At 43.9% G+C, this 66,040-nt stretch overlaps 2 protein-coding genes across 7 annotated transcripts; one reads left to right on the plus strand and one right to left on the minus strand.

Moving 5' to 3' along the window:
- Positions 1-13,178: 13,178 nt before the first annotated feature.
- Pogk (pogo transposable element derived with KRAB domain) lies at positions 13,179-27,410 on the plus strand. Of its 5 annotated transcripts, XM_027417109.2 has the most exons (6): positions 13,862-14,001; positions 14,424-14,554; positions 19,743-19,869; positions 20,526-20,624; positions 22,263-23,738; positions 25,735-27,410. In XM_027417109.2, exons 2-5 carry the CDS (start codon positions 14,426-14,428, stop codon positions 23,723-23,725), a joined length of 1,818 nt encoding a protein of 605 aa, XP_027272910.1. In that variant the 5' UTR covers positions 13,862-14,001; positions 14,424-14,425; the 3' UTR covers positions 23,726-23,738; positions 25,735-27,410. The 5 variants fall into 5 exon arrangements, with proteins under 5 accessions (XP_027272911.1, XP_027272912.1, XP_027272910.1 ...); XM_027417107.2 differs by having other exon boundaries at positions 22,263-27,407; XM_027417108.2 differs by having other exon boundaries at positions 13,982-14,119; positions 22,263-27,407.
- A 1,510-nt stretch (positions 27,411-28,920) lies between these two features.
- Positions 28,921-42,654, minus strand: Tada1 (transcriptional adaptor 1). 2 transcript variants are annotated; one of them, XM_027417112.1, is made up of 8 exons: positions 42,470-42,543; positions 39,451-39,542; positions 39,174-39,239; positions 35,621-35,718; positions 33,891-34,100; positions 32,583-32,734; positions 30,815-30,977; positions 28,921-30,217 (listed from the first exon to the last, which is right to left on the minus strand). In XM_027417112.1, the coding sequence occupies exons 1-8, from the start codon at positions 42,541-42,543 to the stop codon at positions 30,065-30,067; spliced, it is 1,008 nt and encodes a 335-aa protein (XP_027272913.1). In that variant the 3' UTR covers positions 28,921-30,064. The 2 variants fall into 2 exon arrangements, with proteins under 2 accessions (XP_027272913.1, XP_035300723.1); XM_035444832.1 differs by lacking the exon at positions 28,921-30,217 and having other exon boundaries at positions 30,815-31,036; positions 42,470-42,654.
- Positions 42,655-66,040: the final 23,386 nt, after the last annotated feature.

Genomic DNA, 66,040 nt, shown 5'->3' on the forward strand with positions numbered 1-66,040 from the left:
TAGTCATGGGACAGGTGCCGGGTGGACCTGGGACTCTCCCATAAGGGCATGGTGAAGGAAAGCCAGTGTGACGTAAGGGAGCTTCTTAAGGGCTGCACCGGAAGACCCTAGCCCTTTTTTCTGGCCGCGCTTTCTGATTTCCTGTAACCTTGCTCTGGCCTGTGTTTTGCCCTGGTGTTTTCTTGAATAAAGAGACTTTACAATCCAGGATCACAGTTCATCTTTTGGCGCACGCTCCAACCTTTATTCATCAGTTGGTGCCCAACGACCCCGAAACCCGGGAAGAGCCCACTGGGCGCCCAGGAGCGGCAGGGAGCACCCCGCCGCAGCATCTCCACACCCATACAGCTTCTCCCTCCCCCAAGGCCGCCCGCTTGAATCCCCCTTGCAGCCAGCATTGGCCCGGCAAGCGCGGGCACAGCTGAAGCCACTGTTTGCGCTCCTACTGCGCGGCCACTGATGCCTCTCCACCCAGCGCTGCTGCCATGGCGCATCCCCCCGGGCCGCACCCCAGCCCGCGCCCCAGCGCTGTGCTCACACCCCATCCCCCGCGCTACCGGGACCTCTGACTCTCCCCCCCCCCCGCGCAGTATTTCCACACCTCCCGCATGAGTCCCGCCCACCCGCCTGCCGGCCCGCAGGAGACCCGGCCCCGGCCTTGCCCGGCTCCCCAGCCACCTGGAGAGTTCTCCTGCGCACTCACTTTAGCTACGTGTGTGCGCTTAGGGCCTGAACACAGGAGCTACCTGCCCGCACAGCAGAGGGTTTTCAGCTTTCATCCACAGGGAAAGCACCCTGCGGCTTCACGATGCTACCATTCCCATGTTCCTGCCTGCCTGTCTACACCTGCAGCTGCCGTCTGCTGGGCCAGACCCTGGCAGGGTAAGCTTTTCAACTCTAGCTGTGGGCCAGCCACCTGCCTGACCCAAATACCCCCAGGTACATTCTAAAGATTTCCTCAGCAGCAAAAGCAGTTTTCTGTAAGTCCAATCCTACTCTAGATAGAAGTGGCTGTGCCACCTTCCAGCCAGACATGGTTACTGCACCCGGAAATGGAATTACCAATAAATATGGCTGCATTTCCTTTGCAGTTAGACATGTATAACATATCTTATGCTTATATGCATTCACTGCTGGAGGAGCAGGCTGACTTACAAAATATTGGCTTATATGTCTTGTTAGCTGTGACTTTATTGATTCACGTGTCGTTGTTCCTCAGGAACAGAAGGAAGTCTGATTTCTCCACCCACTTGCAGGACATACAAGCCTTACGTAGCCAGGCTCTAAATGAACCAAAACTTACCTATTCATTGCTTCTTGAGCTGTTAGAACAAAAACTGGATGATGGGCTTCGTTCAATGTTCTATACGATGCAGGCAGATCTGTCTACTACTCAAGCTGAAGTGCAGCACATTTATAACAACATGAAAATAGACAGATGCTCCATCTTAGAATCTTTACAGGCTGATCGGGCAAAGGACCATGATGAGATTCAGGAAATTATTCAGACCTTACAGATCAAACAGACTACAGACCATGGTGCCTTAATGGCTAGGCAGGCAGCAGACCGTGAATCGTTGGAGACACATTCAGCCGCTTAGAAACTCAGCTAGGCTCTCTCTCCTATTCCTTTGTTACTAAGGTACAAGATACCCAGAATAGGCTTCAACAATCAGATAATGCCACTAAATCAATGGCTGAGAAATGTGAGAGGGACTATAATGAACTTAGAACTGAGTTTCAAAGCTTACAGGAGGAGTTACAGACCAGGGTCACCAAACTGGAAATGTCTACCGAGTTCATGGCCGAGATGAATCACAACCTTGATTCTAAATTTCAATCTCTGGATGGCTATTTCCAGGCCACCCAAATGCTAGCTAGGGATGAACGTATTACCCGTCTAGAAAATCTTACAGGAGAATTGGGTAAGCAAATCGTGGATTCTGCATCACACCTTGAATCTTTTATGGTGGATGAGATTAAAGCCTCTCATGAGGAAATTCTGACCAGGCTGACATATCTTGAACAAGGAGACACTGACTCACTCCGATCCAAGATGCACAATTCGAGAAAGTATTTCAATCACCCTAAAGCGGTTACACACACACCTTTAGTCTACCTGGCCATGGTGGTGGACAAGCAACCATTTAAAAAACACTCCCAGGGGCAGACAGCATATACATGGCAACCAACCCAATTAAAGGATCTTAGGCACATTAAAGAATCGGTTGTCTCGTATGGTCTTCATAGCCCATATGTAAAACAGCTGTTGCATTCATGGGCCACCTTTAACAGGGTGACGCCCGCAGATTGGGTAGGATTGGCATCAGCTGTCCTTGAGAATTCTTGCCTAATTGAATGGAGGACGTTATTCAGGGAGGAAGGCGGACTCCTAGAATGGCAAGCCGCCAGGGCCGGAGTTGATACACCCCTCCAAAAAATCCTAGGAGAAGGTATTTATGCTGACTCACAGATTCAGGCTGAATATGACGACCATATGCTGTCACTATGCAGGACAGCAGCACTAAATGCATGGGACAAGGTTCGTGAATCAGGAGAACAACTAGAAGCTTATGCGAAAATAGAACAGGGACAAACAGAACCATTTAAAGACTTCTTAGACAGATTGACCAGAGCAGTAGACAAACAGGTAGCAGATCCAACAATACGACATTCAATTGTGTATAGCTTATCTTATGACAGTGCAAACCCAATGTGCAAAAGAATACTTTTGCCTCTAAAGATCAGATCAGCTCCACTAGAAGAATGGGTTCTGCATACTGCCCATGTTGACTGTAACATACAAGATGCTGGAATCTGGACAGAAGAAGCTGTCCCAAGAAGTTTCAACAGACAACAGGAGATTAGAAAAGATAGCAACAGAAGGACTTGGGAAGGAAGAGCACCTTACAGGGGCTCACACAGGTACCGAGAGGCCAGTGCTCATCGCCACCATGACCCAGAGCCTCGCATAGGAAGAGCACGCTCCAGGAGTCCACGGAGGCGTCAGGAGAATAGATGTTTCAGCTGTGGTAAAATAGGACATATAAAGAGAAATTGTAGACAGAGAAATTCTAACAATTCCCCATGTGAGATGTGGTAAGGGCAAACACTGGACTAACGAATGCAGATCAACTAGGGATTTGCAGGGGAACTTATTGGCACCGGGAAATTCGGAAGGGGGCCTCCAGCAGGTCCCTGCCCTGAGAACAGTTTGCTCATTCCCAGTAACAGTGGAAGACAATCTCTTGCAGGACGAATAGATAGTTCCTTGCCTATGGTGGAAAATGACACTGCTCTAGAGGGTAGTTTGAATAGTGATGAAGAATCACATGTGACTGGTGAAAATGAGAAACGCATATTTTGGCAAGCTTCTATTAATGATAAAACGCCTCAGTTGAAAGTTAAAATTAATAATAAAGTTATTTCTGGCTTAGTGGACACTGCAGCTGACATAACTATTATCACTCAGAAAAGTTGGCCTAAAAAATGGCCACTTAAAGAGGCAAATGTACAATTTTTAGGAATTGGAACTCTATCTAGAGTTCGACGAAGTGTTATCTCGGTGGTCTGTATTGGACCAGAGGACAAAAGGGAATACTAAAACCTTACGTAGCAGATATTGCTATAAATTTATGGGGTCGTGATTTATTACAGCAATGGAATACTCAAATTAACATCCCTCCAGTGTCAGATACGAATTCTAGACAATCGCTGGATAGTAGAAAGGATCAGGTAAGAAGCCATGGAAAATGGTTACCAACTATCCAGGCTGTACAGACACTAAATACAAATGGCAGGCCTTCAGAGAAACCAAAGGCCCTGCCATTTAAATGGCTTACAGATGAACCGGTCTGGATAGGGCAATGGCCTTTGACCTCTGAAAAGCTTGAGGCTCTAGAAAAGTTAGTACAGGAACAGCTAGAGGCTGGTCACATAGAGCAATCTACCAGCCCTTGGAATTCTCCTGTATTTGTCATCAAGAAGAAGTCAGGTAACTGGAGAATGCTGACAGACTTGAGAGCCATAAATAAGGTAATTCAGCCTATGAGCGCTCTACAGCCTGGAATGCCATTGCCTTCCTTAATACCTAAAGGATGGCCGATCATAGTAATTGACCTGAAAGACTGCTTTTTCACTATACCATTGCAAGAAAGCGATAGAGAGAAGTTTGCATTTACAATGCCAACTCTTAATAACTCACAGCCAGTTCAGAGATACCAATGGAAGGTTTTACCTCAGGGGATGCTAAATAGCCCCACCTTGTGTCAACAATTTGTACAACAATCTTTGGAAATAATTCGTAAAAAATTTCCACAATCTCTTGTATATCACTATATGGATGATATTCTTTTAGCAGATTCTAGTGAGGAAACTTTGGAACGTATGTTTAAAATGGTGAAGGAGGTTCTGCCTAGGTGGGGTTTACAAATTGCCCCAGAAAAGATACAAAGAGGAGATTCTATTAACTATTTAGGATAAAAGATAGACTTACAAAGAATCAGACGTCAAAAGGTACAAATTAGAAGGGATCATTATCAAACTCTTAACAGTCTTCAGAAGCTACTAGGAGAAATTTCTCAATTACAGACGATTATTGGTGTGGAAGGACATGACTTAAAGCATTTAAAAATGGCACTAAAAGGTGATAAGGACTTAAACAGTCCACGAATATTATCTGCTGAGGCAGAAAAGAGCTACAATGGGTAGAAAACAGAATATTGGATGTGCATGTAGATCGGATAAACCTTGATCTAGACTGCATTCTGGTTATCTTGCCATCCAGAGAATACCCTTCTGGGATTCTGATGCAGAGGGAAGACACTATATTGGAATGGATATTCCTGCCACATAAGCAGAACAAAAAGTTAAAGACGTATATAGAAAAGATTTCTGATTTGATTTTAAAGGGCAAATTAAGACTTCATCAGTTGACTGGGAAAGACCCAGCAGAGATTATAGTACCTTTAACTAATGAAGAAATTTCTTCCTTATGGAAGGATAATGAATATTGGCAGATAGCTCTCACCGACTTTTTGGGAACAATTAGTAACAACTATCCCAAAACCGACAGAATTAAATTCATAAAAAAGACAGTTTGGATTCTTCCACGCATTGTAAGACAAACTCCCATTTCTGGAGTTCTTACCTTCTACACTGATGCTAACAAAACAGGTAAGGCTGGTTATAAAGCAGGTGAGATAAGTAAAGTAGTTCAAAGTCCATATACATCTGTACAGAAGGCAGAATTATATGCAATTCTTATGGTGCTTATGGATTTTACAGAACCTCTTAATATAGTTACTGATTCCCAATATGCAGAGAGAGTCGTCTTGTACATAGAGACTGCAGAATTCGTCCCTGATAATACTGAACTAACCTCGTTATTCTTGCAGTTACAGGAAACAATCAGAAACAGAAGCAACCCACTGTACATCATGCATATCAGATCCCATACAGGTCTGCCAGGCCCACTGGCACAAGGCAATGACGAGATCAATTGTTTATTGATTGGCACTGTGCTAGAAGACTCAGAATTTCATAAAAAGCATCATGTAAATAGCAAGGGTTTAAAGAAGGACTTCTCCATCACTTGGCAACAAGCCAAGGAGATAGTGAGAAACTGTCCTACTTGTTCCTTTTATAACCAAACTCCACTGCCAGCAGGATGTAATCCTAAAGGCCTTTGGAGGAATGAGATCTGGCAAATGGATGTCTTTCACTCTACAGAATTTGGAAATTTGAAATATGTGCATCATACCATTGACACATTCTCAGGTTTCCAATGGGCTACTGCTCTCAACTCTGAAAAGGCTGATTCCGTTATTACACACCTACTGGAGGTGATGGCAATTATGGGCATACCGGCGCAGATAAAAACTGACAATGCTCCAGCATATGTCTCCACAAAAATGGAACAGTTCTTCAAATATTATAACATTAAGCATGTCACAGGTATACCACACAACCCTACAGGACAAGCAGTCATTGAAAGGTCTAACAGGACACTTAAGGAGATGCTCCATAGGCAAGCTGGTAAGTCAAAACCCCCCAAACATAGATTGCATAATGCTTTATTAGTGCTAAACTTTCTTAATGCCAATGACAGTGGACAAACAGCTGCGGAAAGACACTGGACTACGGAAAAAAACTGCTGAACTGAACCAACCAGTGTATTTCAAAGATGTGCTGACCTCGGTATGGAAACCTGTACATGTGTTATGCTGGGGTAGGGGTTTTGCATTTGTCTCCACAGGAGAAGAAAATCTTTGGATACCATCAAAATTGATCAAGATTCGAGTTGAGGAAGACAACCCTCTCGACAAGGATGACTGACAGGTATTTACTGAGGAACCCTCCTCCAGAAGTCAAAGGACACTACATGTGTGGATACTTAAGGAAAGAACGTAGCTATAACCATCGAACAAAAGTAATGTGCCATACAGTAAAATTTACAGCTGTCTCTCAAATAACTCTATGTCTCTTCATTTCCTAGTCCCTATTCAATTAAATCGATGCTGGATTTAGAGTTGGATTTGGCTTTCCTACTCTAAAATCCAAGCATGTTATTTAACAACATTTTAAAGTTTCTGTGTTATATCAAGAAGCCAATTGCTATAATACAGAATAAATGAAGAATAAGAGGACTGTCTTTGTCTTTTCTTGGCTTTTTCTTTCAAGGCCTATACCCTCTCATAATTGTTCTTCAAGGATTGCCTTTCCCAGTACACATACATGAACAAGCGAACATTTCTCTGATGACACTTATGTTTGAGTCCCATATAGCAGACAAGAACCAGCCTGACAGCAATCCCTGCATGCTCCGGAAAAAGAATTGGACTACACCTCCCTGACTGCACTGGATTCAACTCACTCTGTTTTGACTGACACTCCAACCAGAACCTTGAGTAATGACTTCAATCAAGTTGAGGATTTCAACGTAGATCGTCAATCAAACAAATCCCATGTAACATGGACTAGACATAACTCATTAGAGACCTTCCCTGTACTAGCATTTTTTTCCCACAGGGCCCCCACATGACTATCATCGTCCCATTTCAGCAGGAAGTAGCCTAGAAGATGCTACACCCCTGTTCCCCATTATTGTTTATTAGGGTAGTGTAAGCCTAGTTAAGAATGACCTTCTTATTGTTTAGAGTTGGGATAGGAAGAAGGTGTTCAAGTTAGACACCTTTTCCACATGACTTTAAGACTTAGCTGGAATAGACATAGGATGTGCCATAGCAGATTATTGTATCTTCTTGTATTTCAACTTTATGATTGTTAGTTTTGGATATTTTACACCATTAAGTTTTAATTCTCTTTTAGACTAAAAGGGGAATTGTAGGGAGACACCCTAGCCCCACCCAATAGTCATGGGACAGGTGCCGGGTGGACCCGGGACTCTCCCATAAGGGCGTGGTGAAGGAAAGCCAGTGTGACGTAAGGGAGCTTCTTAAGGGGTGCACCGGAAGACCCTAGCCCTTTTTTCTGGCCGTGCTTGCTGGTTTCCTGTAACCTTGCTCTGGCCTGCATTTGGCCCTGGTGTTTTCTTGAATAAAGAGACTTTACCATCCCAGATCACAGTTCATCTTTTGGCTCATGCTCCAACCTTTATTCATCAAAAAGTTTCAATTTCCTGCATCATAAAAGATTCCAAGCATGTTAGTGAATCTGAAAATTGCTCTAACTGCTCCTCTACACCTTTTTCTATGTCTTTAATATGTTCATCCTTAGACAGCATCTTGATGGTATGGAAACTGCCTTCTAGGTATTGGAGTCGAGATTTGAGGTCATGATTTGCTGATTTTGAGTCCTCAGCAATCGACCGTATGGACCTATGTAATCTGTCAGCCCTATTCTGTAAATTATCTTCCACATATTCAAACCTAGATTCAAATTTGTGATCTGCTACCTTAGATGCTTCAATAATTGATTGAATGGCATTATCCAATTCTTCAATACTACACTGGGTATTTGGCACCTTTGCATCTAGTTTCTGGGTCACAGAGCCTATCTGAGTTTCTAGCTGGCTACAGATATTCTTTAGTTCGTCATGGTCGTCTGGCAGCCTAGCCTCTAAGGCCTCAGACACGGAGGATCTCTCTGTGTTTATCTTACCATAAATACACTGCATCTCATCTTGGGTAACAGACAACTTTGTCTTTAGTGTATTGGATGCAGAGCCAAGCTTATCATCCAATTTCTGTTCCACTTGCTGCACGTGCAAACTGTGGCCTGACCTAACCTGTTCTCCAAAATCTCATTGCATAAAACTGTTATTTCCTGTAAGCAGGTGTGAAGTCATTTTTGTCCCTTTTCCTGAGGCCTCTGGCTAGTAATGTTATTTGTACCAGCAAGCTAACTGCCATTACTGCATATAGGCCTCAAACATTGAATAAGCAAAAACATTACCAATTTTAGCAAATGATAAATATTCTGCCATGATTTTACCTGATGATTTCTACTCCAGATGCATTAATTATCTTTGACCAGCAGGTGGCGCAGGTGTTCAGCTAGTCCATGCTGCTTTTGGCAATGGTGGATCAGGCAAGATGGCGGCGGCGGTAGTGCGAGGCCACACAGGTGGCTGTACTTAGCTTAGAGAGTGTACAGCCTTGTGGCTGCAACAACTAAAACAGGGGCAGCCAGGGGAAGCCTTGGACCCTGCTGAAAGCCGAGACCTACTCCCGAGGCCTACTCGGCTCAAGGGCTCTGGGCGTGGGTAGGCCGCAGTCCGAGCCGGTCCCGTGCATGCAGTTAGAAACTGTGACAGTAACCGTGGGGAGGTCTGTGGAAGTCTCCCAGCTGGCAGACAGTTCTGAGCAGCTCAGCGGCAGCCGGAACACGCTTGTGGCGCAGCGGGTCGGATGCCAGCTGGGAGCACCTGTGGAGACAGGGAGCGCTTTCCCGACCTAGGCCGCAGTCCCTGTGGGACCCGCAGGCTGTCCAAATGGGGCCTAGGTTTACAATATCTCCCACTTCTGACAACCAGATAATGTGGGAAATTACCAATATGGAGCCAGGTAAAAATACAAGGGAAGTTAAAAGGAAAAAGCCTTAATTAAAGAGCGACCTAGCCAGCCGGCAGGGCAGCAGAAGTACAGCAAGCTGAAGATGAAAGCGAAAGCAGGGCCGCCACCTAAGTGTCCCTCACTTTTCAACTTTCCCTACATGACCCTGACCATGCCCTCGCCTGTAGCTAGCCCTTAAGCAGGCATGGCTACAGCATCCCCTACAGTACAGGGTTGTTTGGGGTATCCTGGTGTGTCGCGTCTATCTCGACCAGCAAGAAGGACACAACCACGACTCTTCTTCAAGCAGTTTATTCAGAACCTTGTACATCAGCTTCTCCTTCTACCTCTACCTCAGCTTCACTCTCTACTAATCAGCTTCTACCCTACTAGCGCCCCCCGCCCCCCCCCCCCCCCGCAAGCCCTTAAAAGCAAGCTCATTACCCAATTAGCTCCCGCCACCTGGCGATCCCAGATAGGTCACAGCTGGAGGAGGCACACCAGAGCCACTAAGCGCTTCCAAATAAGGCTTGTTTACAGCTAAGCTCAGTCTCCCTGGCATCCAGCCAGGTGCCATCTTGGGGCTGTGGCTCCCCACACTGGGTTTTTTTGTTTTCCCATATAAAGTTAATAATTGTTCTTTCAAGGTCTGTGAAGAATTGTGTTGGGATTTTCATGAGGGATTGCATTGAATCTGTAGTTTGCTTTTGGCAAGATTGCCATTTTTACTATGTTGATTCTACCTATCCAAGAACATGAGAGATCCTTCCATCTTCTAGTATCTTCTTTAATTTCTTTCTTTAGAGACTCAAAATTCTTATGGTACTGGTCTTTCACTTTTTTGATTAGCGTTACCCCAAGGTATTTTATGTTGTTTGTGGCAATTGTAAAGGGTGATGTTTCTCTGATTTCTTTTTCCACGAATGTATCATCTGTATATAGTAGGGCTACAGGTTTTTTTGAGTTAATCTTGTATCCTGACAACTTGCTGAAGGTGTTTATCAGCTATAGGAGTTTCCTGGTAGAGTTTTTCGAGTCACTCATGTAGACTATCATATCATCTGCAAATAGTAAGAGTTTGACTTCTTCCTTTCTGATTTGTATCCCCTTGATCTCCTTTTGTTGTCTTATTGCTCTAGCTAGAACTTCAAGGACAATATTGAAGAGGTATGGAGAGAGTGGACAGTCTTGCCTTGTCCCCTATTTTAGAGGAATTGCATTGAGTTTCTCTCCATTTAATTTGATGTTGGCTGTTGGCTTGCTGTATATTGCTTTTATTATGTTAAGGTATGTTCCTGTTATCCCTGATCTCTCCAAGACCTTTATCATGGAGGGGTGTTGGATTTTGTCAAAGGCTTTTTTGGCATCTAGTGAGATGATCATGTGTTTTTTTCCTCAGTCTGTTTCTATGGTGGATTACATTGATGTATTTTCATATGTTGAACTGTCCTTGCATCCCTGGGATGAAGCCTACTTGATTATTGTGGATGATTTCTGTGATGTGTTCTTGGATTCCATTTGCCAGTATTTTATTGAGTATTTTTGCATCAATGTTCATGAGGGATATTGGTCTGTAGTTCTCTTAGTTGTATCTTTTCATTACGTAGGCATTCTGGTGATAAATAAAGCAACTACTAGCAGAAATCTATGCTGTCAAATTACTGCAGCCATGCACTGTCTCAGAGATTTGCTTCAGCCACTTCCCATTCAGATGAAGTTGTACTGAGAATCAAATTACTGAATAAAACTGAGGGAAGGACTGTGCAATGCACAATTCATCTCTTTTTAGTAGTTGGGAAAAGCCAAGCAGACAGAAATGACTAGACTTAGGAGAACTAACTTTAATATTCATGTCTGCAGTGCATTGTTTAATAAGGTACTTGCACCTATTCTGGGAGTAAGCCTTCTTAGCAATTAAGCCCCAAAAAGGTGGGTTCCTTGACAGTAATTGAAAGCATGGAACTGTTGTTTCAAAATAAGAATTCAAGGGGCTGGAGAGATGACTCCACAGTTAAAAGTACTTATTGTTCTTGTGGAAGACCTAGGTTCAATTCCCAGGACTCACATGGTGGTTCACAAACCATCTGTAACTAGAGTTCCAAGGGATCCAATGTCCTCTTCAGACCTCCATGGACATGTAGAGTACATACATACATTGTGCTGGTTGGTTTTTGTCAACTAGACATAAACGTAGACATACCTGGGAAAAAGAAATGTCAACTGAGGAATTGCCTTCTTCAGATTTGTTTATAGGCATTCTGTGGGCCATTTTCTTGATTAATGATGGACATGGGAAGGGCCTAGCCTACTGGATGATGTCATCCCTGACATGTGGTCCTGGGTAGCATAAGAAAGTGGTTTGTGGAAGCTTTGGAGAACCAACCAGCAAGCAGCATTTCTTCCTGGTCTCTGATTCAGTTCCTTCCTCTAGGTTCCTGCCTTGAGTTCCTGTCCCAACTTGACTTTATGATGGACTCCCACTATTAAGCTGAAATAAACCCTTTCCTCCCCAAGATGCATTTTTAGTCATGGTGGTTTTTTTTATCACAGCAACAGAGAGCAAACTAAGACATACATGCAAACACTCATATACATAGATAAATCTTTAAAAATTTTTAAAGATTCAAATGGGTCACTCAAGAGCCTCTTTCTTACAGATATTTAAATGATAATGGAGCTGTCAAGGACTAGAACTCAGTATTGCTTTGTTTCTTACATCTGAATGCATATTCCTTTTTAAAAGAAGTTGAGATGCCAGCAATGACCCATCACTCTTTTCTCTCCCTGACAACCTTCTCACTTTTCCACTGGAAACTGCCATTCCCCTCAGGAAAGTTAAAATAAGAATGCCAATCAATTTGATCTGTCAGTCCTGCTTTGAAAAATCTAAATTTACACCTCAAAAGAGCTGTCCAGTAAGACAACAACAAAGAATTTCTAGCCTCCTCTCTCAAATGTTTTAATTCCTATCCAATGATTAAGCCTTCTTTGCTCTCTGTCAGGTGTCACATTTCCAAGATGTGCCTGTTATGCTATATTTTATGTCTTGAAAACACAGCACATCTATGCCATGGCATTTGCGCTTACACACACATCATGTGCACACACACACACACACACACACACACCATGTGCACACATACACAGAAGCCATGCATTTAAAATATATACTTAAAGAAAGCTTCTCTTAGGGCCGTGGAGACAGCTCAGGGGCTAAGAGCACTGCTCTTGGAGAGGACCAGCGTTTGGTTCCCAGCATCCGAACAGGTGACTCACAACTACCTGTAACTCCAACTCTAGGGGTGTCCCATGCTTATCCCTCCATGCATAAACATATACCCACGCACAAATAATTTAAAATAAATCCTTTTTAAAAGCTTCTCTCCTTATCAGTCGGCCTCTCTGTCTTGGTGCCCACCCATCTTCTGCTCGCCCAGCCTAGTTTTAACAAGCATCCCCCTAAGTCACTTTAGCACTCTTGAGATTCCATCACCCTGGCCTGCTTTCAACAAGAATCCCTCAAGGTCTGACGATTCCTCTTAGTAATTTTCCATCCCCTGACATCCACACCCCTTCCTCTTGCCTATAAATCACTAGCCCCCAAGTAGAACTCGATCTCTCCTAGTGTTTTAATAAGTATCAAGTGGGCTTTTGTTTTGTTCTTTTGGTTTTTTTTTTTTTTTAAACAAACTTCCGACAGAATTCTAAGCGCAGAATCTTCCTCTAGAATAACGAGGGTTTCAGGGTCTCCTGGGACACTTACTATGTTCTCCACAATGCTGCGGGCAAACAACTCGAAAGAACTTCTACACAGCTACCTCGCCCGGGGGAATTACATGTTTGGGAGTTAATAGGCGATGCTACAAAAATCGCGTTCCTGCCAGGAACCCTGAGCCGTGCCCTCCCTCCGCCTCGTGGGTGGGCTAGAGTCACGGTGCATTTCTGGACGCCTGAGCGGGGCGATCGCCGGTGTTCCGTCGAGCAAGCGCCCACCTCTGCGGCTGCCAGCGAGCCAAACACGCGGGAACGCCGTTGCCGCCGCCTCCAGCTCGCTCGCATCCTCGACGTCGCCGGAAGCACGGCCGAGGCCTGCTGACGCCGGCCGCCCTAAGCCCGCCCCTAACACCCTCGGCCCCGCCTCCCGCCCGCCCCCGCCCCTCCCACCACGTGTCCTCGCTCGGTCGCGAGGGGCCGCTCTGGGGCGGCTGGTGCGGCGGAGCCGATGGCGCGGTGAATGCCGGGCCGCGGCCCTCGTCGCCCCTGCGGCGACGCCGCCCGCTGGGCCGGGGTGAGTGCGCGCGCGCGGGCCGCGGCGGCTCTCCACCTCGGGGCTGACGGGGGAGGCTGGGCCGCGGCGCGGCGGGGCGGGGCGGGGGCGCCGATGGCAGCTGTCGCCGCCGCCGCCGCCTCCTTTGTTGCGGGCCGGCCGGAGCGGTGGGCGGCGCGGGCTGTCGCCGCCCCGCAGGTGCGCGGGGACCCGAGGCGGGAGCGTGTGCGGGGGCGGCGGGATAGGGTCGCGCGACATGGCTGGAGTGAGCCTGGGCGGCGGCGGGCACCTTCGGGCCGGCCCCTCCCACCTCCCGCCCCGCGGCCCGCTGTAGGCCGCGGCTCCCGGGACCTGACGGCCCGTTCCTACCTCCCCAGGCCGCCCCCCACCCCCGCCGACATTGGAGAAGCTGACTGCGAACTCCGGGAAGACCTTCGCTTTGCAAGTCCCGGAAAAATGGGACTCGCAAGATGCACACTCCCTGCACACCCAGCAATTGCCCGCAGTCTTTTAAGGGGAGGCTCTTTGTACCGGCCTGAGGCGGCTTCGAATGCAGAGAATTTGCGACCCGGAGGCGAAGAGCCCTGCCAGATCTGGGTCGGCCTTCGCCACCCGGGCACACCCCTCTCTGTATCACGGACTTGGCTTTGGGAGGTCCTTTAAGACTGTCAAGTTTCTGAACTGGCTTGTGGACAGCGTCTGTGAATCTGGAAAATCCAGGTGATAAATATTCTGTGCCAACTATTCGAATGTCCTGTCTAGGCTCAGACTCTTTGACTTGGTGGCAAACCAGCACCGCTCTCCTTTGGCCCTGACTGGTGGTGGGAAACTTATGCCTGTGAGTGCACTGTTCCAAACCTCTCCTGGAATGCTCATCCACCGTTCTCAGTTCTGTCCCTCTGTACAAATGCTCTGTGAAAAGTATTCTGGTTTCCGAACCACAGAAAGCTTTTTAAATATTTGAAGCTAGCCAGATGTATCTGCCCGGGGCCCCTCTAATAATGAAATAAGCCACTTTCCCTGAATCCCTTCTAGTTGGAAGTAGACAGTGTTTTGCAGGTTTGTGTGTGTGCCTGAGCCACCCTCTCAGGGTCCTAGAGTGTACTCTGACACCTGACTTGTCTGCTGAATCTTGCATGCAGAGATGGAGTTCCCAGCCTATCCTCCAAATTTGTCTCTGAAAGAAGAGCAAGAAAACGAGATTCAAATCCAGGAATTGGAGGATGCCCCCATAGATATGCAGAAAGTACAAATTTGTTCCGAAGGTGCATGGGTAAGTAAAAGTGTGGGATCCAGCCTGAGAGCCACGCTTGCTTTAGGTCTCCTCCTGGGGCAGACATGGGAAGTAAAAAATAGCCCAAGTCTCATATGTTTGCATTCCTGAGAAAACAGCCCTGTGGCTTCAAAAAGTAGTGCAAATAATGAAAGGAGGAGGCGGTGATGGGAACAGGGCCTCTGGCACCAAGGCTGATTATAAGTCTCAGAAACTGAGACCTTGTCTTCTTGTCACTGTCTCATTCATCCACTTCGTGTGCTCACTTAATATCATCATAGATATTGTAGGCACCAAATACAGACTTGGGCCATTGAGCTGACTGAGGAGAATTTAGGTATAACAGTTGATCCCCAGTGCTATTTGGCCCCCAGGTGTAAGTGGAAATGCTAAGCTCCAGGGCACACACAAGTGTGAGCGCAGCAGTGTTTAATGCAAACATTTAATGCATACAGTTGTTACTGGGGTCATGGAAATTGAGTATGAGTTGTAAACATTTTAAATAAGCACTTGACTAAATTGACATTGCTTAGTTTTTATTGTATATAAACATTATCAATACATAACATCCTTTGTGCCCAATAAAAGGGAAGCCCTTCACCATAGAATACAGAGCTGCAGGCAAAGAATTGGAAGGACCCTTCTTCCAAATTATCTAGTCCACCCTTCCTACAGGACCTCAGGTACCGAAAAGTTACTGGCTTTACTGCCTGCATGGATCCCTGTGTACACTGACTTCCTGAGCTGCAGCCCAGCAGTGGAGCATGTTTCTGTGTTATGTCTCAGTGTAAACTGTGTGTCACCAGGCTCTGGGCTCACTGGTCATAGCCATGGGGCCTTTTATCTATTTGTCTTTGTCCACCCTGTCCTCCCCAGTTCTGACTTGTGCAGTGGTCAGTCCTGGCAGCTTGAAGACTTTAAAGCAGCAAAAACCCTGTCTTCTGAGGCTAAATTGAACAACCCAGGATAGCTAAAATGGGCTGGAGCAGTATGGAAATCAGGTGCAGTCAAAGTAAACATCTGACTGTGTTGTTGAGCAAATGAGAAAAGCCAGGTGATGAGCTTGCCTTCCCCGGCAAAGAAAGGTGTGAGCAGGGTGGCTAAAGGAGGGAGCCTGGCAGCTTGATAGGTGGGGCTGGGATTTGGGCATTTGTAACCTGTAGGAAGTCAGCTATCTGTGGTGATATTTTATTTATTATTTAATAAAGATTGCCTGAAGTGTCAGAATGCAAAGCCAGCTACACTACAGCTATAGTTAGCTATAGAAGCTAAGCAGTGGTGGCACACACCTTTAATCCCAGGACTCAGGAGATAGAGGTAGAGGGATCTCTGTGAGTTCAAGGCCACGCTGAGCTACAGGAAATTGATCCAGTCTAAAAGAGAAACAGCCCACACAAAGGAGATCTCAGCACTTGGGATCCCATGTCTTTAATCCCAGGATTTGGAAGGTATAAAAGAAAAGGGTCTCATGAGAGAATTTGTCTCCAAACACGTTGAGTGGTAACAGTCTGGGATTGCAGTCTGAGGCTTGCTGGAGACAGGATTGCAGTCTGAGGTTTGGCAGAGAGCATTGTCTGTGAGGATTCGTGGAGACAGGATTGCCATTTCAGTCTGAGGTAGAGGTGGAGCTAGTGCTTGGCTACTTTGCTTCTGTGATCTTCATCTTGAACCCCAATATCAGTCTCTGGGTTTTTATTACTCATGTTACAGCTATCCATTGACAGTTACTGCACAATATTAAGACAAATCCGTTCCTTCATACAGCCCCCAGTCTCATAAGGGAAAGAAACCTGGCAGAGCAGCAGAGGGCAGCTCAGGATTCTCTCAGAGGCACAGAGGGAAAGTCTCATTCAGGCCTGACAGTATGCTTCTGGAGAAGGCCTAGTCTTGAGCCATGAACAGTTTCGCCCCCTTCCCACCCTGGAACATTTAGCAGTATATGGAGATGGTTTTAGTTGTTGTGAGCTAATGTAGAGTTTGGGGTTGAGGCCCTAAAAGCATCCTCAGTTTGAGCAAGGACCTCCCTATACACGTACAGTGCAGGTGAAGGTACCTGCACCTACAACAAGGAACTGGGGAGTCCAAAATGTCAGTAGCATAAGGTTGAGACACTGATCTAGCACATTAAATTAGAAAAGAAAAATAGAATCTGTATTTTGATAATAATTAAGATGATTCATAAGAACTACTCACATGTAAGCTGTGCTCTGTAATAGAATTAGAGTAGAAATACAGTTTCAAATAGAAAGAAAAAATATACTTTGAACTGAACCTTATAATGAGTGAGATGAGCAAAGGGAAGGGAGAGAGAGAGAGAGCATGTACTCCAGGCAAGAAAACAGCATGATCAAAGACACGGAAGAGAGGCTGTGGGTAGAGTTAAGAGACACCCTGAAGCTGGAGCCTTAAGTGTGAGACAGGCAATGGAAAAAGGTAAGCCAGGGGACATGGTATGCTGCACCAGGTAGTTAAGCTGGCCTGAGTAACTTTGAGGAATGAGTCTGAAACCCATCAGTCTACATAATAAGCCTCTGTAGAGCAGAGCTGGGAAGGATTACATACTACAGTCACCTTGGTAAGGCCAGGGCAGCCTGTTGACAGCACTGGCTTTGGAATCAGACTCTAGCTGTATGACTTCAGCCAAGCTCCTTGGCCACTGTTTCCTTAACCATAAAAGTTCAGTAGCAATCCCCATACGTTTACATGGATGGAAATACCCCAGGCAGTGCCTGACCTCCAAGGGGCTCCATTGATGCAGCACTTCCAGCTCCCCTCAGATGCCTACTATCTAGTAAGCTGCAAAGAAGTGTGCAAGCGCTTTACAGAACAATTACCTGGGAGGTAAGTATTGGAGTGCCAGCTTCCCAGCAGAGTGAGGCAGTGCACACCAGCTAAAGAACCCTTCTCTGCTGAGTCCTTGCCATGTGAGAGGAGGAGGACAGGAATTTCTGGTTCTTACCTGTAAGGTGGAGGAAGGATGACTGAAGTTTGAACTGCCTGCAGACCGCCTGGCTTCTCAGTTTTAACTAGAGCCAGCACTGTTTACTTTCTGTTGTGTTTGATCAAATAAAAGGCTTCTATGAAGCAAAAAAGGCCTGTGTAGCAGGACCCAAAGTCTGGCCCTATCTTCTCGGGGCCCTGGGGAGACATTCTAAGCCTCTCTGTTGTGAACTTGTTTGAGGGTCCTCTAGCCACGTGATAATTAGGAGAGGCTGAGTCCCCACACAAGCTCTTGAAAGTCAACATTTATCCAGGCCTAGAATGTGTTACCTGCCCTGCAGGGATTTATGTAACTAGGCCTGCATTTTTCTGTCAGTGAACAGGAGATTATAAATAGTTATAGCCTAGATCTGGAACTTGTAAGGGAGTGAAAAGGCCAAAGAGAATTGTTTAAAATCTTGGGTAGTAGGAACAGAGTAGACATGAAGTTCTCTGAGCTGCCTGGTTTCTAGATTGAGGAACACTGAGGAAAGCCTAGGGACCTCACCATTTTTATCTCCTACTGTTCCACATGTGAAGAATTTTTTGTTCAGTTTTACTCCAAAGAGTTGACTTGGTTTTTTGACAAATAAAATTTTAGTTTTTTAAAACTGTTCCAAGTATGAGAAGAGAACTCCAGAGGTAATATATTTGCCTCAATAAGGCATTCAGTAATATATGGTATGTGCCTACTAACTATAGTAGTAGTTCTCAACCTATGGGTCGTGACACCCCCAAGGGTCAAATGACCCTTTCACAGACATCCTGCATATCAGATCTTTACAATTCATAACAGTAGCAAAGTTAAAGTATAATAACTAGGCCTAGTTGACAAGGGAAGAAAGGCCATTGTAGGGGATGCTGTAGCCACGCCTGCTTAGGGGATGGTCAGGGTGGTCAGGGTGCCATAGGGAAAGTTAAGAGTGAGGGGCACTCTGGAGTGGAGGCCCTGCTTTTGCTTTCTTCTTCAGCTTGTTGTACTTACTGCTGCCACTGGCAGGCTACGTCGCTCTGTAAGTAAGGCTTTTCTGTATTAAATTCTCTTGTATTTTTACCTGGCTCTTTATTGGTAATTTCCCACATTATCTTGTGTCAGAAGTGGGATGTTTGTGACACACACACTTAGTATTTAGCATAAATTATTAACTATGCAGGCTAAGTTCTGAGTTCCACACCGGACCTGCACATATAAGACATTTGTCTAATTTACAGATCATTAAGCCAGATGTGTGACTGACAGCTTGATTCCTGAAGAGACTGCAGACCATATATATACATGGTTTTTCTAAGCTAAGGAGAGACAGTGTGACCACCCAGGCTCAAGACACAGCTTTGAGGAGTAAGCTTAAAGGAGAGAATACAAAGTAGATATTCTGAAGAAAGTTCATTGGTGATTTTTTAACACTAAATATGAGCTTTGGAGTAGGATTTTTAATGACCACAAAAGAAAATGCAGTAGAAAGAAAAGCAACTGAGTTGGAAAAGCAAGAGATTTTGGTTGCTGGTCATCGTTAGCTAGGAAGGCACTCACTCCTTTTGGGACTCAGAAAAGGGAGAGGTGGAAGAATGGGGCAGGGATCAGGGAGCCTAGTCTGGCATAAAAGCCCACCATTTTGCTGGGATCTCATTCCATAAGTGAAGCTCAAATTAGCCCTTTTCTGCTACTTGTGCTCCTATAGAGTGGAAGGGCCTAGTAAGGCGCCTTCTCTGGCTGGCTCCCTCTAGCTGGCTTTGGCCTTGAGTCAACAGAAAGTGTTGACTCATTTAGAGGAGGGAAGTCTGTATGATCCACAGAGACACCATGGAAAGCAAGAGTCCTGTTCAGCTTGAAACCCAGCCTCCTGGGCTTAGGGTCTCTGGCAGGAATATAGAGAGGTGAAATTGGGATGGATATCCTTTTGGGGATACTTACTTGGGGTGTGGCTGGTTCTTGACTTTGGAGTCCCAGGTGAACTGTAAGCAGACCTCAGGCAGTACCTGAGGAGATGATGCCCAGCTGCTGTGGTGATAGGACACAGGAGGGCTCTCAAACACCTCTGTCCCCAACAGCAATGAGAAAAGACAGACCATTCCCTCTGGGTGAGAGCCCTGACCTGACCTGTGAGAGTTAAGGCTTCGCCGTACCCACTTGCCTGTCACAGCGCATCAGATGTGAACATCTGTGTGCATGTCCATACCAGTCATTGAGAAAGTACTGTTCATATTCCAGGTGCCAGCCCTATTTGATGAGGTGGCCATATATTTTTCGGATGAGGAATGGGAAGTTTTGACGGAGCAACAAAAAGCCCTCTATCGGGAAGTCATGAGGATGAATTATGAGACTGTCCTGTCCCTGGGTAATGTTTTGTTTTCCTTTGTCTCTGGGAAGCTCTGGCCCTGGAGAACTGTATCATTCTGTCTTCTCTGCTGCATCTAGCCTGCTCATCTGAGTGGGACCCTCTCCCTGTGTCTGTGCCAGCTTCATTTCCTGGATTTGATTTCAATAGGACATACAGATTACACCCTTCTATTTGGCCCAAGCATTCCCATTACTTTAAAAAAAAAAGTCAAAAAATATAGCCTTCAAAAAGTCCTCATGGATCTAGGCCAGTATTTTGTTGATCTTTGGGAAAGAAAGCTTTGTTGTCCTATCAGCCTCAGACACACTTGGGGATACAGCAAAGAGCACTTGCCCAAAACACACACACTGACATCATCCCTCTTCTCAGAGTGTAACCATTTGGAAGAATTTCCCAGGTTTTATCCATTGGGTTCCAGAATGTTGATTTGTTTTGATGGCTGCATTCACCCACCTGTCAGTCACTGTACTACTTTGCTGTTGCTAATACCAGCTCCCATTAGCAGAGATCTAGGAATGTCCAGACAGAATGCTTTCCATCCTTTATGCTTTTACTTATCACCAAGCTCTGTTCTCATCTTCAACAGTGGGGGGTGAGGGTGTTCCTTACTCAATAACACACAGTTGTTTTCCTACTTTATTTCCTGTGAACAGAATTCCCATTCCCTAAGCCAGACATGATCAGTCGGTTGGAAAGGGAAGAGGAGTATCCTAATTCTGATGAGTGGCGGCTCCAGGGAGTAACCTTTGCAGGTACTGAGTGAACCAGTTCACCGTACACTAAGGGAAACAATCTGGGTTTTTGCTTTCCGTGTGTATTCTGAGGGCTATCCAGGAGTGAGGACAAAGATTATGTGTAGGCTTTGGAATATAAAGATCCCCCTTTCTAGTAGTGTGTCGACTTAGGCAACCTCTCTGTCCTGGACCACCATTTCTTCATCATTGGTTGTGAGTTTACACTTGGATGTGCAACCTGGTGTGTGGATGGAGTGAACCGAGGCTGATACAGCCTTTGGTCCACACCTGAACGAGCATGGCTACGGGGCAGCATGCCACGTGCCTCTACAGACTAGGCATGATGAGAGGAAGGACAAAGCACACTTGTATATTTATTTACTCTAGACGTCCTGTTCCATTCTGGGTAGGAAATGCAGTAACAGCTATAGTACACATTTGAATAGTTATTTCTAAGAAGTACCTAATGTATCAAAAGAAATGGTTGGAAAAATACATTTAATCCCAACACTTGGGAGGTAGAGGCAGGGGGCTCTGAAGTTCAAGGTCATCCTTGACCAGCCTGAGCTACATGAGACTATCTCAGAAGAAGAAAAAAAGTATGTGTGTATGTGCATCCTCATACCCACATATTTACACTTATATTTATGTGTACATATGAATCATAGCTTTGAGACTTTGCCGAAATATATTTGCTTTTCTTTATGGTTTAAATATAGTTAAAATGCTACGTTTCACTGATTCCACATGCTTTCCTTTGTTTTACTAATATTGCAATTGAGAATGCCTCTTAAAACCAATGACATGTGATAGCTTATTTTTCTTTTCATCATCCATAATAGTGCATTTTATAGCTGATGGCCTTTATGTGTAGAAGATACAGTAATCACCATAAACCATGTTGCCTGTGACTGCCTTCCAAATGGAAATGTATGATGAAACAGTTTTATTTCTGCTGTGCAGGAACCAGGTGTCTGCATTATAGGCTTGATTTTGTTGACATAGGTCTTGCTGTAGGGTTTTTTTTGTTGTTTTATTTTGGTTTGGTTTGGTTCAGCTCAAGGTGCTCCCAGATTTCTGTGATATTGGGTAGTAGTATGGATACATTTGGCTTCCCACCCACATAAGCATTGGGTGGTTCTGGTCATGTGGGGGTGGGGATGGAGTGTGCACATGCTAAGCAAGCTCCAGCCCTAGCTGTCTTTTTTTTTTCTTTTCTTTATATGTTGAGGCAGTGTAGTCCAGTCCAGCATTGAACTTGTAATCCTCCTTCCTTTGCCTCCCGTATAGCTAGGATTACAGGCCCACACATAAACATTGTTTTCATACAAACATGGCATGATATCATTTGCTCCAGGCTTAATACCTGAATTCAATCCCCACCCAAAGTTCTCTTGTCACTTCCTAGTTTGGTGATGTTGCTATATTTCACAGCAGCTTAACTGCAAAGGGCCTCTGCTACACACCGTACTATGAAAATAAGATTTGGTAATCCGTGCTAATGGGACATAGACAAAGACTTAGGCTGTGTTATTTGTTGAACTTTTGGTTCATCTTTGGTGAGTTCCAGATTAAACATTATGACCTCCCCCAAATCTATGAATAAACCATTTTACATGCTGGCATTATTTTTGCCCCTCCTTATTTGTCTTCTAGAAAATGAAGAATCTGACTTTAAGACTCCGCATTGGGCAAGCCCAATGACCACCAGCTCCCCTTTCCCTCAACCTCAGCACTTCAACAGCTTTTGGCATCTGCCTCAGGATATCACTGAGCTGCCTGAGTGGAGTGAGGGCTACCCCTTCTACATGGCCCTGGGCTTCCCAGGGTATGACCTCTCAGCTGATGACTTGGCTAGCAAGTTTCAGTTCAGTCGGGGCATGCGCCGCAGTTACGATGCAGGGTTCAAGTTGATGGTGGTGGAGTATGCTGAGAGCACCAACAACTGTCAGGCTGCCAAGCAGTTTGGGGTGTTGGAAAAAAATGTTCGAGACTGGCGAAAAGTAAAGCCACAGCTCCAAAATGCCCATGCCATGCGGCGGGCATTCCGAGGTCCCAAGAATGGGAGGTTTGCTCTGGTGGACCAACGTGTGGCTGAGTATGTCAGATACATGCAGGCCAAAGGGGACCCCATCACCAGGGAGGCAATGCAGTTGAAAGCTCTTGAAATCGCCCAGGAGATGAACATTCCAGAGAAAGGGTTCAAGGCAAGTCTGGGCTGGTGTCGAAGAATGATGAGAAGGTATGACCTATCTCTGCGGCATAAAGTGCCAGTTCCACAGCACCTGGCAGAGGACCTGACTGAGAAGCTCGTCACTTACCAGCAGAGTGTGCTGGCTCTGCGCCGGACACACGACTATGAAGTGGCACAGATGGGCAATGCAGACGAGACACCCATCTGCTTAGAAGTGCCCTCTAGGGTGACTGTTGACAACCAGGGCGAAAAGCCTGTCTTGGTCAAGACACCAGGTAGGGAGAAATTGAAGATCACAGCCATGCTGGGTGTGTTGGCTGATGGGAGGAAGTTACCCCCATACATCATTTTGAGGGGGACATACATCCCCCCTGGGAAGTTCCCCAGTGGCATGGAAATCCGCTGCCACCGCTACGGGTGGATGACTGAGGACTTGATGCAAGACTGGTTGGAAGTTGTGTGGAGACGGAGAACTGGAGCTGTGCCCAAACAGCGGGGGATGCTGATCCTGAATGGCTTCCGGTGTCATGCCACCGACTCTGTGAAGAGCTCCATGGAAAGCATGAACACAGACATGGTGATCATCCCAGGGGGCCTGACCTCCCAGCTGCAGGTGCTGGATATGGTGGTCTACAAGCCTCTGAATGACAGTGTCCGGGCCCAGTATTCCAACTGGCTTCTGGCGGGGAACCTGGCACTGAGCCCCACTGGAAATGCGAAGAAGCCACCCTTGGGCCTCTTCCTGGAGTGGGTCATGGTTGCATGGAACAGCATCTCAAGTGAATCCATTGTCCAGGGGTTCAGAAAGTGCCACATCTCCAGCAACTTAGAGGAGGAAGGTGACGTCCTATGGGAAATTGAGAGCCAGTTGCCCAGAGAACCAGCAAAAGAATATGACCCTGAAAGTGTGGCTGAGGGCAACTGAAGGAAGAGTTCAGGTAACTGGCCAGGAACTATCACTGATGCTCCCAGTCATGCCTAGCACTACCTTTTTCCTGGCCACTAGTTTCTCTTTTTAAGTTCTCTTTAAGCCTGCCATGCCACAGTATAAACAGCAGGTCATCACCATTTTCTCTTTTGTATTTTATTCTGTGTCCTGGATCCAGAAGCACTTGTATAGCGGGTAAGATGAACAAGAAGCTGCCAGAACACTTCACATGAGAGCAGTACGACTGCAAAAAATTACTTGGGCCCAAAAGAGCATAGTCAACATTGTTCCATTTACAAAAAGTTTGTCTGAAAACATAACTTTCTTCTCTTATAAATGTTGAACTTTTAGGGCTGGTTTGTCTGCTTGCATTACTTAACATAGTTGCACTGCCTTTTGCTGATCTGCAGGACCATGACCCAGGGAGAGAGTGAAGTCTGCCTTTAGTATCTCTAAGCCTCCGGTCTGTGTCCTAGGGTGGTCATACCATGCCCACCAGGGGGATGATGATACATATTACTTGCTTTCCTCTAGGGAATGTTGAGAGTTTTAAAACATCATCTTAGTCCATGGAACTTCAGATGGGATGAGCCATTTCAGACAGTTCCTGTTGTCAGCAGATGCCTGAAGGGTGTCTTTGAATGAATTTTTGAAGTGCTGCAGTGCTGGCTCAGCAGTTAAAAAAAAAAAAAAAATACTGTTCTTGCAGAGAGCCAGTTTGGTTCCCAGCACCCACATCATGTAGCTCATAACCAGTGACCTCTTAGCCTCCTAGGCGCCTGCAGTCACATGCACATTTCCACACACAGAAACACAGTGTATATGTAATTAAAAATAAATCTGGGGCTAGAAAGATGACTCAGTGTTTACCGTTCATTCTTGCAGAGGACTGGGGTTCAGTTCCCAGCACCCACATGACGGCTCACAGCCAGCTGTAATTCTACTTCCGGGGGATACAGTGCTCTCTTCTGGCCTCTGCCAGTTCCTACATGCATGTGGTATGCATATCCTCATGCAGGCTCACATATATACGCATAAAAACAAACCTTTTTAAAAACTGATCTGCACCAGAAATAGTACCACAATGAGTAAAGTTTAAGGCCCTGAGGTCATCAAGTTGGGGTGGGAGGTGTGTGCAGGAGGAGAGCAGCTTTGAAAGAAAGCAGGGATGGGAGCTGAGCAGAGCCCACCTAGCAAAAGCCCTGTACACACACCCTGAGCAAGCAGGAGAGTGCCAGAGTAGGGACACAGGAAGCACAGACAACTCATCCATTCTCATTTTCCTTTTCAGTCCATCTGCAGCCTTTGAAAAGGCAAGTGGCCAGTCTTTAACCAAAGACCTAAAATTATCTTAATATACCTTCTCCTTAAAAAAAAAAAGTCTACTAATGTACATTTTACTTGACCACCTGCCATGCAAGCAGAATGCTAACTGAAATCTCCACTGCTTTGTGCTGTATAAGCACAGGCTCTTAGTGACATGCACCTCCTTCCTGCCCTCATATCCTACCCTTAACACTGAGCCTTAAACTTAAGAGTAGAGCAAGCAGTTCTTAATGCTGCATTCAAGGTAACTGAAATGGTTTCTTCCCATGCCCCCCACTCTGTATAAAGTCCCATGGATTCAGAACCCTTTCTGCTGACCACTCTGCTGCCCCATTGCCTAGCAGACTGAGTGCAGTTGTTTTGTCTTCTCTCATTCCTGTTTCCCCCTCTGTTAGAAAACATTTTCAATTTTCTAAGCAATTTACCACTTGTGGAACCCAATCAAAACCCTCAGAAGAGGAGTGGGCAGGAAACCATGCTAAGCCACAGCTGCACACAGCGGGAGCCTCTGCTCCTCCATATGCCTCCATCTCTGTACAGCTGCTGGGGAGTGATGGAAATAGGGATTCACAGCAAACAAGATCCACAAGACGGGCATTAAAGCACCTCCTGTCATGGAATAGAATATGATTTTTGTTAAAAGGCCAAGCTAATTCATACTTAGGTTCTCTGTTTTCCAGCAAATGAAACTGATTGGAACACTTGGAAGGAAAAAAAAAAATTGTAAGAAGATGGCTGCAGAGAGACCAAGAAGGGGCAATAAGGCTCTGAACATCCAGGTCTGGACAGCAGCCTGAGCATCCTATTTCAAGACAGCCCCACCCACCCCATTCCATCCGGTGTCATACAGACCTAAGACCCTTAAGTTTAGCAACGAGCTCAGAAAAGAAACCTTCTGCCCCATTTCTCCTTTCAGAGCTATCTCCTCTGCCCCTTATAGAAGCCTGTAAACATGAATGGACAAAGGTATTTCCTGGAGAAGAGAACATTGTTCAGCACCAAGACATACCATGTCACCACAGCTCTTGTGTCTTTTTCTGTGGAGCAGAAACCTCAAGTATATACCTTTGCAGATACTTTGGTAGAACCTGTTTGCACACAGGTCAAGACGACAGAAAAGCTTTTGCAGAAACTCACCACTCATGTACTACTGTTACTTACACATCTCACTGAGGGAATGAAATTAATAACAGCAAAATCCAGACACTGGCTTGGTGCCAGAAGATAAGAGTATAAAATAGATGATGCTGTTACACCTACCTTCCTAATCTAGTTGGCAGCTAGACTTTTTAGGGTCTTATTCAATGGCCCTTCGTTCCCTATTAACCCTCTTTAATGAGGCAACCCTTGGTTAACAGGCCTTTGCTTTTCAGGCTGCTTGTAGATGTCTCTAAACCATCTGCTGTCTGTGCAGACAAGACCCACTGACTCATACTTGGTTAATTTCTTGAATATTTTTATCAAAAGGGCAGTGGGAGGGATTGGGCCTTGAACCACAGCTGCTTTCAGACTTCAACTCTACAAGAATAGATATGAGTCACTGACTTTTTCCACAATAGTAATTTGCATTCCTGCATAAGAAAAACATTCCTTCAAAGCTATCTGTGCTACAAAAATTCTGCCAGAACCTCACAGGCAAAGACTTTACTAGATCTGTCATTCCAGATACTCAGTCTGGCCAACCGGTTGCTATGACTGCTTTTCCTTCCTCCACTCAGCTCATATGGATGCTGTACACTGTTCTTGGCATCTTTACCAGTTTCTGCTCAGGTACTCATACTGTTTGCCGTCTAGTTTTCTGATCTGCTTTAACCAGTCATTACACCTGCCCAGTTTGTCAGAGTTCCAAACACATGAAATGACCTCTAAGATCTGAATGAACTGACATTTTAATTGTTTCTCATTAGCTTTGTCCGAACTGTCTTGTCATCCCCAAATGACATCTGTTACTTTCCATGCCATCAAGTTTTGTTTGGTATGTTTGTTTTTCCTTCTACTGTCCTCTTTCCCAACTTTGTTTCTCTTGCTTGAGAGCTTAAAAGATGCCATGTTGGGGTTTTCACACAGAAGCCAGGTAACTTAACGAAGAGTAGAAATGGACTTAACTCCTGTTCATCACTCATCAGCTGATAATGCCTTATAAGTTACATAGCACTGGAATTTTCCTAGAGTGATGGTTCTGCTGTCAGGGTCTTCTGGGGCACCCTCCTCCACTGACTTAAGATGATCTATACAGAACCCCAGTACAGCTATTAGCAGAATAGTGGTTACCAGAGAATTACCATAGCACACTGAGACTGGTACTCCCAACTAGATAGAAACTGATCCCAGTAATAAACTTTGATAACAAAGACAATAGGCTCTGGTGGTTTTATTTATCTGTTGGTATTGCCAAAAGTAAATTTTAAGCTATTGCCTATACTTTATTCATCAGATTTGGTAGCACTGTATTACTACACCTTTGAAGCAAAGTCTTCATGGGATGTACTTTGTTACAAGCATTTTTTTTTTAATTGGGAATATGGGGTTTTCAAGTATGTGCTAAGATCCTCAATGTGCCTGGTAAAGCAAGGCAAACTTGTTGCAGTCACACCTGTGGCTAAACACATGACTAAAAGCCTTAGGGTAGAAATAACTTGGGAGTAACTCTGAAATTACCCAGTTTCTAATAGCTTTCTTCCAAATATTTTTCCTAAGAGATCCTTGACAATTTGTTTTTATGATTTCTTAATTATAGGAGACTGCACATAGACTCATGCCTGGCAGAGGTATCAGAAATTGAGCCAGCCTTTGGTGGAACACAAAAGTTGAAATCTTTTACAGGAACCCTTGAATAGCCTAATTCTTATTATGTTCCTTCCTTTCCTCCAACCCCATTCTCCTCACTTCAGAAAATCTCTTGACAACTGGCATGAAAGACAGACCTGAGTGTAGACCTCAAAATAGTTAAGGTAAAATGACAGCTATGCATTTGGAGTTTGTGGTCCCACTGGAGAGGTGACTAAGTAGGCCAGGGCCTAGCAAAGTGAACAGTTGACAGCTTGGAAGTTCCTCTGCTGCAGACCCTTTGGAATTTTTCATTGCAGGGGAGACACATACCCACACCTAACTTCCTCTGCTACACAGAACCCTTTTGGAATTCATTCTCTATCTCTCTCTCTCTCTCTCTCTCTCTCTCTCTCTCTCTCTCTCTCTCTCTCTCTCTCTCTCTCTCCTTCCCTCCCTCCCTCCCTCTCCCTCTCCCTCTCTCTCACACACACACACAGAGAACCCTTTTGGAATTCTCCATTGCCAGACACACACAGCAACCCCTGAATAGCACAAGCCCTTCATACAGCAGCAGTCTAAAACAAGACCACTATGTGTGTACCTATCATTCCAAACCTTTTCAACTGCTAATGTTATTGAGTATCACCCACCTGACACTCGGAAAGGTTTGTGCCAAGAACAACTTAAGCTGTTGGTTTTTTTGTTTTTATTTTTTTTTTAATCTTAGGCCACATTACCACTAAATGCATACTTTAACAGGAACTTGCCATGCCTTGCTTGCCTAGTACATTCTTCTGGAGTTTGAGCCAAGATCTCATACGGCTCAACCTTTCCTGTTTCTATGGAAGACAATACTCCTTACCTGGCTGTGCAGTGACAGCACACGCCTTTAATCCCAGCACTCAGGAGGCAGAGGCAGGTGGATCAAGGTCAGCCTGGTCTACAGAGCATGTTTCAGGACAGCCCAGGCTACACAAACCCTGTCTACACACACACACACACACACACACACACACACACACACACACACACACACACACACACACACACACACACACGTAAAATTTTATCTGCTTATTTGAATAAACAGAAAAAGGTTTTCTCCAAAAAAACGTTTATTTGTCACATTTAAAAATACAAAACCAAATCCACATATCCAGATGCAGGAACACACAAAAATACTCACATATATCTACAGTTTAGGCCAATGAAAACCTATCTGTACATCTATTTTATCCATCAACACTACATGATATGTGTGTGTGTGTGTATGTGATATATATATAATTTTATTTGCTTATTTGAATAAACAGAAAAAGATTTTCTCCCAAAATGTTTGTCACATTTAAAATTACAAAACCAAATTCACATATCCAGATATAGGAACACACAAAAATACTCACATGTGTCTACTGTTTAGGCCAATGAAAATCTATCTGCACACCTATTTTATCCATCAACACTACATGAATGAAAAGCAACATAGCTTTAAAACAAGTTGGTTACCAGTAACACTGTCAAATGTAGTTCATAGTACCACTTGAAAGAGTAAAACAGACATTTTGTAGAAATATGAAAATTAGCAGTTTGTAAGATTTCATGAAAACCATTTCTATAGGATTAACAAGCTTGCCCATTAGCCTTTAGACACTAATGCTAAAACAACTGAATTACAAAAAAAAAAAAAAAAAAAAACCAAAAAACTATAAAGAACCACATATCCAAATCCTGTTCTCCAGTGAAAACAGTAGGTTGCCTGGAACTACTCTAGCTGCTAAGTAGTCACTAAAGGAGAATTCTGACTAACATTAGGTTATTCCACCAATATGCAGAGTATAATTCTTCATGGTAAGCAGATTTTTCACTGTTGGATACAAAATATACATCATTCAACACACAGTAGTCCTGCTAATCACAGGGACTGAGCTACAATAGCATCTTTATTCTAGTATGTCATCTATCTTAACAATAGACTAGGGATACAACACCTCAGTTGCCTTAATATCCCTATTCAGGAACAGAACAATGCCTGCTCCTATACTTGGGATACACACACAGGTCATCATCAGTCAGACATATATTAATGGCTTCACAGTAGCAACACAAAATGCACTCAATCTCATTTCCATAGGAAAGGTTATACATACATTATACACTTCAATTTTGAAATGTGGACTCAAAAGCATTCAATTTTCATCAACCAATTAATTTAGTGATGGTCCCAAATTTTCAAATCCTAATTTAGCAGAGCAAAAGTCCTTCTTTTGCTGCCAAGCGCTGGCGGTGGACTTTGTCTTGTTGTAGCTCTTCATGATTGGGGTGCCAAAGTTTCATGATGATCCTTTCAATGTTAAGAGCATACACAGTATGTGTAGGAATGACTTCCCTGTGTACCTGTGATTTTAAAATTACATGTTTTCTATTATGCTTCAGTAGACTTGTTTTTCCAGCATTCAAAAGTATAACTTGTATTTTTAAAAACTTCTTATGACTTTGGTACCCTATAAACTTTAAGTAGTAACATAGTGAATGAACCCCAAGTCAGATAATGAGAAAACTAAACAGATCTGTGGGCTGCTCAGCAGTTAAAAGGTAACTGCCATGCAAGCCTGATGACATGAGTCCAATTTCTGGAACTCAGATAAAGTAAAGGTAGAAAGAAAGAAATGACCCCACAAAGTTGTCCTCTGACCACACACAAGCCATGACACATTGTACTCACATGCATGCACACAATGGCAATTTTAACTTTAAAATTAAAAAAAAAAAAAACTTGAAAATAATAAGGAACTATAGGATGATTTGGAGTAGGATATTTGGAGTGGTAGAGGATGAGATAACTTAGGAGGAACTACAGGGTTTGAGGTTTTAAAATGAGGCTACCACTGTTGATCATAAAAACAAGTCAAAAAGTAGAATAGCTAGTATCTTTATAAACTCATAGGCATTAATGTAGCAATAACTCTAGGTAAACCAGGAGCCAAGAAATACCTGCAGAGCTTCAAACAGGTCATACATGTTCACCGGGGGCAAGGATGCAGGTAGAGTGTCCCCAGAACATGCCAACAGGAATGCGGCCTGCTGTTCAGCATCGTCAGGATGTGGTTGAGAAGCTGAATTCTGACTGGCACAGGGAGCAGAAAAGGCTGGAGGGCTGGAGAAGAAGTTTTCAAAGAAATACTTTCAGTACCCAGAATGAAGAGAAGTGAACACCTAGAATAGAGAGGCTTGCTGAAACACATCCCATTCTGAGTGTCTTTAAATGAATCAGAAACACACCACCTTCTACAGAAAGAGTCCATGATTTTAATTTTTCAAAAGGTCCATGTGTCAGGCTGGAAACAACATAATGCAGCCATATTTACTCCCTCCTCCCATAATACTAATATATTTATTTTTGCTCAGGGTACTGAGCCAAACTGTTTCCTGCCCCTAGAGTTTCCAGTTTGGAAAAACATATAGATGAACAAACAAAAAAAGCAGTGTAGCTGAAGGAATGTGAAATTGAAAAATTATGGAGAAAGGCAAATTGGACAGAATGCAAGGTTAAAAAATAAACAGTAAGAAAAGTAGCAGGCAAAATGGGACTATGGGAAAAACACCAGCCAGACCTTGCTAGTTTCCCAAAGCAGACCAAATAGAAGACAGGCCTGGCTTTCACATCAGTACAGAGAGGTAGCTAGAGCTGCAGGAAAATACCAGGAGGGAAAGCACAGTGGGGCAGCAGTTGTGGCTTATAGCCTCAGACAGAAGCAGCTCTGATCAACGAACAGCTTCCTGTGCATGGGGACAGGGATGGAGAGCTCCAGGGCAAAGCCATGTCACAGCTGACTCCCAACACCCCTTACTCCATTTTTTTCCTGGGTGAATGACTTAAATATGAAACAATCTCAAACAGGTGTGTCTGAATGAGGTTTGGGTAGTAACTCACCACAGATAGAAACCTAAACAGGACCCCAATTTGAGATGCCACTCGGTCATCACAATGTCTCCACAGCCTGGGGATGGCCGTAATAGCACCTCTCTCTATGTGCTGCCAGCTCCCCTTACATCTGCCCTCTTTCTGTTACTTTCACCACTGCTGCTCCAGCCAGCCTGCCTAGTCTTGCTTGTTTACTGTGATGCTGTGTGTATCCTCGTCACCTCTTTCCTCCCGTCCTCCACTAGGCAGATAACCAGACAGACAAAACCCAGTCTTTCAAGAAGTGCAGCCACTGCAGTAATCACAAGGAAATCCACTGCAGTTTCGTTTCCAAAAGGTTAAAATTAACACTAAATTTTGTGGGGAAAGCAGAATGGATAAAGGTAACCTGAATCAACTCATAAAAGGGTGGCTTAGAACTGAAGATGGCCCTAGGAGCCCTGAGTCAATTGAGGACATAGATTTGTTCAACAGGGTGCTGAGAACAATAGGAAGACTTTGAGCTACAGCCATGAGCGTCAGATGAGAACATGGACAACAAACCTACCCCTCTTTCTCCTTTTCCCACCATCAGACACCCAGCCTTAGGCCATGAGCAGGCCACCTTCTGACCAGGCAGAGGCTATCATTCAGGCATACTACTTGAAGGGCTACTCCATCCCACATATAAAGGGAGAGGCAATCAAATAATCACCTCTGGTTAAAAAAAAAAGTACCAAAATAATTCACTATAAGGCATGCAACTAAAGAAATAACCGATTCATTAACAGTGGTCTCTCACTAAGGCCAGTGACCAAGCAGCATAGGACCGATGCAAGAGTACAGGAAGCCACTCACCCTTCAACCAAGTTGTTGTAAGCCACCACACTATTCTTCAGGTATGGTTGTGGGGTCACATTACTACCAAAAGCATATTTAAAATGGCCATCTCGGACCCGGTAGGCTTTCCTTCTCGACACAACTGAAGTTAGTATATCTTTGAGGTGATTCTGAAAAAAAAAAGAAAAGAAAAATAGCATGAGCTCCTCAAAAGCAAACTATACAATTTCCATTGCCAAGTGGTCCTTCATTCCAAATGGTCCTTGCATTTAGTGATGCAGAATGACAGAAACACTCATGAAAAGAGCCAAGCCGATCGATGCACAGGACATGGGGGAGAGAAGGGTGTGTGGCTTCACTTCACTGTCTTTAAAGAGGCTGTTCTACAGGCAATGTTCTTTGAAGGAGACTTTGTTTCATAGTCTGCAGTGCTGAGATTGAACAGCACATGGGGCCTCGCATGCAAGCCAAGTGCTCCCTACCACTCCACATGCGCTGAGTTTGTTTCCCGTAAGCTGACATTTCTCAGAAATGATTTGTTTTAAGGCAAATGACTTTGAAATCTGACTTAAAATGAGACAAAAGTTTTAAGATCTGGTATTCACTGGTTACCAAACTCACAGCAATAGCTGTTGCTCTCAAAAGCTCTACAGACAGAAAATACTGTGCATGACTATTCAATTCTCTTCACCTTTATAAGATCCAAGCACATTAGAGCTGGTTGGGGAACATGAAAATAGGACACGCTCAGTATATGCTAGCACAGAAGAGCTAGGGTCAGGCTAGGCATTCCAATTATACCAATATGACTGTCTTCTATCAAGACTGTGCAATTAAATATGGGTTTTCATACAGAACTCATTCAATTTTTCGAGTGCAACTATCTCAGAAATGACTATGAGGAAAATAAAATCAATGCAATGTACATTTTACCAAATAACTAAATGACGAATAAATGGAATAGTGGGTCAAACAATCTCACTACTCAGACGCCCACCTGACACTCTTTAATTGCAGCACTACCTCAAACATGAGTGGCTTGAACCACTAGAATTTCTGATTTCTGTTTTTGCTTAAAAACTGTTCCTGTGTTGACAAATTAAAACAAATTTAAAAAGAGATAAGCAAAAGTATGGATGCTGCAAGGAACATTTCTAAAAAAACAGGCAAATTCTTTGGTTGTGAAGTATGAAGTGTTTCAATTCAATGATGACAGATACGAAACCTGAGTGGCATTCAGTTCCTTTCTGTCAATATCAGCTTTAAACACACATAAGCTCATTAACAATTATTATTTGTAGTTATTTCTACCAACAGCAAACCCACCTCCACAGCATAGACAACAGCAGAAACAGCTTCCTCGGTGACGTTGTCCAGCCCATGCTCGTAGGCAGTCACGATCATTCTCCCTTCAAGCTGACCTCTTGTGGGGAGCATCATAGTGTGGGAACAGAGTTTCAAATCATCATCATCCTGGGGATCCTTTGCCACAAACTGCTGAGCGCCAGAGAGGGGGTTCTGAGGCTGGAATCTATGCTGAGTAAGGAAACTTCACAATTACTCACTCCAATAGCAAGCAACGAGACAAGACAGAAGAAACCCAGCTACTGGAATCAGAGACAGACAAAACTACACCAAAGGGTATCAAAAGTTTCCAAGTAAAAAGTAAATCATGGCCTGGAGAGATTGCTCATCCATGAAAGCTAGTAAATCATGCACAAATGATCATAATTTCACACCTGTTACAGGTTAAGGGGACAATGGCTGTCTACACAGCAAATTGTTCTTTGTCTTTTTGAAACAGTCTTGTTATATATACCTAATAACCTAGATGGGCCTCAAACTCCTAATACACCTGCCTCAGCCTCCTAAGAGCTGGGATTACAGCTGTGTGCCTCCATGCCTGCAACCATTTATTATATTCAATTAATACCTTGGTGGCCACAACAGGTATGGTCTTATGCTATGTCATGAAGAGATGACACAGAACTGTATTCAGAAAGTCACAGAAGTTAAATTGTAAGAAGACTCTGGAGTATAGATATATAATTAATGCTTCAGTTAGGATTTACAAAGCCTAACTGATCAAATGATAGCTCTGACAAATATTCCAAGCTAATGCTATAGGACAGAAGCAGCTCTTCATCGTGACTGTTTACATTCCTAACAAACAGCCCAAGGCATGATCTAAAACACTCAACCTTTGCTCATTTGTATACACTTCAGCATTCCTATGAAATTAATATACTCCACCATCACTGGGAGATTTGTTCCTGGTACCTTTGATTTTACAGCGAAAACAATATCCAGTATCCATATATATTTTTTAAAAGCAATACTGGCATTTTTCCATTTAAGTGTAAAGCTGTGACATACCCAACACATTTTAAACCAGGTATGCCTCTAGAGACAGTGGAGACCCCCAGGTTGAGTAATATTACTGACATAAAGCACAGAACAGGCAAGCCTAGGATGAGAAACTTGTGGAAAACTCTTCCTACCTAAAAACATATATTACAAAAGGTTTACAAGTGTTACAGCCAAATGCTTCATAGTCTCTACACCAATCTCTAAAAGCACAGAGAGCAGCTAGGTATCATCAGAAGCTTACCAGAGGCTCCAGACTAATCCTTGACCAGATGCCTTTGATCTGACACTTGAATGAAGAGAGAACACAAGCCCAGCTTCCAAACATTGGAAACTCTAAAGTGCTAATGACAACACTTATGTGTAAAAACTGACAAGAATACATTTGTAAGATGTATTTACAATCTTTTTTACTTCCTAAATTATTTTTTTTTAATACTGCTGGTGACATTTAAAATCACAGCTACTTAGCCAGGTGTGGTGGTGCCTTTAGTTTCAGCATTTGGGAGGCAGCTGCAGTCAGATCTCTGAGTTCAAGGCCTGCCTGGTTTACAAAGCAAATTCCAGGACAGCCAGGGCTACACAGAGAAACTCTGTCTCAATCCCCCTCCCCAACAAAAAATTCATAGCTACTTTATCACACTAGTACTTAACCCACAGTTGCCAGGATCTATTGGAGAATGACCTACATCAAATTTTTGACGAACAGAAGAAAGCTTTTTCTTGCCCTTGGGTTTTCCAGGCTTGGCTGCAGAGCCCCCTGTCCAGGGCAAAGATCCAGCACCCTCTACAAGACAGAAAAACAATAGTCACAGTGAAAAAGACAATAACCAAAGTGGAAAATGACAACAGCTTTTTTTTTTTCCACTGGGGATTAAAAGTGTGGACCATCTGGGTAATGAAAATTTAAATGATGAAGTTCAAATCTGAATCATTTCTACTTCTCTAAAAACAAAATTATAAATCTCAAATCACATGTATCCATCAAAGTCACTGAATTTGAGATTATTTTAAACAGAAAGCCCGGAAAAGCTGAGGAACTCTCAAAGGACAAGGATAATAAGGCAAAGGAACAGACCCCGAAGCTAACAGATCCAGAGCCAGGTATAAGCAACAATGAGGGACAATGGACTGTGGTAGTTTTTGTTTATGATCTAACAAATAAAGCTTGCCTAAGTATTGGAGTGCAGAGCTAGCCACACTTGTTAGCCATAGAGGCCAGGCAGTGGTGGCACACACCTTTAATTCCAGAACTCGGGAGACAGAGGCAGTTGAATCTCTGTTAGTTCAGGGGTACCTTGGGCTACTCAAAATTGATCCAGTATAAAAGAAACAGAACTCAAACACACACAAGTGATCCCAGCACTTGGAATCACACGCTTTCAATCCCAGCACTAGGGAGGTAGAGACAGGAGTGTTAGGGCTGGGTGGAGAGAGGATTATAAGGAAGGAGGAAACAGGAGCACAGGGCATTCAGACTGAAGCAGCAGTCAGTCTGAAGCAGTTTGAGGACAGGATGGCCGCGTTGGTCTGAGCAATGGCAGAGGTAAGAACTTTCTAGTGGCTGGCTGCTGTACTTCTCTGATCCTTCAGCTTTCACCCTGATAGCTGACTCCAGGTTTTTATTATTAAGAACAGAGAATTTGTGCTACAATGGAAGACTCACAGCAAGGACAAAGTTCAACAGTGAGTGCATTGGGATGTGGTGGACTTGTAAGGAGCAGCCTTTACTAACAACTTTCTGTACTGATTTTCTTTTTAGAACTATGAACATAGTGAGAAATATGTATGCAAGTGTGTGTGTGTGTGTGTGTGTGTGTGTGTGTGTGTGTGTGTGTGTTGGGGGAGGGGAGATACAATGTATACATAATTGTAGGTGCCTGAGGAGGCCGGGGTACTGGGAACCAAACTTAGGTCCTCTCCAAGAGTAGTAACCTTTTTTAACTGACAAGCCATTCCCCAGCCCCACCACCAAAATCATTAAAAAAAAAAAAAAAAAAAAAACTCATAATTATAGTAATGGTTATAACATGTTTTTAAGATTCATTTTTTTAATTTTATGAGTGTGTTTGCCTTCATGTTCATATGTGTATCACAAATATGCCCAATACCCTGATAGCCCAGGAGAGTGTCAGATCCCCTGGAATTGGAGTTAAGGTGGTTGTGAGCTGCCATGGGGGTGTTGGGAACTGAACTGGCCCTCTCCCCAGCCTCAGTTATTATCATTTTAATGGAGTAGAGTTTCTGTTTTGTTTTTTTTTTTGGGGGGGGTTGTTAGTAAAGTTTTGGAGGGAGCAGGGAGTAACGTGGGTTCTATGGTTAAATGATTTCCCAAAGAAACCTACTCCTGCAATTAGACCTGGATCCTAGGTGCTGGCAGGAAGAGCTGACTACAGGAAGACTAAGAGGCAGAACAGACAGAACTCAGAGCAAGGTGCTGTGTAGACCGCAAGTGGGGTAAGGACACAAAGGGAGGAACATGGCCCAGAGAAAGGGGGGTTTCCCACAGCACCCAAGACTGGTTTTGAGCCAAGACTAACTGCCATTTAAGGAGACAGGGCCTTGGGCAAATTTTTAAATTTTTGTTTTGTTCTGATGTCTGTTTTTGTATCTATTAAAGAGGCTAACAACACCCTGAAGAGTGGCTGTAAAGATTGTTATCTACCATGCCGTATGTTAGCATATTATTAAAAATGTATAGCTGTAAACCAATTATAAAATTGTATAACCAATAACATACATTCAAGAATACTGAGTTTTTCTTTAATTAATCAGCCAAGTATATCCTTACTAATACATTTCTCACTTGCAAATGTGCTACTTGACATTCTCTCATCGTTTTTCTTGGAAAATGTTATTGTATCTATTTCACAAGAGTAAAAGCTAAGAACCATCAGGTATCAATTATACTGGTGACAAAGTCTAACCCTGAGCCCACCCCTTGTCTCCCACCAGCCTCGCTTGCTGCAAGTGTGGTGCTCTCAACATGCCGACCTAGCAAGATCCAATCTTCACAAGGTTGGCTCTTCTGCTAAACACAGGAGATTATCATTCTGGCCCATCTTTACACATACAGAAAACAAATCTGGCTAAAGTTCATTTCTATTTAAGTTAAACCCAGCACCTGAAACCTGACATAGTGCAACACGTGTGGTGACAGTGTGGTGAAAGGTCAGGGAGCCACACCCTCTCTAGTGCCAACCTTTCGGAAGAGCCACCACCATCTGCTACACTCAACATCCAACAGCTTCTCTAAGAGCCTTCAGTGGTAAGGTCATATTTGAATTCCTCATCAAATAAGCCAGGTTAGTTATAATGATTAAGAGGTATAATACAGGGGCTGGCTGGAGAGCTGATTCAGCAGTCAAAAGCATGTACTACTCTCCAAGAGGACCTGGGTTCAGTTCCCAGCACCCATGTCAGGTGACTCACAATTGCCTGTAACTACAGCTCCAAAGGGATGTGACATTGTAACTGTATTCACTTTGTACATAGACAAACACAAAACATCAGCCTGGCTGCCTTTTAAGATATCCAGAACCACTCTTGCCTTGACCAAAAGGGGAAAAAAGCAAAAACAAAAACTGACAATCTACAGAGGCAGGAAGCTCCCGTAAACGTTTTAAACGGTCCAAGATAGCTTTATCACAAGGGAAGTTTTCAGAGCACTCACTTAACCTTTGCCTTACTAAAAATGGCTGAAGGACAAGTGTATGAACAATTGATGTGAGCCTTATGACCCCAATTTCTATCTACAACCAGTTACACATAGTCTTACCAACCTTCCTACCAACAAGTTAGACAGACACTGAGCTCTTATCTCCTGGGTGCCGTGATGCTCAGAGCACAGCAGAAGCCCAAGTTTCTACACCATCCTTTCATCCAGAGCATCCCGAGCATCCCCTCCTGGTGCCACGTGCCCCTCCTCCCTGCCTTCATTTTCTGAATCCTGACTCACCCGATCCTCATTACTTCATCTAGAATATAGCAAGCTGAGTGGAGAGTAAAAGTAGAAAATATGAGGAAATCATCTGTTAAGGGTGTGTGTTTCACACACACTTTTGTGTACAAGTGTGAGTGTGTGTACAATGGTTATCACCTATATAACTTTTTTTTTGGTTCTGGGTAATTCAGGTTCTATTTCCTTTGCAAACCTGAGTGGTGTCTGATAAAGGAAGCTAAATCCCAGTGCTGCCCAGCTTTGCCAAGTGATCCACACTGGAAGCATTCCTACTCCCTTACCTGGTGTAGAAACCAAAATCTGACAACGTGTGAGGATGGCCAGCAGGAAATCATTGTGAGAATGGACTGGAAAAAAGGAAGGTTACCACAAGTCAGAGAGTATCTTCAACATAAGCAAAACATTAGCCTAGCTTGTAAATACTTTAAATGTTCCCCCACTCTCTACCATTCTTTACAGTTAACTTTTTAAACCAATATTGTTATGATTACCTACACACCATCAAAAACAAAAGTACTTATTTTAAGTCTGGGGAAACTTGGAGAAATGAAGAACTACCATTGTCCTGAGTGAGGAGCCTGTGGGCTTCAAGGTCGAACTCTTCCTTGCTGATCTTCTGCTTGAACCACAGCTTTAAGTTGGCCCAGTATCTGCAGAAGGAGAAATAGCATTAAAAACCACAGACCTTTGCCAATGTCCTCTGGTTCACTCTAGCTGCTCCAACTCCCAAGGAAGAAAAGTTTATAAACTCCAGTGTCAGTGGCTGAGCTGTGGGAAGCCTCCTAGAGTTCCTCTGGGAGCTCCAAGCCCAGGCCAAGGCCTGCATAAAGAATGCCTGAGATAGCGTGAGCCCAAGAGGGTGACTCCTAATCCAGTCTGTCTAGTCAGCATCACAGAAGGGGGCAGACACTGCAGACCCCAACAGAGTGGCTGCAGGAGAAATCTCAGAAGAAACCCACCCTTTCAACACACTGGCCCTGGATTTACAATCTCCAAAACTGTGAGAAAATTAACTCCCGTGGTTTAAGCAACAAGCCTGTGGCATTTTGTCATAGCAGGCCTAGCAAATGAACACACCACACCCAAGAGGCAGCAGACCAACAAGAGACATCCTTTCTCCCCAAAAGGAGCTAACTCAGAACAAGCACAGCTGTGCCTTTGCTTCTCGAAGCCATCCTTTTAAAGGGTGCCCTCCAGAATCCTTCATGGGGCTTCACTCCTAAAGTGCACTTTCATGGGGGGAAAGTGGTCACCTGTTATTATTATTCTGGGTGCCATACTTCCCTTCAGATGAGCTTAAGTTTTAATCTAATTAAAATTTAATTTAATCTGAGTTTCTAAACACCAAACCAAAAAGAAAATATTCCTAGATATGAGAAATATAAGGCCTTGGTTTTAACATTTGGATGGCTGGATAAACAGTAAACAGTAAACAGTTCACATCCACTACCAAGAATCACATTTAAATGGTCACGATGTACAATGCAAAGCAAACTGCTTAGGAGGAAACATAAAGAGAGAAACAAGCTTAACCAAGAGGCAATGTTTCAAACAAAAGAAGTCTGGAGACAGATGTAGAACAATCCCATACAATTCCATACCACACCATCATCAACTGTATCCCTGGCGCAAAGACCTGTGGATTTCACATTATAAATCAATAAAATTTAGATTCAGCACCCATATTTGACTAACATCACAGTGAGCTTTGGCCTTTACAAATGAACGGAGAATGCTGCTAACCTTAAAAATATTCCTGTTGGCCATGAATTTACTATGTGACTATGCATGTGTGATCCTTGAAGGCACAGCAGCTAACCGTTGTTAAACCCAATCATCTACACAAGCCATGTCCCTCAGATTTAGCATCATGTAAGACAGCTGACTTTGAAACCCTGTGAGCACTGTGTATGGAAAAAGAAACAATTAATTCTTCTGGTATGTTTTTAACTAAGATTTATCACTCATAACTAGAAAAGCATAAAGCCATCCTAATGAAGGCAAAGGGCTATCATTTTTACTTATTAAAATATTTTTTTTGAGCCGGGCGGTGGTGGTGCACGCCTTTAATCCCATCGGATCTCTGTGAGTTCGAGACCAGCCTGGTCTACAAGAGCTAGTTCCAGGACATCCTCCAAAGCCATACAGAAACCCTGTCTCAAAAAACCAAAAAAAGAAAAGTGCTGGGATTAAAGGCGTGTGCCACCACCACCTGGCTAAAATAGTTTAATTTAATCTCCTCCTTGCATCTCAGAGGGTCCTTCTGTGATACCTTATGACTGCCCATGGAGCTTGTTGTGAAGGTCTTGAGGCAGGACGATCAGACTGAAAACATAAAAAGGAAAAAGAGCCCCTCACCCCAGTCATCTTAAAATCTCTAGGCAACTGAAATAAAAAAATTCCAAATGCCTTAAGACCTCGTTCTCCATTTGGGGATGTAAAACTGCGTGTTCTAGTCATCCCAACAGAAACCCCTTGTGCAACTTTAATGGCTCCTGGCTTTTTACTGTATCAGATATAAGCCCATCCAACTCACCAGCAAAGAGAAAGAAACTTGTACAAAAAAAAAAAAAAAAAAAAAAAAAAAAAAAAAAAAGACAGCCACCAAAATGCTTATGCTAAGACACTTAATTGTGACTCTCCATTGAGAAGCCTACGCCCACACCTGAGTATGTCTTATCCTTTCCCTGGACATCTCTTTTAATTCTGGGGCTTAAAATCTACAAGCAATAATAACCATTCTTTTAAAGGGCTCTTACTAAAGCGGGGCTCCTGTGAGAAGCCCGCACCTTGACTCGCTGTCTTGAGACTATCAACAGACCCCAGTTCTGCTTCACTGCTGCTCTAGACAATCTTTCCTGCATCGACGCTAGGAACTACGGGTTTGCCAGAGTTGAGGGTCCCCCCAAAAGACTGAGGCACTTCCTCGGGCTGCTGCAGGTTGCAGCTTAGGGAGCTGTCACTAAAGTCCCAGTCACTGCTGACAACAGTCTGGCTGGGCTGGGGGCTCCTTTTCAACCCCAGCGAAGGAAGCGTCGCACAGCCGGAACCAGAAGCCTTGATCCCATCCTTGGTCGGTGGCCACTTTTGGGGAGTGACTAGCCGGCTTCTCCGGGTCCTGTCTACCGAATGGGAGGAGTAACTGTGCCGAGGGCTGGATGGGGAGCTGGAAGAGGCGCCCGCGGCGGCCAGGCAGCCGTCCCCGCGGATGCTGTGATGTTGGGGGACTGACTGACCTGGGGTCTGCGTCTTCCGAACCCGCTTTCCAAGCGCTTCTCCACGCAGCCGCGCCGGCCGCTCGCCGGCTTCCGCCTCCAGGAAGCCCGCCCGGCCCCCGGCCCCCCGCCCCGGCTCGCCCCAGCTCCGCCGGCTCCCACGCGGACATCCCGGGCTGTCTAGCGCCCGGGAGACGGTCCTCTAGCGCCTCGAGCCCCGGCCGGGAGCCGCACGGGAGCCGCGGCGGCCGCGAGGCGCCGCCTCAGGCCTCCCGGAGGTGAGGGAGCCCAGGGACTACGGCAGCCCCGGGCCAGGAGCACGCCCACGCACAGGCCCCGAGGCTGGTCCCCGCGGCTCTTACTGTTTCACGTTGTCTCCCAGCGCCTCGCTCAAGTTCTTCTTGGCCGCCTCCAGCTCGCTCACAAAGGTCGCCATTGCAGCGCGCGCCTCAGCCCGACCGTACACCGCGCGGCCCGAAGCGACCAGCAACCGTAAGATCAACCCGGCGGAAGGCCTGCGCTCGGGACTCGGCAGGCTCGGCTCCACTCGTCGGCCCCGCCCCCAGCCGCTCGGAAGCCTCGGCGTTTGTTTGGTTCTCGGCCCCGCCCGTCTTCCAGTCGGCTAAACTTCCCGGCTAAACTCCGTTCACCAACTCCCGCCTCTCGGGTCACGTGACCCGCTTCGCCTAGAAGGCGCGTGCCCAGGATAACACCCGCCGCGGAGGCGTCGGGACGGCGGCCTTGATCGCCAGACCCCTCCGTGACTGACAGGTCGGCTCTGAATTCCCACGCCTGCCTTCCTTCCGGAAGGAACAGCTCCGGGCGCGGAATACATGAGATATCCAATTTATTCTCTTGTCCCCATTTGATTTTTTTGCTTTTTGTTGTTGTTGTTGTTGTCTTTTGGCGAGTGCTCCTCACCTATTGTGACATTTAGTGGGCTCATCTCGTTTTTCTGCCTCCTGCCACTCAAACATAAGTTTCCTGATGTCAGGATTTGTGTTATTCAAGTACAGAACATTCATTATTTATTTGTGGACCAAATAGAATAATTCCCAAACAGGAAACCCTGAAGTCCCATAGGGAGGTGAGAGGCAGACAGGACGACCCTAGAATCTGCAGCCTGGCCTGCAGAGAAAAAAATGCAAAGAAAGTCTTTTTCAAATCAAGGTCAAGTGGAAGGACCTACACTCTAGCTTGTCCTCTGCCCTTCCTGTGCACGCTCAAATTCACACACAAATACACTCATATGTATCGAACACGAAAGCCATAGCTAGGTTCAATTTGCAATTTCTTAAAAGCTAATGTAAATTGTTATTTGTATTATTTTTTGTCTTTTGTTTTCTTGAGAAAGGGTCTCATTATGTAGTCCTGCCTGTATTAGAACTCTCTACATAGACCAGGCTACTACTTTTGCAGGGAAAAGGGCCAGCCCCACCCCACCCCCCAAATACCCTGAGCAGAGTCAAAGAAACACACTTTGGCCCTAAAATCACAGCCAGTGGAAGAAATATGCCCTGGCCCTGAAATTAGAGCCAAAGGGCTGAAAAGGTCAGTGACCAGAGCAGAAAAACAACCAATCACAGAGCAGAAAAACCAACCACCAATCCCTGAACATGAGATCTAGCCAATCTGAGCTGAGGGACTGAAATCTGACCAATCACCACTCTGGAAATCTTCTGCCTGGAAAAAAAAATCCACCCCTAAGAAGCCCCTAAGTCTTGCACTTACTCACTTTGCCGCCATCTTCTTCCACCCTGGCAGAGGCAGCCACTCTCCTGGATTCTTCTCTCCTAGTAAATCTTTGCATGAGGTTTGGGTGACAGCCTCCTTTCAGAGCCTGGGCAGAGGGGAGCAGAGCAGGACTGTAACACTTTAGCCCAGGGAAACCTTCTCCTGGCAGATTAGAGTTGTTATTATAGTCCAGGGGACAGGAACAGAACTGTAACGACTTTGACTTCCCTGGGGAAACCTTCCCCTGCCCAAGCAGAGCTGTTACACCGGGGAAGCCTTTCCCTGGAGCAGGGCTGTAAGCTGCTACACCTACTGTGACCATGATAGTCATTGCCTCCCAACTGCCAGAATACTTTTCCATCCGAACTGTAACACTTAGTGTTCTTTGGCTTCCAAGTGTCAGAATACCTTTCCATCTGCACTTTAATGCTTACAACTTTGCCTTAATGTTCACACTTTTAGTGGAAGCATTTTTAAAAAAGATTTTGTTTTTATGTATATGTCTTTGTGTGTGTGATGGGGAATGTACTGTGTATGTTTATCTTATTGATTGTTAAATAAAATACTGTTTGGCCAATGAGACAGCGAATAGACGGGACTAGGAGTCAAAGAGGGTTCTGGGAAATGTAGTAGAGAAGTGCTGATCCAGGCAGGAAGTGACATAGCAAGGAGACTCTCATTTAAGTGAAGGAGAAACAGGAAGGGCCCTCTTTTCCCCTTCCTCCTCCAGGGACAGGATGTGATCCACCAGCCAGGAGGGATGCCAACAAGGCGTCCGATAAGTCTTATAAAATATATAGATTTATGATAATTAAGACTGAGCTAACAGATGAGGAATCCTAGTCATTGGCCAAGCAGCATTGTAACTAATACAAGTCTCTCTGTGTATTTATTTGGGCCTAACTCAGGCGGGCAGCTGGCATAAAGCGTGGGGCTCAGGCAGCATTTGGCAGAAAGATTTATCATAACATGTGTGTTCTACATGTGTGCAAGTTCCCACCTGAGGCCAGAGGAGGCATCTGGAACTATCTCTGCAGTCTGTTGATAACATGAATGCAATGACTTGTTTCCTGACTACTAAGCTATTTTTTTAAAAGTAATACTATAACAAGCATCTTTATGCAGATTCTCCTTTTAGAATTATTACTTTAAGATGGAACTCCATAAAAGAATCATGGGACTAAATGATAACATTTATGAATGTCTTGTCTCTATGGTCAAGAGACTTCCAAAATTTAAAATAATCCTACAGATAATCAAAAGTGAGTCCCAATTTAAACCCACCAGCCTTTCATATGCTTGCAGAATTGGCTGGGCTGCCCACTTTTCTTCAGGTGCATTAAATGGCTGCTGTCATGCACCCGTCACTTGTTCTCTTTTGTTAGGGTGGGTAACTGGAGGCTGATAATATTACTCTTACATATCGCCTGCTTTCTGCAATTTCTTTCTGCAGACTAATACAATACAAAGGAAAACACCGAAGTTCACCATGGTTTTATTTGTTTGCATGTGTATGTGCATTGGGAGTTGAGGGCCACAGCACATGTGTGAGATCAGAAGACAACTTGCAGAACTCAGTTCTGCCCTTCTACCAGGTACATTCCAACAACTGAACTCACGTGAGCTTGGCGACAAGCAGCTTTGCCCAGTGAGCCATTTCACTGACCGATTTCTATGGCTATGTTACTCACATAGTCATAAAAGCTTGACCTCTGATGATTTCTCAGTTTTGGGCATTTTATACAGCACTATTTTGTTTTGGTTTAGATTTAACTGTTGTTTTTATTTTTGTTTTGTAAGAATCCAAACATGAGATCAACTCTTATAACAAAAATTTTAATTGTGCATTACTGACTGTGTGCACAACAGTATACAGTAGACCTCTAGGGTCTATTCATCTTGCTGAATTGAAGCTATGACTACTAACTCCCCATTTCTCCTTTACCCAGTCCCTGCTAACCTTTAACTCTAAGAATTTGTTTTAAATACCTTGTATGAATGGAATTGTAGCATACTTAGGTTTTTATGATTGTGTCTTTATTTCACATCCTGGGTACTCAAGATTCAACTGTGTTGTCACACTTTGTCCTGCTTTTCCAAGACTAAGTAGTATATATATATATATATATATATATATATATATATATATATATATATAATCTTGGCTAGACCAATCCTAACTATTGTAACCATTGCAAGTAATTACTTTTAGGCTAGGCCACACCCTAACCTTTGCAACTAGTTACTTTTAGACTAGTTTGCATCCTAACTATTATAAGGAGTTTTATCACTCTTTGAGCTCTCTATTACATCAAAGTTCTTTTGGATAAATGCCCAGAAGTCAGATCCTTTGACATATGCTATTTCTATATTTAAGGTTTTGTGGAATTTCCAGTTCCCAAGTAGCTACATCATTTTTGCACTCTCACCATTTCAGACATCAGCAGCTCTGCTATGCAGGAGGGACCCTGACCAATCAGTAATGATGTCTTATTTTCTTGTCAATTTACTGTGCTGTTAGCTGTCATCTGGAAGACTTACACAGTATGCTACAGCATGTATGCTATATGCACATGTTAACGAAGCTTACACTGTTTGTATATAAGGTGACATGGTGTTATTTAGTGGCTCATACTCATACTCAATAAATGCCTGCGAAAATCAAATACCTTAGAGGAGTCTGTATAATGTTCTTCCCCATATGACTGTATCAAGCAATGGATTCTAATATAGTTAAAAGTTATAGACTTGGGTTACATTGGAGCCTAGTAAAAATTTTTTGGTTTAAAACAAGTTGAGAGACATACCAACACCACAGAGAGAGGTCAGAGGGGGGTTTTGTTTTGTTTTTGTCTGGTTTTTTGTTTGGGTTTGCATCATGGGGCTTACTGGCAGTCTGATGATGTCTTTGAAGTCATTCTAACAATAGTGTTTTAAATGCCTACATGCATATGTTTACACTTAACACGGTTTTGTTGAAACACAATTCTATCCGCAGACCCTTTAGACACTGTCTACCTTATAAAGCTTTCAGACCCTTGTCATGCACTGCTTAGGCTGCTCGCCAGAATGCCATGTGGCTTCTGTACTAGAGCCCTGGCTAGGAGCAGGGAGGGAGCGAGGGAAGGACAGACGCACATACAGAAAGCCTGGGTCAGGTTGGGGTCTCATACTTTGGAAGGTTAGGAGTTCTAATAATCAAGATGCTGGTAAATTTGACTACTGTGAGTGCTTTCTCCCTTGCCTGTAGATTTGCATCCTCCCTGTGCCCTAGCCTTTCCCCAGTGAGTTCTCAAGATGAGAGAAAAACAGGAGTCTCTGGTGATTGTCCTTGTAAAGACCCTATGCTGGTTAGCTTTTATCAACTTACAACACACCTAGACATATCTGGGGAAAGGAACCTCCATTGAGACAATGTCTCCATCAGATTGCCCGGACAAATTATAGAGCGTTTTCTGATTAATGGTTGATGCAGGAGGGAGGTGTCAACCCACTGTGGGCAGTGCCACTCCTGGGCAGATGGCTCTGGGTGGTTTAAGAAAGCAGGCTGAGCAAGCCATGAGGAGCAAGCCAATAAGCAGCACTCCTCCATGGCTTCTGCTTCATTTCCTGTAGGAGGCACAGGGGGTCTTTGTGCTCACAAATAAGCACTAGAAGAAACTAGAATGTTAAGCATACAGGGTTGTTCCTTCAAGGGAAGGGATGCAATACCTGTGTCCACCCAGAAGGCTGGGCGCTGACATATTTACTAGCTTCATAACCTTGGCTCTATTGTGTGACTACAGACTTTGCCAGCACCAGACCCTCCCCAAGACCCTTATCATAAATTTGTTTTTCTCAGTCAACCTATAGAACCTGCTTTATGAGCCGGGCGGTGGTGGCGCACGCCTTTAATCCCAGCACTTGGGAGGCAGAGGCAGGTGGATCTCTGTGAGTTCGAGACCAGCTTGGTCTACAAGAGCTAGTTCCAGGACAGCCTCCAAAGCCACAGGGAAACCCTGTCTCAGAAAAAAAAAAAAAAAAAAAAAAAAAAAAAAAAAAAAAAGAACCTGCTTTATGGGCTTTACAAAGAGTTCCGACACAATCACATCTCATCTATAATTAGTTTACTTTGTTCCTCAAAGAGACTTACGTATGTTTTGTTGTGAGCTTGGGATTGAGTTAATTATCAGCAGAATAAGTTTTTACCAAACTGTGCTGTGCTTAAATATGACTAAAATAAGCTACACAGGATCAAACTCTCACAACTGCTCCAACAGCAACTGAGCTATGTTGACCTGAACTGCCCAAATTGCCTTTTTGCCTCCCCGAAGATCATCCCTCTCCAGGCCTCAAAGAGAGCATCTCCATCCCACTCACCCCACCCCACCCCTCCTAGGAAATTCCTGCCTTGAGTTCCTGCCCTGACTTGCTTTCATGGTGGACCATGACTGTTAATCTGAAATAAACCCTGTCCTCCCCAGTTCACTTTTGGTCATGGTGTTTTATTACAGCATTGTAGAGCACACTAAGACAGACACCAGTCCCAGCATATCGGAGGCCCACCTTAATGACCTCCCATAGCCTTAGCTACCGAGGTAGCTCTCTATATATCTCCAAATATAGCCACGCTGAGGGTTAGAGCTCCAACATCTACATTTGGGGGACATACATTGATTGAGTCTATGACAGAAATGACTGCAGGTTTGGTTTCCTTTTCTCAGACACTTTCAGAGACCAGTTTCTAGGACTGAGAAATGGAAGGCACTTAGGGATTTATAAAATAAAAGACTACACAATCCCCAACTCTGAAAAGTAGGCCTGTCTTCCAGATCTCTCTTGCTACTGTTGTGGTTGTAGTTAGTTTGATCAAAGCGTCTCTGTTTTTTCCTGGATTTGTGAGTCTTAAAATAAAGGAAAAGGCATTTAGGGAATGGAAGGCCAAGGCATGATCTGCACACTGAGATCATTGGAAGTCAGTAACCACACAATCCTCATACATCAGAAGGAGGAGGAGGAGGAGGAGGAGGAGGAGGAGGAGGAGGAGGAGGAGGAAGAAGAAGAAGAAGAAGAAGAAGAAGAAGAAGAAGAAGAAGAAGAAGAAGAAGAAGAAGAGACACTACAAATGTTAGGTTAGTCTTTTCTGTGTTCTTTAAGATATCATATGAAGTATTTCCTTCCAGCTAGTGGAAGGGAAGCAGAGATACACTGACATTTTCTCAGCTAATGTGAGCAGAATGTGGGGTGAGCTGGGAGGCTAAGTAACTGAGAACATAGACCAGCCATCAGCAGTTGGGGCTAAGCATCCCCAGGGGCCCACATGTTGGAGGTTTGGTCCCCAGCTTCATGCTGCTGGGAGAGGGTGGAACCTCTTATACAAGTGGCCTTGTGAGAAGTCATAGGTCACTGAGTGTGTGCTCTTAGGAGGGATTCAGGGAACCCAGTCCCTTCTTCATCCTTTTTGTTCTCAACCGTGAACAGTTTTGTTCTACCATGAACCATGTGCCACCCTTCCTGCTAGCCCAAATGTAATGGACCAATTGAGTACAGATGGGTGTCTCCAAAGTTGTGAACCAAAACAGTATTTTGTCTTTTAAGTATTTAGTGTTCAGTGCAGTGACAGAAAGCTGATTAATGCACCAACTGTAAGCACAGACCCTTAGGTCTCTCTAGACTATTTCTGTCCCATGAAGTCAATCTCAGAAGCAGCTTTCTGTCCCCCTTCTCACACTGGGAGCCTGGCAGCCAACATCTCCTTGGTCCTACATGGTGGTAAAAACACCACCATCTGCAGTGAAGCTAGGCAGATGGCTTAGAGAACTCCAGGTAAAGTTTCCCTGGACATGATAATGAAAGATATTTATGAGGCCTTAAAAAATCCTCATAATGTTCCAAGCATGAGTTATTAATCTTCGCCTATTGGGAAAGAGCCCTTTCCTGCCTCTGCAACCTTTGCAGTGAGCTAAAACTGAGATTTGGAGAAAGTGGTAAACACTGTCACCACTGCTCACCGTGTGGGTGAGAGCTACAAGGTGCTCAAACATACTCTTTGTGGTGATGGTGTCAATCACTGGGAAGATGTCTGGCACTCCAACAGGGGGATATTCCAAGGTTTCAAACTGTCACAGGGATTGCTCACTATGTGGGGAGATTCTGCTGGAAGTGGAATGAGCTTCTAAAATCACCATCCAGAGAAGGAAAAGCCCTTGTTGGCCCAGAAAGATTAACTGCTATTGGGTGTTCCCCAGGAAAATCTGACCTCAGGGAAGAACCATGGTCTTTTTCAATGAATTTTTCAAGATTTGGTCAAGGCTCATTGGCCCAAATCAGGGAGGTGGTTTGCTGCCTGGAGTTATAGCTATGAGTACAGGAAAGGCATTACCATCCAACTGCTACGGAGTTCACTGTGTCTGGGAGCTAGGACTTCCCCAAGACAAGAAAGTCACACATCTCTGGCTTATTGCCTAATTTCTTTTTTAAAACTGGAATGTTTCTATAAAGATGTCTTGTTGTCTGCTCCTTTCCTCCTGCTATGGTGCCCACTTTATTTTGTTAGAGTACTGGAAGATAATGAGGGAAACATTACATAGTGTTAAATTCTTCTTATGTTTGCTGCTGCTTAATCACTCAGTTTCCACATCTGCAAAGTGGAAATCATAATATTGCTTACCTGAGGGTTGTTGTAAGAAATTATTTTGACAGATAAGCATCCATGAAAGCCTCTGGCACTATATCAGGCACAAAATAAGAATGAACATGTGGAACCAGCAAGATGGCTCAGCAGGGAAAGGTGCTTGCCACTAGACCTTTGGACCTGGGTTCGATTCCTGAGTCCCACCCAATGGAAGGAGAAAACAGACTCCCACAAACTGTCATTTGACCTTCACACAAACACAAGGGCATAATGCACCCACACAGACGCACATTAAGACACACATAAAATAAAATGTATTTTTTGAAAGAGAGTCATTATGTGACCCCCCTACTCTTTTATCCTAATAGTCCCACTGAAGATTTTCTGCGATGTGGTTTAAAGAAAAAAAAAAACCTGTCCTCTAGTGGGAGTGCAGGGTTAACAGCTATTTCCTAGAAGGGAAGGCCAAGACTCAGAACTTGTTTCCTGGTCCAAAGTCCAGTGCTCCAGGCCCCTAGCTCCGACTGGGCTAGCTGGTGTCTCCGCGGTGACCACCAGGGGGTGCTGCTTCCTCACCTTTTCGCTAGGATGCTCAGATCCTGGAGAGGACCATAGCTCTCCACCCACCTCTGGACCCAGTATGGCCCCAGTGGCCGCCAGGTGTCTCAGGTGAGCCTGCAGGAAGCCCCAACCTTTGGACTAACACACCAGGCAATCCAAAGATGAATTTTTGTCAGTCTTTCCAAAAATATCATTTCTGGACTTTCACTCAAAACTGAGTTCTACGGGAAGAAACTGAATAATTAATTATTCGTATTTGGAACAACCTGGAAGAAGCTTTCGTCAGCTAAGTGATGAAGACTGGGGCCTACAGAGGAGGCCTTGCACAGCAGAAGCCTTTGCGAGGGCTCTTTCTCATAGGCCCTACGAATAGAGAGAACACATATTGAGTGCCTACCTAAAATCAGGGCCATCGCAGCACTCCCGTTAACCCAAACTGTACCACATTGGAGTTTAAACTTCTGTTATCTTCATGTCATAGATGCCCAAGATTACAATCGAGTGACAGGAGTACGCTGGGGAAACTGAGTCCTGGCTTATCTCAGTTGACGTTTTAACCAAGCCAACAATGGATCCTATGTGCCAAGCACTACACTGAATGCAGCCGTCCCTCAGATCCCAGGATTCCCCCATAGAAACCAAAATTGGGAGTGACGTCCTTTACATAAGGTAGAATCACATTCCTGTGTAACTTACACACATCCACCAAATAAACTTTAAATCTGGATTCCTTATAAGATATAATATAATGGAAATACTATGTAAATAGTTTTCCTACTATATTACCTAGGGGATACAAATAAGAAAATGTCTCTACTTGTTCAGTGCAGGTTTTTTAATCTCTACCCCGTGTGGTGTGTGTGTGTGTGTGTGTGTGTGTGTGTGTGTGTGTGTGTGTGTATGGTAAGTGTATGTGTGTGTATGTGAGTGTGTGAGGTGTGTGGTATATGTATGTGAGTGTGTGAGGTGTGTGTAGTGTGTGTGAGGTGTGTGGTGTATGTATGTAAGTGTGTGAGGTATGTGTTGTGTGTGTGTTGTGTAAGTGTGTGAGGTGTGTGGTGTATGTATGTAAGTGTGTGAGGTGTGTGTGTGTGTGTGTGTGTGTGTGTGTATGGTAAGTGTATGTGTGTGTATGTGAGTGTGTGAGGTGTGTGGTGTATGTATGTGAGGTGTGTGTAGTGTGTGTGAGGTGTGTGGTGTATGTATGTGAGTGTGTGAGGTATGTGTTGTGTGTGTGTGTGTGTGTGTGTGTGTGTGGTGGTGGTGGTGGTGACAGAAGTTTGAATAAGAATGACTTCCACAGGCTCACATGTTTGAATGCTTAGTCATTAGTGAGTGGCATTACTTGGAAGGGATTAGGAACTGTGTCTTTGTTGTAGTAGGTGTGATCTTGTTGTAGGAAGTGTGTCACTGAGGGTGGGCTTTGAGATTTCAAGGACCCAAGCCAGGCCCAGTGTCTCTCTCTTCCTGCTGCCTACGGATCCTGATGTAGAACTGTCAGTTACCTCTCAGCACTCACTATGTCTGCCTGAGTGCTGCCATATTGCCTGCCATGATGACAATGGACTAAACCTCTGACTCTGTGAGGGAGGGGAAACGAGAAGGGAGGAGGGGGAGGGAGGGGAGGGAGGGAGGGGGAGGGAGGGAGAGAGAGAGAGAGAGAGAGAGAGAGAGAGAGAGAGAGAGAGAGAGAGAGATCATGCCTGTGTGGGTGCAGACTGTGTATTTAGAGATCAGATGTCAATCTCAGATGTTTTCCTCAGAAGCTGCCTACTTTGTTTTTTGAGACAGAGTCTCTCACTGAGACCAAAGGCTGATAAATGAAGCTGCTGCCTGACTAATGAGCCTGGGGATCCTCCTGCTTCTGCCTCCCTAGTGCTAGGTATACAAGTTTGTACCACCATACCCAGCTCTTTGTATGAGTTCTGAGGGTCAAACTCAGGTCAGCCTACTTACTCAGCACATTTTTTAAGTAAATTTTCAGGTTATCACATAAAGCAATGAATTTCATCCTGGCATTTTCATACATACATGTCATTATATTTTGCTTTCTATTATTCCCCTCCACCATTGCCTTCCCATGTCCCCTGGCTGACTCTGGCTCATTCCCTGCAGCCCTCCATAAAGGGTTCTGCCTTCCTGACACGCATTCATTACCTTCCCCATCTTAGGTCTCTTGCTCCCCTCTTATGACCCCCTTTCTAGTTTGGTGACTTACACACACAGCTATAAAGGCGAACACACCCGTAATTTTAAACTAGGTACCACAGGTAAGATTGAACATGCTTGTCTCACTTCACTGTACATAACAATTTACAACCCCGTCCGTCTCCCGGAAAATGTCGTGATTTCATTTTCCTTTACGGTGCATAAAATTCCATTGTGCACACGTACCGCATTTTCTTCATTCATTCATCTGCTGATGGATATCAAAGCAGAGTCAATCCCCTGGCTGCTGTGAACAGTGCAGCAGTTAGCACGGCTGTGCTGCTGTCTCTGTGATGTCTTGACTTGGGGCCCTTCTGGCATGGGCCCCAAAGAAGTGCAGCTGTGTCGTGTGGAAGGTCTGTTTCCAGTTTTCTTGAGGAACCACAGTTTCCATGATGGCTGCAGTAGTTTACATTCCCACCAACAAACAGTAAATAAGGGTCCCCCCCCCCAAACACACACACACATCCTCACCAGCATTTGAAATCAGCTGGTTTGGTTTGGGTTTGTTTGATTTATGGTAGCCTTTCTGACTGGGCTGCGATGGAATCTCACAGCGGTTTGCATTGTTTTTCCCTGATAACAAAGGGTGTTGAACACTTTTTAAAGTACACAATGAGCCATTTATATTTCTTCTTTCCAGGACTGAATTACAGCTTTCGAAAAGGCATCCTGGCAGCCAGGAACCAAAGAATACCACAAAGTCACATCGCACACCAAATCTCACACAAGACATTGGGAGGGAAAAAGCCAGGAGGGTGGCTTCCTCTGCTCAGGCAAGAAATAGCAGCAAACTGAACAGGATACAGGGCTTATATACAGTTTCTTGGGGAGGGGACAGAACTTCGCAGGGTGGAGCTTTCCAGGGTGGAGATTATTGGGATTTCATGTCCCAGAGATTGGGCTTTTTACTCTGTAGAGTGGGTACAGGGTCTAGCAGCTAGGGCAGTTCTATTCTGTGGGTGAAACCTGGCAGTTAGAGGTCCTGGTGGAGGGACATGGCCACTCCTGTGGCCCCAGGGGCTTACTCTGCCCATTCAGATCATTAACCATTTAATGACTGGCTGACTTAGAGGGGGTTGGTTTTAGCTTTTAAATTTATTATCTAGGCAACACTAATCCCCTTCGGATGTGTAGTTGGTGAAGATTCCATTAGGAAACATTTAGACTCAATGACACTACTGGCTGTCTTCACCCTGGTGACTGTTTTCTTCACTGTGCTGAAGCTTTTTAATTTCATGTCCGCTGTTTGCCAATTCTTGGGTTTGAAGTCTTCACCTATGCCTATATCTTGATCTGTTTCCTTTGTGTTTTTCTCTAGCCTTCAAAGTTCCAGGTCTTATATTAAGGGTTTTGATCCATTTTAAATTGATTTTTGAAAGGCTGAGAGATGGGTCTTTCACTCTTCTCTATATGGAAATCCAGTTTCTTCGTCACTATTTATTTATTCAGTAGGTTGTCTTTTCCCAAATAAATGTTTTAATTTTTTGTCAAAAAATAAGTTGTTCATCAAATCAGAACTTGGAAGCTACCAATAAGAATACACTGATTAGCATCAAGGAAATGTATATCAAAACTATATTGAGATTACAACTAATCCCTGTCAGCAAGGCTACCGTGTGTGTGTGTGTGTGTGTGTGTGTGTGTGTGTGTGTGTGTGTGTGAGTATGTGTAGTGTTCAGGGCTGAAGAGATGGCTCAGTGGTTAAGAAATAGCCAGAGGACCTGGGTTTGATTCCCAGCACCCACATGGTGGCTCACAACTGTCTGTAACCCCATTCCAGGAGATCCGATGCCCTTCTTCTGGCCTCCAAGGACCCCAAGCATGCACATGATGCATGGATATGTGTAGGCAAAACACACACATAAAAATGATTTTTGAAAATAGGTTGTTATATTTTCTGAGTCCACTGTTCTACTCTATTGCTCTGCATGTTTTTGTGCCAGTACCTTGATGGTTCTGTCACTATGGCTCTGTAATATAATTTGAGATCAGAAGCAACACCTCCACTATTGTCCTTTCTGCTAAGGAATGTCTTGGCTGCTTAAGGTACTTATTGTTTCCATAAGAATATCAAGGTTGTCCTCTCTAATTCTGTAAAGAATGTAAATGAGACTTTGATGGTGACTACACCCGAGGTGTAAATTGCTTTTGATCCTATAGTCATTTTCATGACATTAATTCTGCCTACCATTGATCATTGAATATCTTTTCATTTCTAGTGACTTCTTCAGTTTCATTTTTTAAGCACCTTGAAAGTTTTCATTGAACAGATCTTTCACCTCCTTGACTAACTTTATTCCTAGGAATTTTATTTTTTTAAAGCTATTGTGGGTAGAATTTTTTCTGATTTCTTCCTCACATGTTCATTATTGGTGCATAGAAAAGCAACTCATTGTGTGTGTGTGTGTGTGTGTGTGTGTGTGTGTGTGTGTGTGTGTGTGTGTTTCATATCCTGCTACTTAGTTGGAAGTGTTTGTAGACCTAAGAGTTTCCTGGGTCTTTAGACAAATTTCCCTGGTTAATCTAGACACAAAACTTCTCAGTAAAATTCTGACAAATCAAATTCAAGAACACTTTAAGATCATCCACTAAGCCCCAGTGGTGAACATGCTACTACTGCTACTACTGTTTTGCTAAATGGGAACAATATTAAATTGCCCCTTAAATTTATAGTTCTAAACCAATAGCTTAACGTAGCTCCCAGACCTCACCAGAAAAGTATCTTTGTGAAGTAGATCAACAGAGAAACTCATGACTGGTCAAAGTGCAGTGAATAGATGTCTGTGGGATGCTCAGCTACAAACGGGACGTCTATACCACACCACCTCCTCCCAAGCAAGACTCAAGGACCATTGTGAAAGTAGGGGTGAAAGACTGGAAGAGTGAGAGGTCAGAGGACAGGCACAGACAATGTCATCTGTATATGACAGGACACGGCATTCATGAACTCCACAGCAGCTGTGATTGCCCACACAGTAGCAAGCCAGTCAACACCTTAGCAAGCTGTGAGGAGGGACTCGTGAGCCTCCAGCCCTGGCAGTTGGCTTTGCAGGAAGAAGAGTCAGGGCAGGTCTAAGGGTGGGCTTACAAAAAAGGAGCAGTGATAGTGCTTAGGCTGACATGGCAGCTGGACAGTATAGGGACAGGCCAGCAGTGACCACAGGGACAAGCAGGGAGCAAGGCCTAGAGCATGAAGGGGCAGAAGTAGAGTACTGTCTCAGTGCCTGTGTGAATCCCCTCTGCCTCGGAGTTGCCCAAGCCCTCAGTGACCCCCAAAGTGGGGTTGGAAGTCCTAAGTAAAGGGAAGGGGTATGGTAAGGGCAAAAGATACTATTATTTGGATATGATTAGTGTGACCTCACTTGTATTCGTAAGAAAATAAATCCGTCACCTAACAGAATAACCACATATGCATGTCCGGCCTGGGGACCAGGGGCTACTAATGACCCAGAATAACTGTGAATGTGACCCAATAAATGTGTAGGTGGTAATGTGTTTTTGCAATGTCAAAATGTTGAACACTCCTAATTCAAATCCTGATCAAATTCACCATTGAAACTGAACAACAGTTGTAAATGTGTCCTTTTCCTTTTGGCTTTAAATATTGGACAGAAATCTTCATGGTTGCTGTAGAAAGAAAACGTGGCACAGACCGTTAATCCCAGCACTCGGGAGGCAGAGGCAGCCCGACGTCTGAGCTGGAGGCCAGCCTGGTGTACAGAGCGAGCTCTAGGACAGCCAGGGCTACACAGAGAAACCCTGTCTTAAACAAACAAATAAAAAGTCTTAGGCTCTCCAGTGAGCAGGATAACCAAAGCCTCGGGGCACAAGGACACTGCATATGTACTGTGTGTTATAGTGCATGATAATTCTCCAAGTCAAGGGCTATTTGCCATTCCCTAGCTGAGACAGTCATGCATAGCAATGGCTTGGTAAAGTTCACACCTGTTTTTAATCTGCATAGTTTGTCTTTAGTTTTCCCAAAAGAAAACACTAAGGAAAGGAGAAGCAGTAACCTCAGTTTGAAAAATAAAAGCATGACTTTGAAACAAACATCTGCAGCGTGCCTGTGTACCTCTTTCAAAATCCTCACCAGCAACGGCACACTATCTCTCCAGTCATAACTTCAAGCACTGTACCTCCATCGTGATGGTTCGGGCTCTCGTTGTCATGGTGATTGCTCTGCAGTCTAAAACACTTTCCCATCAATGCTTCTCCTCCTTCTAATTACCATTGTCAGCTTTTGAGTCTGGGCTTGTATTATGTCGTCAGGAACTAGCACTGGACCTGATAAATTATAGGTGGTCAATGTCCTGAATAGAAATGTCTATTAAAGTAGCCTGCTCTTCTGTCTCCAGGCTTCATCCTTTGTGTCATAATGCCTTATTGTCTTTATTGATTTACTGGAATTTCTAAATTATAGAAGCAAATGTGCACTAATTTTAGAAAACTCAAACTGTCTATAAAAATGCCTACAAAGTTAAAAGTAAATATTTCTCTCCCCACTAAAATCAGTGCTTGGCAGATTAATGATTTAAGCATAAAAGACTTTAAATCACAAGAATTTATCTTCTGCAGTGAAGAAACTGTTATAAATTAAGAACAAAATCAAAAGCCATAAAAATATAATCAATGTATTTGTTCATATAGTATTTGAAAAAGCTACATGGGAAAATGCCACAAAGTCAAAAGACTAATGACAAACTGAAACATTGCATCTACAAAATAAACGATAAGCTGTTGAAATCCTTCAGTTATCAAAGAACCTTTACAAGTTACTGTAAAAAGGATGGCCAATCCAGGAGGAGAATGGCCCAAGACCTCTGAGAAAAATGAGCGTGACCTCACTCACGATTAAATAAAACTGTGAAGAGAAGGATTTTTTTCTTGCTTCTCAGATTGACAAGCATAGCTATAAGATGATGCCCAATGCTACAAGCCCAAAGCAAGTGCTCTCACAAATTGCTGGTGGAAATGGATATTAATGTGACCATTCTGGAGAATTTGGCAACGTGTGTCAGAGTGTAAAATATACATCTCCTTCTACTGATGATCCCTTTGACAGAAGTTTACCTGATACATGTAGTTCGGTATAATTAGCAAAAAAAAAATGTATTCACAAGAATAGTTTTGCTTTATTGCTTTTGCAAAAGTGAAGTGCTGGAAACACCAGGTATTCATTAGTAGGGACAACTCAACTAACAGAAAATTCAGACGGTGGACTCATGACACCTCTGTGGCTCAGAATTCCCAAGAGGCAAAGGAATCAGTTCCGACATAGTGAGGAGGGACAGATAAAAAAGATGCATATATGAGGTGGCTGTGTGCATTGCAAGAGCTTCTGAAATGAACCACAGGAAACAGTTATCAGTGAGACGGAAGCTAGTGTGAAGAAAAGGAGAGGGCGGTTATTGTCATTTCGTATCGTTCATTCATTAATATCTTATACACGCGTCCATGCACAGCATTTTGGATCTGCCAGCAGAAGGTTCCTTTTCTTTATTGCAATGCCAGAGATTATCTTTGCATTCAGTGTTTTCCCCTCTGTGTGTATAATAAAGATGCAAATATGTATCTATGCATAATTATAATTTTCATTTCTACAAAAATGGAACCATCAATAGTTCTGGAAATTGCTTTTTCTGGTTTACAACATTCATATCTGTCCATGTAAAGACATCACAGAAATTCCATAGTAAGAATATGTTATAACTTCATAAATTTTATTCACCTTTCCTCTGTTCTTTCTAAATTTTCACCTCTACAATAAATTGTGCAATAACTATACTTTGCATATACTTCTTTGTGTATCTATATTTCAACCCATGTTAGTGTTAGGTTGAATCCCAATGTGGAACTCTAGTTAAAAACATAGATAATGCAACCCAAGGAGGTCAAAGTCAAACCATAAAAGAAAATCAAAAACTTCAACTCTCACCCCGCCCTTACATCTTACACCTTTTAACCTCACATTACATATCACAAGTTACATTGAAAACCCAGAGTTGGTAGCTTAGGAAATCATATTACCAGTCATTCAACCAGGGCAAGGGCAGGGAAGAAAGGAAGAGTTTAGGGTATATAATATAATCTAACTTCCTTTTACTTTTATGACACTAAATTAATGTTCCTGGTATCTGTGGTGATTTGAATAAGAGTAGCTCCCTTAGTTTCATATGTTTGAATACTTGGTCCCAGTTAGTGTATCTGTTTGGGAAGGATTAGGAGTTGTGACCTTGCTGGACATGGGTCACTGGGAGTGGGCTTTGAAGTTTCACAAACCCATGCCAGGCCCAGTCAGAATCTCTCTCTCTCTCTCTCTCTCTCTCTCTCTCTCTCTCTCTCTCTCTCTCTCTCTCTCTCTCTCTCTCTCTCTCCTTGATGACTGAGGATCAGCATGGAGCTCTCAGCTACTACTCTAACACCATGCATTATGACCTTGGACTAATCTTCTGAAGCTGTAAGCAGGCTCCCAGTTAAATGTTTTATTCTACAAGTTTCCTTGGTCTTGGTGTCTCTTCACAGCAATAAAACGGTGCCTCACTTGTACCCTTATTATCTAGCTGTACAGGCCATGCTCACCATAACTCTCCATGAGTTTCTTCAAGAATTAGAATGGCTAGTTGGAGGATGAGCCTAACATGCTGGAGGATCCATGTCCAGCTTTCAACCAAAGATAGGAGAGAGAAGCAGGAGGTAGTGGGGTAGTAAATCCAGATTCCTCCCTCACTTCTCAATCAGGGATTCATTCCCACAGTCTCAAAAAAAAAAAAAAAAAAAAAATCCCTGCTGAGATTTATAACCAGAGCCTATCTGCAGTCCCTAAGGTTAAGTTATCTTTATTCAGATAAACACCAGCCAAACGCAAGCCAAAGCGTGCATAGGGACAGCAAGGCAGGCAGGCCAGAGAGAAGGGGCTCCCGTGTGCCTTGCAGCCCCTTAAAAACCTATTACGCATCATCCTGACCTCACCTTGGCCACGCCGTGATAGGCGTGGTCAGGCACACCTGTAGCCAGCCCTTAGGAGGCGTGGTTACGGTGTCTCCCTACAGAGATTGAGTTCCAGTTGTTAGAAATGGTTGTTAATCAGTTGATGACAAAGTTTTCGTTGATTCCCTTCTGTTCCTTGATCCGCACTCCACTCCCCAGTACCATCTTTCTCCAAAGCTTACTTTGTCCTCACATTCCTATTGCACGATATGTTTCATGGGAAGCTGTGGTAGTTAGAATAAGAAATGCTCTCCCAGAGGCTCATGTGTGTGTGAACACCTGGTCCATAGTTGGTGGCGCTGATCGTGGAGGTTATGGAACCTCTAGGGGAGGGAGACTAGCTGAAAGAAATATGCTATTGATGGCAGGCTTTGAGATTTTATTACCTCATCCCACTCCCAGCTGGTTCTCTGGTTTCTGAATGCAGATAAAGATATGATCTCCCAACTTCCTGCTGCAGCTGCCACTGCCACCAAGACCCTCAACTATGGACTCTCCTTCTAGAACCATAAGCCCAAACACACTCATTCTTTCTTCGGTTGCATTTGGTCATGGTATCTTATCACATTAATAGAAGTAATACAGAACCCAAGCCAAGATGACTCAAAATATTTGTGTTAATCCCTCTGTGTTGAGATTTGGTATAAAAATACTCACAGCTAAATGCTGGCTGGTATATTTCAGTACATCAAGAATAGAGTAAGCCGGGTGTTGGTGGCGCACGTCTTTAATCCCAGCACTCGGGAGGCAGAGGCAGGAGGATCTCTGTGAGTTCAAGACCAGCCTGGTCTCCAGAGCGAGTGCCAGGATAGGCTCCAAAGCTACACAGAGAAACCCTGTCTCGAAAAAACCAAAAAAAAAAAAAAAAGAATAGAGCAAAACTGAGTGCCTTTATTTTTTTTAAAAAACCCCAGATGATTCTAATGTACTTGACCTATATTTCCTTTATAGAGATGACACAGAATTTAAAAGTATCCTTTTTAAAAAACTAATGTTTTAAAAATGTTAATAAACCCTTTTATTTTCACACAAAGCTGTAACAAGTAAGCTCTGAGGAATGACTTTGTAAAAGTGGACTAAACACAAAGTGGTCCCCTCTTTGGAGAAAAGCATGATATTTACTTGTTGCCATATTCTTTTTTAATTTTTGAAACTATAATATAATTAAGTCATTTCCCCTCCTTTTTTCTCTCTCCAAGCCCTCTAATATACCTCTCCTTACTTTATTTTTCAAATTAATCTCTCAGGGCAGTGCTGGAGAGCTCCCCCTGGTGGTGAGGACGAGAGAGTTGGTGGGCTGACCAACACAGCAACCACGCAGGCCCAGAACCAGGGTTATGAGTTGGTCCATTCCAACATCTAATCCATCTATGATATACTAGAGCACATGAAGAGGCCAGTCCTGCAGACCCAAAGCTGCAGGATCTCCACGACACAGGACAACAACAAGATATCCAAGAGGAGTCCCAGTGAGGACCCGGTATCAATAGTGTAGCAGAAACCAGAGGCCTCAAACCAGACTAATTTCTCATTGCAATGAATACTTGCAAGTAAAGATGTATAAACTAAAGGGTATACTGTGTGACTCACTGTGTCAAACTACAGCTTTCATGATGAGGTTTTTCTTTTTCATTTCTTTTAAATTTTATTTTATTTTATCTTGGGAAGAGGTTACAAGGACAGAGGGTAGACGCAAAGGGATGGGGAGATGAGTGGGCTTGAAATGCATGATGTGAATTTCACAAATAATCAATAAAAAGTTAAATTAGGACAAAAAGAACTGTGACTAGAAAAGAAATTGTGGCCCCTGAAAGATATCCAACACCTAGCACTTGGTACCTGCAAATACGTACTTATTTGGAAAGAAGATCTTTTAAATGCATTTAGATCTAAAATGGTATCATCTTGGATTTAAGGTTGACACCATTAGCAATTTGGATTTTGGTTTTGAGGGGATTTTGATTTTGTCTTAAGATGGGAGTCTCACTACATAACCAGGTCTTCAAACTCCTGATTTCAAATGATCCTCCTGCCTCAGACTCTGGAGTATTTTTGGCTACAAATATACTCTACTGTGAATAAGTAGGACTGGTGACCTTTTAAGAGTAGAAAAAGTATATTTGAAACACAGACATACACAGGGAAAAGAAACCTGAAAATGAAGGCAGAGATTGATGTATCTACCAGGTTGCCAGCAGCCACCAGGAGCTTAGAGATAGGGGATGGAGTCTCCATTAAAGTCTCCAGGAAGAGCCAAGAAAACAAAACAAAACAAAAACAAAAAAGCATTAACAGCTTGGTCTCCAGTTTCTGATCTCAAAGTGTGTGAACATAGCAAGTTCCTATTGTTTTAAGTCACCTAATTTGTGGTCATTGGCTATGATAGCCCTAGGGAGCCAATGTAGTGGGGAAGTCCTGGGAAGACATGCCTCTGACCCTCTGACTTCTGCTGGACCCCAACAGCAGGGAACACAGAAGAAGCAGCCTAAGAGAAAGGCACACAGTGGTCAGGGGCGGGGCACACAGAGCACCGGCACCGTGATGAAATGAAAAACACTGTCCATGACAATTAGTTTAAACAAGGTGATGAAAGGAAGCATAGTGGGAAAGCAGATGATGCCTTGCTTCAGAGAAGGTACAGACGCTGATGTCTAAAAGCAATTCCTTTGCCATGGGGTTTTTACTAAGTCACATTAGCAAAGAGAGCATAGATACCACCAGGCCAAGTGTGTGCTCATTCTGTTCACAAAGAAGCAGGGGAGCTACACTTGCACTTTCACTCTGCCAGAGAGTGAAAGAACTAAGCCTGACAAATCCTCACTGGTTAGTGTAATTTTCTTTTCTTTCAAGAAAGACTTGAATCAGCCAAGAACTCTAACCTAGTGTATAATTTCTCCATTCTATGCTATCTCCAGGAAAAGGGCTCTCCTTTTGGCATCACCAATCATGAAGAACTTAACACAACACAGGGATCATGCCCATCTTCATGGCTGAACACATCCCCTGGAGCAGTAGGCACCAAGGTGAGACCCGATGAGCACACTGCACAAGGCACACCGAGTCAGGCCGGATGGAGTCAAGCAACCCGCGAGCAGGAAACCAGTAGCTTGTGCACACAGGCAGCCAGCACCACCAAATGTCAAGCCTTGGGCTAGGCAATGAGGATGCATTGCTTTTTGGGATGCAGTGAGTACCTATTGTGCCTGGCTTGGGACCCAGAGAGTCTTCTGGGTAATGGAGAAGCCTGCTTTTCCTCGATCACCACAGATGTTTACAGATAGGTGCTGTTCTCGTTTCATACTGTTTGTTTCTGTTTTGAATAGTCTTTCTGTTTTGAGGAGTTTTTGGAGTTCCCTCTTGTATATCTCCCCCACCGACACCCTCTCACGGCAGAGCAGCATATTTGTTGCAATGAACCTACAAACCAAAGTCCACGGTCTACATTAGCGTTCACTCTTCATGGTCATTCTGTGTACTTGGGCAAATGTGTAATGATAATTATCTTACGAAATGCCTTCACGGCCTTAAAAGCCCTCTGTGTCTGCCATTCATCCCCCTTTCCACTGATAGAGGTGGTCTTTCTAGCTTTGCCTTTTTCAAGAATGTTGAGTTGTTAGACTCTTACGGTGTGTAGCCTTCCAGCCTGGCTTCCTTTTCTTACATCATTTATGTGTCCTCTATGTCAAAATCACTTACAAACAGAACTGTCTAGATGTACCATGACTTTCTTATTCATTTACCTACTGACAGCATCCTGGTTGCTTCCAGATTTAGGCAATTATGAATAAAGTTGGTATAAACATCCATGTGCAGATTTTTTGTGTGGATATGTTTTCATCTCATTTGGGTAAATACCAAGGAATGTGATTGCTGGATCATATGGTAAAAGTATGTTTAGTTTTGTAAGAAACAGCCAAACCATCTTCCAACGTGGCTATACTATCACACATTTTTTGAAAATTATTTAATCTTCTACCAAGAAGCACCTATAGGAGGTATACTTTATGACTCCAGAAAAGCTCTCTGCTCTGTCAAATTCTCTCCTCTTATTGGACGATGTCTCTTCATGTAAGCTGTTGAATGCTTGTCAAAGTGAAAGCCTTGTGTGGTCGGTAATCATTCTCAAGGTCATCAGTTATGAATGTCTTGAAGAGAAATAAACAGTGTAAGAATACCTTGGAACAATGGAGGGAAGGCTAGTAGGTACTCATAGGGGAGGTAGCTGGTCTATGTACTATTTCCCCCAGAAGTGTCTGCTGCAACCATGGGAAGAGTTACTTGTAGTGAGACAAGAATTAATTGTCATATGGGCTGGGGAGAGGTGGCTCAGTGGATAATGCGCTTACTGCTTAAACATGAAGACCTGAGTTCAGGTCCCCAGCAACTCTGTAAAAAGCCATGCATGGCCGTATGCGCTTATACCACAGCACTGGAGGCTGGAGACAAGCAGATCTCAGGCAATTGGATTCTGGAGGCTCTTTGGCCAATCAGTCTAAGGGAAATGACAGATTACAGGCTCAGTGAACAGCCTTGTCTCAAAAAAAAAAAAATGAGATAGAGGAATGACTAAGGACAACCTGACATCAATCCCTGGACTCCACACATGCCCATGACTGAAGTGCTCATCTCACACACACATGTGCACATGAAAGTAGTACACACATACATGTACATGAATATAGTACACACATATGTGCACAAGAATATAGCACACACACATGCACATGAATCACACACACACACACACACACACACACACAGAGAGAGAGAGAGAGAGAGAGAGAGAGAGAGAGAGAGAGGTACAAAACTAAAACATGGGATTTGAAGGTGAAGAAGAATAGATGTGTCCCTGAGAAGCTCACCTGGGTGGTGTGTACAAACACAATTCAATACAACATGACAAGTACTATAATCACAAAACCACTTTTCCTTGATTCTCAGATTGTCTTTCTAGTTGTCACTTACGGTGTCAAGCCATGTGTTGCAATCTCTGATGCAGAAAACACAGCTTACTATAACAAGGGACTGAAGCTTGGTGGGAGCTCAGAGGTAACTCTGATGGACATAGCCTGTGGGACTGGAATGTGGTCACAGAAGTGATAAATCTGGGATTTAATGCTATTCAAGATAGAAGAATACTTTTTCTTTCCAATTTAGTCTCAGAGCTGAGGGTCCTCTAATGAAAGACAATAAGAGGGAAAGTCAGGCATGGTGGTATATGTCATTAATCTTAGTCCTGGAAAAGCAGAGATAGGCAGGTCTTTGCAAATTTGAGCCCAGCCTGGTTTACATAGTAAGCTACAGGCTAGCCAGGACTATATAGTGAAACCCTGTCTTGGAGAAAGGATTTTTAGTATAAATTTTATGATCATGGAAACTTTAGAAATAAAAGAAAGGCTTAGGGAAACATGAATATGTGTACTTTTATGTTCAGATTTGATGACAAGTAGACAGTTGAGAAATATGAGTGGAAAATAAGATGGTGTGATCTAATGATGGCGAACAAAGACTTAGCAAGGCCTGTTTGTTCAGGTTCTCGTGAGGAGGGGAGGCGGTCCTCTTTGATTGGGCTCATGATTTCAGAACTTTTAGTCCATAGTCAATGGACCCTGTGGCCTTGTAGCCAACAGATTTTACAGGTTGACATTACCAGACATGAATTTCCTCCTGTGGATCTGCCTCAAAACCAATTAGAAAACAGTTGGTTATCCCAATAATCTTCAGTGGCCAATGTCACATAGCAGGTCAGTCTTACAGCATGCTGGCTCCAGCACCGTGCAAAACCATTTGACAAATTTTCTTCCCCAGTAGCCCCTGTGGCACC

Source organism: Cricetulus griseus, chromosome 5 (genome assembly GCF_003668045.3).
Source record: "Cricetulus griseus strain 17A/GY chromosome 5, alternate assembly CriGri-PICRH-1.0, whole genome shotgun sequence".
Classification (NCBI taxonomy): Eukaryota; Metazoa; Chordata; class Mammalia; order Rodentia; family Cricetidae; genus Cricetulus; species Cricetulus griseus.

Excerpts from the sequence above, each read along its gene's own strand:
- Pogk (XM_027417109.2), top strand. The coding sequence starts at position 14,426 with ATGGAGTTCCCAGCCTATCCTCCAAATTTGTCTCTGAAAGAAGAGCAA. Across the intron at positions 14,555-19,742 it reads TTTGTTCCGAAGGTGCATGG|GTGCCAGCCCTATTTGATGA; the intron begins GTAAGTAAAAGT and ends TTCATATTCCAG. Across the intron at positions 19,870-20,525 it reads TGAGACTGTCCTGTCCCTGG|AATTCCCATTCCCTAAGCCA; the intron begins GTAATGTTTTGT and ends TCCTGTGAACAG.
- Tada1 (XM_027417112.1), bottom strand. The coding sequence starts at position 42,543 with ATGGCGACCTTTGTGAGCGAGCTGGAGGCGGCCAAGAAGAACTTGAGC. Across the intron at positions 39,543-42,469 it reads CTGGGAGACAACGTGAAACA|ATACTGGGCCAACTTAAAGC; the intron begins GTAAGAGCCGCG and ends CTCCTTCTGCAG. Across the intron at positions 32,735-33,890 it reads CTGTTGTCTATGCTGTGGAG|AATCACCTCAAAGATATACT; the intron begins GTGGGTTTGCTG and ends TTTTTTTTTCAG.